The following is a 72089-nucleotide window of genomic DNA, read 5'->3' on the forward strand; positions in this document are numbered from 1 at the left end:
ATCCTACGAAACGAATTTAGGGAGCTAGGAACTAAATTAAAAAGTAGGACCTCAAAAGTAGTAATCTCGGGATTGCTACCAGTGCCATGTGCCAGTCAGAGTAGGAATCGCAGGATAGCGCAGATGAATACGTGGCTTGAGCAGTGGTGCAGCAGGGAGGGATTCAAATTCCTGGGGCATTGGAACCGGTTCTGGGGGAGGTGGGACCAGTACAAACCAGACGGTCTGCACCTGGGCAGGACCGGAACCATTGTCCTAGGGGGAGTGTTTGCTAGTACTGTTGGGGAGGAGTTAAACTAATATGGCAGGGGGATGGGAACCAATGCAGGGAGACAGAGGGAAACAAAAAGGAGGCAAAAGCAAAAGACAGAAAGGAGATGAGGAAAAGTGGAGGGCAGAGAAACCCAAGGCAAAGAACAAAAAGGGCCATTGTACAGCAAAATTCTAAAAGGACAAAGGGTGTTAAAAAAACAAGCCTGAAGGCTTTGTGTCTTAATGCAAGGAGTATCCGCAATAAGGTGGATGAATTAACTGTGCAAATAGATGTTAACAAATATGATGTGTTTGGGATTACGGAGACGTGGCTACAGGATGATCAGGGCTGGGAACTCAACATCCAGGGGTATTCAACATTCAGGAAGGATAGAATAAAAGGAAAAGGAGGTGGGGTAGCATTGCTGGTTAAGGAGGAGATTAAGGCAATAGTTAGGAAGGACATTAGCTTGGATGATGTGGAATCTATATGGGTAGAGCTGCAGAACACGAAAGGGCAAAACTCGTTAGTGGGAGTTGTGTACAGACCTCCAAACAGTAGTAGTGATGTTGGGGAGGGCATCAAACAGGAAATTAGGGGTGCATGCAATAAAGGTGCAGCAGTTATAATGGGTGACTTTAATATGCACATTGATTTGGCTAACCAAACTGGAAGCAATACGGTGGAGGAGGATTTCCTGGAGTGCAGAAGGGATGGTTTTCTAGACCAATATGTCGAGGAACCAACTAGGGGGGAGGCCATCTTAGACTGGGTGTTGTGTAATGAGAGAGGATTAATTAGCAATCTCGTTGTGCGAGGCCCCTTGGGGAAGAGTGACCATAATATGGTGGAATTCTGCATTAGGATGGAGAATGAAACAGTTAATTCAGAGACCATGGTCCAGAACTTAAAGAAGGGTAACTTTGAAGGTATGAGGCGTGAATTGGCTAGGATAGATTGGCGAATGATCCTTTAGGGGTTGACTGTGGATGGGCAATGGCAGACATTTAGAGACCGCATGGATGAACGACAACAATTGTACATTCCTGTCTGGCGTAAAAATAAAAAAGGGAAGGTGGCTCAACCGTGGCTATCAAAGGAAATCAGGGATAGTATTAAAGCCAAGGAAGTGGCATACAAATTGGCCAGAAATAGCAGAGAACCCGGGGACTGGGAGAAATTTAGAACTCAGCAGAGGAGGACAAAGGGTTTGATTAGGGCAGGGAAAATGGAGTACGAGAAGAAGCTTGCAGGGAACATTAAGACGGATTGCAAAAGTTTCTATAGATATGTAAAGAGAAAAAGGTTAGTAAAGACAAACGTAGGTCCCCTGCAGTCAGAATCAGGGGAAGTCAAAATGGGGAACAAAGAAATGGCGGACCAATTGAACAAGTACTTTGTTTCGGTATTCACTAAGGAGGACACAAACAACCTTCCGGATATAAAAGGGGTCGGAGGGTCTAGTAAGGAGGAGGAACTGAGGTAAATCCTTATTAGTTGGGAAATTGTGTTGGGGAAATTGATGGGATTGAAGGCCGATAAATCCCCAGGGCCTGATGGACTGCATCCCAGAGTACTTAAGGAGGTGGCCTTGGAAATAGTGTATGCATTGACAGTCATTTTCCAACATTCCATTGACTCTGGATCAGTTCCTATGGAGTGGAGGGTAGCCAATGTAACCCCACTTTTTAAAAAAGGAGGGAGAGAGATAACAGGGAATTATAGACCGGTCAGCCTGATATCGGTAGTGGGTAAAATGATGGAATCAATTATTAAGGATGTCATAGCAGTGCATTTGGAAAGAGGTGACATGATATGTCCAAGTCAGCATGGATTTGTGAAAGGGAAATCATGCTTGACAAATCTTCTGGAATTTTTTTGAAGATGTTTCCAGTAGAGTGGACAAGGGAGAACCAGTTGATGTGGTATATTTGGACTTTCAGAAGGCGTTCGACAAGGTCCCACACAAGAGATTAATGTGCAAAGTTAAAGCACATGGGATTGGGGGTAGTGTGCTGACATGGATTGAGAACTGGTTGTCAGACAGGAAGCAAAGAGTAGGAATAAATGGGGACTTTTCAGAATGGCAGGCAGTGATTAGTGGGGTACTGCAAAGTTCTGTGCTGGGGCCCCAGCTGTTTACACTGTATATTAATGATTTAGACGAGGGGATTAAATGTAGTATCTCCAAATTTGCGGATGACACTAAGTTGGGTGGCAGTGTGAGCTGCGAGGATGATGCTATGAGGCTGCAGAGCGACTTGGATAGGTTAGGTGAGTGGGCAAATGCATGGCAAATGAAGTATAATGTGGATAAATGTGAGGTTATCCACTTTGGTGGTAAAAACAGAGAGACAGACTATTATCTGAATGGTGACAGATTAGGAAAAGGGGAGGTGCAAAGAGACCTGGGTGTCATGGTACATCAGTCATTGAAGGTTGGCATGCAGGTGCAGCAGGCGGTTAAGAAAGCAAATGGCATGTTGGCCTTCATAGCGAGGGGATTTGAGTACAGGGGCAGGGAGGTGTTGCTACAGTTGTACAGGGCCTTGGTGAGGCCACACCTGGAGTATTGTGTACAGTTTTGGTCTCCTAACCTGAGGAAGGACATTCTTGCTATTGAGGGAGTGCAGCGAAGGTTCACCAGACTGATTACCGGGATGGCGGGACTGACCTATCAAGAAAGACTGGATCAACTGGGCTTGTATTCATTGGAGTTCAGAAGAATGAGAGGGGACCTCATAGCAACGTTTAAAATTCTGACGGGGTTAGACAGGTTAGATGCAGGAAGAATGTTCCCAATGTTGGGGAAGTCCAGTACCAGGGGACACAGTCTAAGGATAAGGGGTAACCCATTTAGGACCGAGATGAGGAGGAACTTCTTCACCCAGAGAGTGGTGAACCTGTGGAATTCTCTACCACAGAAAGTTGTTGAGGCCAATTCACTAAATATATTCAAAAAGGAGTTAGATGAAGTCCTTACTACTAGGGGGATCAAGGGGTATGGCAAGAAAGCAGGAATGGGGTACTGAAGTTGCATGTTCAGCCATGAACTCATTGAATGGCGGTGCAGTCTAGAAGGGCCGAATGGCCTACTCCTGCACCTATTTTCTATGTTTCTATGTTATACGTTTCATACTCTGCATGATGGTTTGGACAGCACGCTCTGCTTGACTATTAGATGCAGGTTTGAATGGTGCTGACCTCACACGTTTGATTCCATTGAGTTTCATGAACTCTTGAAACTCCAGACTAGTGAAGCAAGGTCCGTTGTTGCTTACAACGATGTCAGGCAGACCATGAGTGGCAAACATGACATGAAGGCTCTCAATGGTAGCTGTGGATGTACTGGATGACATGATTATCCACTCTATGCACTTGGAATATGCATCCACCACAACTAAAACCATCTTTCCCAAGAAGGGACCTGCAAAGTCGATGTGGATCCTGGACCATAGATTAGCTGGCCACGACCACAGACTCAGCGGCGATTCCGCTGGTGCTTTACTTAACTGAATGGAAGTGTTGCTCTGATGCACACATGATTCTAGATCAGAGTCAATTCCAGGCCACCATACATGAGACCTGGCAATGGCTTTCATCATGACAATACCGTGATGAGTGCTATGTAGATCATGTACAAATTTCTCTCTGCCTTTCTTAGGCAGAACAACACGATTATCCCACAGTAAACAATCTGACTGAGGTTTGGTCTCATCACCCATTTGCTTGGGTATGGCAGACCAATCACCACTAAAGACACAACGTTTCACCACTAAAGACACAACATTTCACAACTGATAATATCGTGTCCTGGCTGATCCAGGTCTTAACTTGTTGAGCCGTGACAGGGGTTTCTTCATTTTCAAAAGCATCCATAACTAACAGTAGGTCTGCAGGTTGTGGCGTCTCCACCTCCGGTATGGGCAACGGCAGATGGCTCAGTGCATCGGCACAATTCTCGGTGCCAGGTCTATGGCGAATGACATAATCATAGGCAGATAATGTCAGCGCCCACCTCTGGATGTGGGACGATGCATTGGTATTGATATCTTTGTTTTCCGAAAACAATGAAATGAGTGATTGCTGATCTGTTTCCAATTGAAACCGAAGACCAAATAGGTACTGACACATCTTTTTAACCCCATACACACACGCTAATGCTTCTTTTTCTACCATGCTGCAGGCTCTTTCCACCTTTGACAAACGTTTAGAAGCATACGCAACAGGTTGTAGTTTACCCGGCTCATTAGCTTGTTGGAGCACGCAACCAACTCCATTTAACGAAGCATCACAGGCCAATATTAGACGCTTACATGAATCATAATGTACCAGCAGCTTGTTAGAACAAAGCAGATTAGTAGCTTTCTCATAAACTCTGTCTTGAGACGCACCCCAAACCCAGTTGTCGCCTTTTCTTAGCAGCATGTGCAGTGGCTTTAATGAAGTGCTCAATCTAGGTAGGAAATTACCAAAGTAGTTGAGTAGACCAAGGAACGAACACAGCTCCGTCACATTCTGAGACTTGGCTGCATTTTTGACGGCCTTGGTTTTCGAGTCTGTAGGCCTGATACCGTCAGCAGCAATTTTTCTCCCCAGGTATTCGACTTCCGGTGCCATGAAGACGCACTTCGAACGTTTAAGTCTGAGTCCCACTTTGTCCAGACAATGTAGAACCTCTTCCAGGTTGTTCAGATGTTCAGCGGTGTCACGACCTGTGATCAGGATGTCATCTTGGAACACGACGGTTCTAGGGACGGACTTCAGTAGACTCTCCATGTTCCTCTGAAATATGGCTGCAGCCGAGCGAATTCCGAAAGGACAACTGTTGTAGATAATGAGTGTTGATGCACGTAAGTTTCTTCGACATCTCGACCAGCTCCTGTGTCAGGTAGGCCGACATCAGATCCAGTTTAGTGAACGACTTCCCCCTGGCTGGCATTGCAAACAGGTCATCAGCCTTCGGTAATGGGTATTGATCCTGTTTCAAAACTCGGTTGATCGTAACCTTGTAGTTTCCACAAATCCTGACAGTGCTATCACTCTTCAACACAGGAACAATGGGGCTGGCCCATTCGTTAAATTCGACCGGTGATATGACCCCTTCACGCTGGAGTCTGTCCAGTTCGACTTCGACCTTCTCCCTCATCATGTACGGAACTGCCCGAGCTTTATGGTGGACAGGTCTTGTATCCATGTCCACGTGTATCTTCACCTTGGCTCCCATGAATTTGCCGATGCCTGGTTGAAACAGCGAGGGGAACTTGCTCAGCATTTGAGCACATGGAGTATCATCCTCCGATGACAACGCTTTGATAGCGTTCCAATTCCATTTGATTTTTTCTAGCCAATTCCTGCCGAACAGCATTGGACCATTGCCTGGAACAATCCATAACAGTAAATCATGAACCGCACCATCATACGACACCTTGACTACTGCACTGCCAATCACCACTATGAGTTCTTTGGTGTATGCACGCAACTTGGCATTGCCTGGACTCAGCTTAGGCCTCACAGCCTTAGTGTACCACAGCTTGTCGAATGTCCTCTGGCTTATTATTGATTGACTCGCACCCGTGTCCAATTCAATCGGTACCAGCAGACAATTAAGTTTCACATTAATCATTATCGGTTGGCTCTTTGTTAGGAACGAATACAGTCCATACACTTCCTCCTCTGGTATCTCAGATTGTGTATCCAGAACTGCGCTATACTGGTCATCATACTCCATGTGGTATGTCGCAGCACGCTTGCTCAGTTGCGGACACATGCTCTGTAGATGCCCCAGTCTCGAACAGCCTTTACAAATGTACTGTTTAAACTGACACTGATGAGGCTGATGATTGCCCCCACAATGCCAACACGGCGAAATCAGATTCATTCCCGTTGGCGGACTTTGGGCAGCTACAGGTTTCGCATACGTAGTCGAGTAGGCCCTGCAACACAGCTCTACCAAATGACGATACAATCTTGTTTACAGTACTTGCCGAGTTCCGATTTTTTGATGATATCTGCTTTAAGTTTTTGTCTGTCATCATGCATGTCTGAGCAATCGTGATGGCCTTGCTCAAATCCAGCTTCTCCGCCACCAGTAGCCTACGCAGGATCACCTCGTGGTTGATGCCGATTACAAAGAAGTCCCGCAACATGTCTCCCAACACGTTTTCGAGCTAGATGTCTTAGGTCGGCAATGAATTCCGACATATCCTGGCCCTCAGAACGAACGAATTGTAGAATCGATATCGTGAGATGTTGATGCCGACTTCTCGTTTGAGATGGTCACGTACCAGAGCACATAATTCCTCATAGTCCTAGTCCGTTGGACTTACAGGTGAAGAAGATTCTTTATGAGTCCATAGATTTTCAGACCGCAAACTGTGAGGAAGACCGCACTGCGCCTAACTGCGGCAGTGGGTTCTTACATTTTGTTGGCCACGAAGCACTGGTCCAGGTGAGCTGCAAAATCTGTCCAATCCTCTCCCTCCACGAATCTCTCCAGAATTCCAATTGTGCTCATTTTTGCATGCGAAGGTTCTTAATTTACCTCATCGCCAAATGTTATGTTTGTAATAACTTGATAGACTGAATACTGTAAACTCACACAGGTATGAACCTGGCTCTGCTTTATTCAGGCCCAAAGTGATTACATTACGTGATGGCTTGCCTTTTATACCTGGGCCGCACACATGTGCACATGACCCAAAGACCTCTGACAGTCGCGCCACCTGATGGCTAGTAAACCCAAGCATACATACATGACAACGCCCTTGGCACAAGAGAGGATCAGCTCACGGGGAATGGCAAGGCATAGGAGGCTGTAAGGTTCCACCTCTTGCAGAGTCCACCTCCTTTTGTTTTCACCTTTCATCACAGCGACCCTCAGGCATGGATGCGAGGGGATATGTCTTTTTTTAATATTTGCTATTCTTGAAATTTTGCTGGTATTTATTGAAATTTAGATTTATAATTGATTCTATTTCTGTTGTACTTATAATCTGATGTCAGTTTAAACTGTTCACATTTTTTATTAACTGCAACCATTTTTAACTTACCACTGTTTACTTAGTAGCAAATAGCTAGTTAACTATATTTGTATATAAAGCCTTGCACTAAACACCTCATGTTTATACAATGTTTAGCAATAACTACCTCAACAGTCTTGCAATGAGTACTCTTGCTGCTCCAATAAAAGTTGACAGTTTGTCTTTTCAATCTTGTCTGTTCTTTTGTGTGCCTTCCTGAAAGGGGAGGGAACATCTTGCCATTCATCTCACTGTCTAAATGCATGAGCCACGACCTGCTCTCTAGTCGTCTTGCCCGCTGCAGCTATGGCTTCCTCGGGTGGCTCATGAAACAAGGCCCCACCCACATCCATGTTGGGATCCTCCATGTGATCCATTGTCATTGAAATTTCATCTGCCGGGTTAAGGGTCAGTCCTTCCAACAGACTACCACAATGCTCGCCACTTTCACAGGTGAGTATTGCAAAGTTTCCCCCCTACCCCCCACACCCTAACACCAAACCCGTGCAGGCACCAGAATGGTGATATCAGCACCCCGATTGTCCTGTCCTAGCACGCACACAGTTGTAACTTTTCTGTGCTTCACTGTTGGTCCTGGGGTATGGTGTTATCAGCCACGGTTTCAGCAGGTAGCCCTTGTCGCCTAAGATCCATCTAGATTATGGATGCAATTGACTGGAGGACGTCTTGTAAGCCTGAGTGCCGGAGAACGAAAGCTTCATGAGCACAGCCCCGGTGATCTGCATTGCCATTCAGGATCCGCAGTGGGGCATCACAAAGGTTAATTTAATGAATGAGAACTCTTCCTGTTTATGTATGTAACATATGTATCATTTGGTGCCTTCAACGCGCTATGGATTCGATCGACGGTCCCAAGCACTTTGGGGAAGCCACCGATCCTATGGAATGCCATGGGCCTCTCCCTTTGCTGCATTGGGGACATGTCAAAGTTGATGAACTCTGAAGTCCTGTGGAATATGGTATCAGTGACCTAGTGAATGTTGGCCCTCGCAGCGCTCTGGGTGATGTTGCATATGTCACCAGTGCCTGACTGAAATGACCTATATGCATCAAATTTAAGTGCTGTATTCGAGGCAGTGCAGGACTTAGAATGTGGCTGAAGGTCCTCCTTTAACATATCACAGAGGTGGCCGATTGCCTCTGTACTGAAGCGTAGTCTCCTCACACACAACTCCTCCAACATCATCTCGAAAGACACTCTATATACTCCCTATACACTCTCTGGGGTGGGTAAAAGTTCCTCCTAATCAGTCTACGGGCATGGTGCCTGACTCCTCTTCATTGTATTTTCATTGCGCACAAAGCATACAACATTGGGGCCACTAGAGGAAAAGGCATGTTTCTCCCTCACAGGCTTCCTGTTGAAGCAGTTGATGTAAATGTGGAAAAAATTTTTAAAAGGCAGATGTGTGTGAACAAAATTTGTAGAAGTTATATTAAAGTGAACAACATTTTTAAAAAGTCATATGGATGTGAACAACATTTTAAGCATGTAAATGTTATCAAAATTTGAAAGTCATATAAATGTGAACAAGATTTTTAAAAGTTATTTAAATGTGAGATCCCATGGCCATTTTGGGTAGGTTTATTCCATGTAAGAATCTCCTTCCAGTATAATCATGCCTTCATTAAGTATTTTCGAATGCCAATCAGGCTCCTGTGCTTACTCACATGGGCCCAAAATTTTATAGCGATATAAATTCATTAGAATTGGGCAATTAGCTCACATTCTCACCAGTACGTTGTTTTCTATGTAAATTTAAATGTCAGACTTCAACAGTAGACCCTATGGAGAAGCATAGAACGACTGACCGCAACTTCAGGAATTCTGCATTTATCTGTGCATGCGCTAAATCCTGAAGTTACAGTCAGTTTCAGAGGGGTAATGTCAGCCACGCGAGCAGTTTTTTAATATACATATATATATATAAAAACATATATATATATAAAGACTGTCAGCGTGACCATCATTACCCCTCTGAATATGGCATATAAGGGTAAAATTGAAACTAAAGCAAAAAGCTTACACTAAGTACATAGACAGCAAAGGAGAGCATGACAAAAGTCACCCGGTCCGTATGGGATCATCCTAGGTTACTGAGGGAAGTAACGGTTGAAATTGTGGAGACCCTGACCACCACCTTCCAAGCCTCCTTAGATGTGGGAATGGTGCTGGAGGATTGCAAATGTTACACCCCTCTTCACAAAAGGGGAGAGGGATAAGCTCGACCATTACAGGCTAATCAGTCTAACGTCAGTGGTAGGGAAGCTTAAGAGACAATAATCCGGGATAAAATTAATTGGCATTTAGAAAAGTATGGGCTACTAAATGAAGATCAGCATTGATTTCTTAAATACAAATCGTGTTTGACTAATTTGATTGTGTTCTTCTGAAGTAATAGCGAAGGTGGATGAGGGTAGTACATGTTGAAACGGACTTTCAAAAGGTATTTGACACAGTAGCACATAATAGACTTGTTATAAAAATTGAAGCTCATGGGATTAAAGGGGCAAAGGCTAAGTGAATCCAAAATGATTAAGGGGCAGAAAGCCGAGAGTGGTGGAGAGTATTTCAGACTGGAGGGAAGTGTGCAGTGGGTGTTCCCCAGGGGTCAGTGTTGGAACCACTGCTCTTTTGATGTATATTATTGACCTGAACTTGGGTGTACAGGTCATAATTTCAAAGGTTGCAGAGGACACGAGACTCAGACATGCAATAAACAGTGAGGGTAGTGCAGTAGGACACTTCTTACAGTACTTCATTGGGCTGTATAGCACTCCGGTTCATCTTGAGGTCGTGCTATATAAATGCAAGTCTTTCTTTTCTTTATGAAATCAACCAACTAGTTTTACATTGAATAGTTTCTAAAATCAATACATGGACTTTAATATGAATACAATTAACAATCTTAATGGGAAATGATCAGGATTAAACCAGAATATACTGAACACAATTGGCATGAATTTTATAATTTTCCCACATTTGTAGCTCCTTGTGAAAATGCAATGATGTTGGGCGTTTGGAAAATTCCAAGGAATTTTAGGAAAGTTTTCCTTCAGGCTTGCAATAAATCAGCACTAAAACTGGGATAGGTCCGGAATCTGCAGTTTTGATTGGGGAACGCAACTGATTTGAGGAATGTTCTCCATTGCAGTGGTCAGTACTTTTATAAGGCAATACTGGAATTCTAGCCACACACCCCCTTCTATATGAGGAAATGAGTATACCTATGTGCTGAAATAACGCACAATGTAGAGCAATTTACATGGCTTTCACCACCTTATGAGGAATGTATGTGCACCACACAATATTAATCAACCTGATATAACAGTAGTGGGTGGGGGCAAGAAAGAAGAAATAATAGAAAACAACATCTCAGTTCTATAGCGTTCACTGAAATACAAAATGTCTCCAATTTTAACCACATTGAATTTGGAGCGCACTTGTTTGGCCTGGGTTTTTATCTGGTTTTTGCCTCTCCCAGGAGATCACATGGCTCCGGTTGGGGTGGAGTGCAGAATGTTTCAGTATAAGGGGTGTCGCAGTTGTGTGAGGCAGACTGGTTGGGCTGGGTGCTCTTTGCCTTTCCGTCATTGTTCAGAGGTTTATATATAACCTTTAGGGCTGCTGACCAAGGGCCGTGTGGCTCTTTGTCGGCCGGCGTGGACATGATGGGCCGAAATGGCCTCCTTCTGCGCTGTAAATTTCTATGTTTCATTGGGCTCAAGTTTCGGATCGAATTGCTCCTATTTTCTTGGAGCAACTAATTTAGTATTGACTATCTTAGAAATTGCAATTCTCAGCATTTAGTTTGCTCCAATTCTAGTTAGTTAGAATAGTTTCGTTTTAGAACAGTTTTTTTTTCAAAAGGGGGCGCTACTTACGCCTGTTTTATAAGTTTAGGCAGCGAAAACTCACTCCAAACTAACTTAGAATGGAATAAGTGTAGATTTTTGTATGCTCAGAAAAACCTTGCCTACATTTTAGGAATTAGGCATAGGGAGCAAGAGATGGGGGGGGAGGGGAAAGGGAAGTTAGAGGATTTTACAAGCATTAAACACTTCATTTTTACCAATAAAGAGCCATCATCAATAATAAATGATAAATAAATCAATAAATCAATAAATCAACCAATAGATCAATCAAAAAAAAACAAATAAAAAAAATAATAAAAAATCAATCAATAAATAAAAAATTAAAAGTTTCTACTCACCTACTGCAGCACCGGGAGCCCTCCAACAGCCTGTTGAATAGCTGCTCGAGTGGGCCGCGCCCCCGAGGAGATGCCGGTTGGGCGGGCTGCCGTCGACAAGGACTTCGGGTGGGCCCACCCCCTCCCAGCGAGATGCCGGTCAGGTGGGCCCCGCCGCCGTGGACTTCGGGCGGGGCATGACCCCAGCGAGATGCCGGTCAGGTGGGTCCCGCTGCCGTGGACTTCGGGCGGGGCATGACCCCAGCGAGATGCCGGTCAGGTGGGCCCCGCCGCCGTGGACTTCGGGCGGGGCATGACCCCAGCGAGATGCCGGTCAGGTGGGTCCCGCTGCCGTGGACTTCGGGCGGGGCATGACCCCAGCGAGATGCCGGTCAGGTGGGTCCCGCTGCCGTGGACTTCGGGCGGGGCATGACCCCAGCGAGATGCCGGTCAGGTGGGCCCCGCCGCCGCGGACTTCGGGCGGGGCATGACCCCAGCGAGATGCCGGTCAGGTGGGTCCCGCTGCCGTGGACTTCGGGCGGGGCATGACCCCAGCGAGATGCCGGTCAGGTGGGTCCCGCTGCCGTGGACTTCGGGCGGGGCATGACCCCAGCGAGATGCCGGTCAGGTGGGTCCCGCTGCCGTGGACTTCGGGCGGGGCATGACCCCAGCGAGATGCCGGTCAGGTGGGCCCCGCCACCGACGAGGATTTCGGGTGGGGCCCGCCCCCAGGAGATGCCGGGCGGGCCCGCCGTGAAAGAGATAAGGGCAGTCAGCCCACTCAGACCGGGATAGGGGCAACGTCCCTTCGGCCAGGGATAGGGTTGTCGCCCAGAGACAGGATGTGCTGGGAGGGCCAGGAGCTACTGCGCCGTGCACAGCTGCCGGCGCTGTTTTTGGCGCAGGGCTGTAGTTCCGCCCCCAGCAGATGCTGTTGCGCCGCGCCGAGCTGGAAACGGCTCGACTTATATCCGAGAATCGCGAGGTAAGTATTCGGTGCAATTTTTGTTCCACAAATTAGGCGGGGCTCTCCGATGTGCGCCGTTCTAGCGGGGGTCCGAAACTTGAGCCCTATGTTTCTATGTTTACTGGTGTTCCACGAAAGTGGCCACTGACACTGGAAGTTGAAGAAATTGAATAAGCAATCCACTGCACCATCCAAACCAATGTGTGTTTGTCACACAAATCATATCATAATAGGACAGTACAGTAATCAGTTTAATTGTATTTACTGTCCTACAACATTTTGTGGATGCAGACATTTTGATAATTCCCATCTGTCAAATCAAATCAATCTTTCAAATCAAAATATATTTTTCTAGAATCTGTACATATTCAAGAGGTGTAGCACCGAATATAGAGTGTGAAATGGGATTTCTATTTAGTAAGACAACTTTATTTTCTTGTTGTCCTTCATTTTATCCAATTGTTAACAGCCATAAGAACAGCAATGTTCCCTTGGGGAGCAGATTCATTTCTGTCTTTTCAAGTACTGCAGCAAAATCCAAAAGAACTGTCTTGTTTTGTGGCGAATCCAGGAGCAAGTTCTGCTTTTGTGTCTTTGATTCCTCACCGTTGATCAATTGTATTCAGGGGTGCAGGCATCCACAGGCTGACTTTTAAATTGTATCCTGGCAGTATCTTCTTGTGTTTTTCTTGTGAAGTATCATAGTTTCTATAATTTTATCACAGGAAAGCAGGGTTATTGAGTGACATTGCAGGCCCCTGCTGAACACTTACACGTTGAATGTTTGACAGATCTGCAGACACCTACAGGAGCATTTGATAATCTCAGCATCTGAGTTCTGTAAGTAAATGGAGAAATGTGAAGCTGCCTGGCACTGTCCAATTAATGAGAACATTGTTGTTGTTCTCATTCAGTCTCTGGAGGCAGGGCAGAGAAAAGCTGAAAGTCTGATCCCGAGCATCAGAGGACTAAAGAAAGACTAGAAAAACAGACTTTTTAGCTTGGAATGAGAAGATTAAGAAGTGGCCTTATTAAGTTATACAAGATAGTAAACACTTTAGAAAGGTAGATATGGAACACTGCTTCAAATAAACTGACAATAGCACTGGGGAAACTGGTCCTAAATTTTTCTTTCTCTCATTTGAACCTAAGTCAGGAAGCTCTTATCGAAGTGTGTCATACATAAAATAAACTTCTGGCTAGGGCAGCAGAGGCAAAACCCCTTAAATCATTGAGGAAACTGTTGCTATGCTGTGAGCGTCTTACTAGGTGAATGTGCCCTCCTCATCTGCGTGTTCTTGTTCCTGGGTCACAAGCACTGAGTAGGTGAACCTGCTTGGAATGTATGCACCAATAGTACAACCTGGCTGACTTCAATCAGTACAGTAAAGAGGAATGCTGCACATTGTTAGCACATTTTTTAAAATAGTTTCATGGTTTGAAAAGAAAATTCCAATATCAATAAGTGTAAGTTTATCCATGCATAGAGTAATTGCTCAAAAGTCAACCGTAATTCCAGTGTCTTTAGTGAGATACATTTGTTGCTAATTACTTGTCCAATAACTGCCTGAATAGTACTCTGCTGTCAGCCATGTTCGAGAATTAATTGAGCTGAAATATAGTGGCTTCTTTGTCCCTTTTTGTAGAGCAGCTTTTGAATTATCACTACAGGTAATGTGATTATAGCCTTACAGCCACTAATTTGTAAAATATTTCCTGTGCTCAGTTATTTCCCTATATTTATAAACGTGACGCTGAGGATGTTGTGAATAGCATGTTTAGTGAGTTGGTCACACCGCAGGTAAAGGTTACAAAGGCAGATAGGGAATGGGCAGGAGTAGGAAGGTAGTGCAGGGGTCTCCCGTGGTCATCTCCCTCCAAAACAGATACACCACTTTGAATACTGTTGGGGGAGATGGCTCATCAGGAAAAGGCAGCAGCAGCCAAGTTCATGGCACCATGGGTGGCTCTGCTGCAAAGGAGGGAAGGAAAAAGAGTGAGAGAGCTATAGTGGTAGGGGATTCTATTGTAAGGGGAATAGATAGGTGTTTCTGCGGCTGCAATCGAGACTCCAGGATGGTATGTTGCCTCTCTGGTGCAAGGGTCAAGGGTGTCTCAGAGCAGCTGCAGGACATTCTGGAGGGGGAGGGTGAACAGCCAGTTGTCATGGTGCATATAGGTACCAACGATATAGGTAAAAAATGGGATGAGGTCCTACAAGCTGAATTTAGGGAGCTAGAAGTTAAATTAAAAAGTAGGACCTCAAAAGTAGTAATCTCAGGATTGCTACCAGTGCCACGTGCTAGTCAGAGTAGAAATAGCAGGATAATTAAGATGAAAATGCGCAACATTTGACTCTGTTCAATATGTGCAAATAGGCACAACTACATGAAGAGGAAAAGAAGAATCTCAGCCATGAGGAATGGTGCAAGATGGAGGGATTCAAATTTCTGGGACATTGGAACCAGTTCTGGGGGAGGTGGGACCAGTACAAACTGGACAGTCTGTACCTGGGCAGGACCGGAACCGATGACCTAGGGGGCGTGGTTGCGAGTGCTGTTGGGGAGGGTTTAAACTAATATGGCAGAGGGATGGGAATCTATGCAGGGAGACAGAGGGAAGTAAAATGGGGGCAGAAGCAAAAGGTAGAAAGGAGATAAGGAAAAGTGGTGGGCAGAGAAATCAAAAGCAAAAATCAAAAAGTGCCACATTACAACATAATTCTAAAAGGACAACGAGTCCCTGAAGGCTCTGAGTCTCAATGTGAAGAGCATTCATAATAAGGTGGATGACTTAACTACGCAGATAGCTGTTAATGGATATGATGTAATTGGGATTATGGAGACATGGCTCCAGGGTGACCAAGGCTGGGAACTCAACATCCAGGGGTATTCAATATTCAGGAAGGATAGACAGAAAGGAAAAGGAGGTGGGGTAGCATTACTGGTTAAAGAGGAGATTAACGCAATAGTAAGGAAGGACATTAGCTTGGATGATGTGGTATCTGTATGGGTAGAGTTGCGGAACACCAAAGGGCAGAAAACGTTCGTGGGAGTTGTGTACAGACCAACAAACAGTAGTCGTGGTGGTTGGGGATGGCATCAAACAGGACATTAGGGATGCGTGCAATAAAGTTACAGCAGTTATCATGGGTGACTTTAATCTACATATAGATTGGGCTAACCAAACTGGTAGCAATATGGCAGAGGAGGATTTCCTGGAGTGTATAAGGGATGGTTTTCGAGACCAATATGTTGAGGAACCAACTAGAGAGCTGGCCATCTTCGACTGGGTGTTGTGTAATGAGAGAGGATTAATTAGCAATCTTGTTGTGCGAGGCCCCTTGGGGAAGAGTGACCATAATATGGTAGAATTCTTCATTAAGATGGAGAGTGACACAGTTAATTCAGAGACTAGGGTCCTGAACTTAAAGAAAGGTAACTTCGATGGTATGAGATGTGAATTGGCTAGGATAGACTGGCGAATGATACTTAAAGGGTTGACAGTGGATAGGCAATGACAGACATTTAAAAATCACATAGATGAACTTCAACAATTGTACATTCCTGTCTGGCATAAAAATAAAATGGGGAAGGTGGCTCAACCGTGGCTAACAAGGGAAATTAGGGATAGTGTTAAATCCAAGGAAGAGGCATATAAATTGGCCAGAAAAAGCAGCAAACCCGAGGAATTGGGAGAAATTTAGAATTCAGCAGAGGAGGACAAAGGGTTTAAATAGGAGGGGGAAAATAGTGTGAGAGTATGCTTGCAGGGAACATAAAAACTGACTGCAAAAGCTTCTATAGATATGTGAAGAGAAAAAGATTAGTGACGACAAATGTAGGTCCCTTGCAGTCAGAATCAGGTGAATTTATAATGAGGAACAAAGAAATGGCAGCCCAACTGAACAAATACTTTGGTTCTGTCTTCACTAAGGAAGACACAAATAACCTTCCGGAAATACTAGGGGACCGAGAGTCTAGCGAGAAGGAGGAACTGAAGAAAATCCTTATTAGTCAGGAAATTGTGTTAGGGATATTGATGAGATTGAAGGCTGATAAATCCCCAGGGCCTGATAGTCTGCATCCCAGAGTACTTAAGGAACTGGCCCTAGAAATAGTGGATGCATTGGTGATCATTTTCCAACATTCTATAGACTCTGGATCAGTTCCTATGGATTGGAGGGTAACTAATGTAACCCCACTTTTTAAAAAAGGAGGAAGAAAGAAAATAGGGAATGATAGACCAGCTAGTCTGACATCGGTAGTGGGGAAAATGTTGGAATCAATAATCAAAGATGTAAGAGCATTGCATTTGGAAAGCAGTGACAGGATCGGTCCAAGTCAGCATGGATTTATGAAAGGGAAATCATGCTTGACAAATCTTCTAGAATTTTTTGAGGATGTAACTAGTAGAGTGGACAAGGGAGAACCAGTGGGTGTGGTGTATTTGGACTTTCAAAAGGCTTTTGACATGGTCCCACGCAAGAGATTAGTGTGCAAAATAAAGGCACATGGTATTGGGGGTAATGTACTGACGTGCATAGAGAACTGGTTGGCAGACAGGAAGCAAAGAGTAGGAATAAATGGGTCCTTTTCAGAATGACAGGCAGTGACAAGTGTGGTACCACAAGGTTCAGTGCTGGGATCCCAGCTATTTACAATATACATTAATGATTTAGACGAAGGAATTGAATGTAATATCTCCAAATTTGCAGATGACACTAAGCTGGGTGGCAGTGTGAGCTGTGAGGAGGATGCTCAGAGGCTGCAGGGTGACTTGGACAGGTTAGGCGAGTGGGCAAATGCATGGCAGATACAGTATAATGTAGATAAACGTGAGGAAGGCAGAATATCATCTGAATGGTGACAGATTAGGAAAAGGGGAGGTGCAATGAGACCTGGGTATCAAGGCAGATCAGTCATTGAAAGTTTGCATGCAGGTACAACAGGCGGTGAAGAAGGCAAATGGCATGTTGGCCTTCATAGCGAGAGGATTTGAGTATAGGAGCAGGGGGGTCTTACTGCAGTTGGTGAGGCCACACCTTGAATATTGTGTACAGTTTTGGTCTCCTAATTTGAGGAAGGACATTCTTGCTATTGAGGGAGTGCAGCGAAGGTTCACCAGACTGATTCCCGGGATGGCAGGACTGACATATGAAGAAAGACTGGATCGACTAGGCTTATATTCACTGAAATTTAGAAGAACGAGAGGGGATCTCATAGAAACATATAAAATTCTGACGGGATTGGACAGATTAGATGCAGGAAGAATGTACCCGATGTTGGGGAAGTACAGAACCAGGGGTCACAGTCTAAGGATAAGGGGTAAGCCATTTAGGACCGAGATGAGGAGAAACTTCTTCACTCAGAGAATTGTGAACCTGTGGAATTCCCTACCACAGAATGTTGTTGAGGCCAGTTCGTTAGATATATTCAAAAGGGAGTTAGATGTGTCCCTTATGGCTAATGGGATCAAAGGGTATGGAGAGAAAGCAGGAATGGGGTACTGAAGTTGCGTGATCAGCCATGATCATATTGAATGGTGGTGCAGGCTCAAAGGGCCGAATGGCCTACTTCTGCACCTATTTTCTATGTTTCTATGTCCTTTAACTCTTGAACATCCCTGATTATAATCACTCAACCATTGGTGGCTGTGCCTTCTGTTGCCTAGGCCCCAAGCTCTGGAACTCCCTGCCTAAACATCTCTGCCTCTCTACCTCTCTTTATTTCTTAAAACCTACCTCTTTGGTCACCTGCATTAATTTCTACTTATGGGCTCGGTGTCAAATTGTTTTATCTTATAATACACCAGTGAAGCGCCGTGGGACATTTCACTACATTAACGGCGCTATATAAATACAAGTTGTTGTTTAAAATCTATAAAATGAACACTTTGATGTCTGACTTGAGTGACCTATAGGGGCCAGGAAGATTCCAGCTTCATCGGTTGGCTGTTTTATTTTTTTCTTGCCTCGTGCATCAGATACTCTGTTCCTTTCCTTTCTCTGCTGTAATGTGTACGCAGTAGGTACCTTTTTAATAGTCAAAGACAGGTTTGGTGGAGAAATATCACCTTGTTAGCTAAAATCTTGGCTTCAATTAATTTCTGGCGGGAAACCGTGGGAGCCCGCTTGTTTCTGACCCGCCTGTGGCCAGCATGAGGCCACGGAGATTTCATTACCATGCCAACGATCTAATTTACCTCTTGGCCCCACAAAGGAAAGTTTTAAACTTGTCTTTCCGGGCCTCTTCACACCCAATCCTCTTCTGACTTGCTTCAGCACAGCAGGAAAGCCTCAGCGGCATCCCCACTCAAGAGTTAAAATCGCAGTTGGGGCCCGATGATGTCATTGGACTCCGATAAGGCATATTTTAGAGAAGGCCCCTGCCGGCTTCAGGTGGGTGCCTTGCGCAGTGTGCTCGGATTAAAATCTGGATTGTCGGGATCCAGCTGAGCTTTCGGTCGGTAAGTCACTCGGGCCATTTCTAAGTGCCCGTTGCCCGGTGGAAATTGGGTGGGGAAGGTTAAAAATCCCTTCTGAGTCTTTTGTGGGTCAAGGCATGCAATTTTTTTGGTCAAAACTTCTGTTGGGCTGTGTGTCTAATAATGATCAAAACACTCTAATGAACAATCCCTGCAATGGTTTTGGCAAAAATTGGACAGAGGTTTCTCTGATGTGAGGAGATGATGATGCATTGTATATGCTAAAAGATTTGCAGTTGATGATGTAGCCATGTATAACCATACCCATGAATAAAGAGAATGCATAATTACATGTAACGTATCAAAAGCAGAAAATATGGGAAATACACAGCAGGTCTGTTGGCATCTGTAAAGATTCCCCTTAATTTGCTGATGAACCTGTTGTGTACTTGCAGCAATTGCTGTTTTTATTTCAAATTGCAGGGTTTTTCCCCCTAATTGCTTACATATGTAACGTGTTCCAGCCTGGAATGGAAGTCCTTGCTTTTCTGCCATGCGTACTTGGACAAAGGGTTTTCCCCTTCTCCCTGCATTTTGGAGTAAGTAAATATAAAGTAAGCCACGTTTAGTTACAGCCAAACTGTATTGAAATAAAATTTTGTGTTTGTAGATAAAACGGCGCACCTCCGAGCTGGATGCCTGTTCTTTGCGCCTAAAAGTGCACTAGAAAAAAACTTCGATATTCTCCGGCTTCTCGGAGCTCGATTGCAGCTTGGCGCGGCGCGCTCTTCACAGCGGGGGGCGGAGCCAACACTCACGCCGATTCTGTAAGTAGTGGGGGGCGGGTCCAATTTAAATGAGCCAACATGGTGCCGGCAACCCTGCGCATGCGCATTGGAGCGTGCACGCACGCGCAGTGTCAAACAAACATTGGCACTTGGCCATTTTTAAAAGGACTCGGCTGCCGTCGAGCCACTGACGCCGCTCCTATCCCATGGCCGAATGGCCTCAGCCCCCTTGAAAAGCTGCGTGCCTCCGGTGTTGATCCTTCGGCTGCTGGCCAGCCACTGACGCCGCTCCTATCCCATGGCCGAATGGCCTCAACCCCCTTGAAAAGCTGCGTGCCTCCGGTGTTGATCCTTCGGCTGCCGGCCAGCCACTGAGTCCGCTCCTATCCCATGGCCGAATGGCCTCAGCCCCCTTGAAAAGCTGCGTGCCTCCGGTGTTGATCCTTCGGCTGCTGGCCAGCCACTAACAGAATGAAGGCCTGCCTGCAGCACAGCAGCTCAGCTCGAAGGCTGCTTGCTGCCGCTGTTGGGGCTGCCGTCGAGACATTGACGCCACACCCCTGCCTGTCTCCAACATGAAAGGCCTGCAAGCACAGCAGCTCGAAGGCTGCTGATGTTTCACACAGGTAGGAACATGGTTTATTTAATCTTTTCTTTACTTATAAATTTTTATTCAGGTTGGATTTATTTGTATAATATTTGTATAAGTATAACTAAGGATTGATTGTAGAATTTAATGACTTCCCTTCCCCCCCTCCCCCCCACCTCGTTCCCGACGCCTAATTTGTAATCTACGCCTGATTTTCTAAAGTGTGGACAAGGTTTTTTCGAGCGTACAAAAATCTTCACTTACACCATTCTAAGTTAGTTTGGAGTAAGTTTTCACTGCCGAAACTTTGAAAACAGGCGTAAGTGGCCGGACACGCTCACTTTTGAAAAAAAAATTCTGTTCCAAAGTGAAACTGTTCTAACTGACTAGAACTGGAGCAAACTAAATGCCGAGAATTTGAATTTCTAAGATACTCCGTTCTACACCAGTTGCTCCAAAAAATCAGGAGCAACTGAGGCCGAAACTTGGGCCCATTAGACTGGAGGGTGTGTGAATCTGAGTGGTCTACAGTGGTCTGGGCTGCAAAGTGCATGAAATACCTGATTTGTGTTTAATAAACTAATCATGCATGTGTCTTGACTGTACCCAGAACTTCATTCAAGCTTAATTATGATTGGAAGAAAAGGCTATGACCAGCAGTAAGGTGAGATGTGTGACTGATGCCTGCACTGGATTAGAGACTGCAATCGAGCCCCAGTGGTGCACAACAGGGGTTGTGGTCTCAGTTTGTTTTTTAGGGTGGGGGGACGGGGAGTGAGGGGGAGAGGGTGAGAAAGGTGAAATAATTATTTGATTTTTTTTTACGTGAGTGAATGTGGTGCGATATTTGCACGGGCGAGGTGTTAGTTAGATGGCTTGGTTGTCTTATACAGGAAAAACATTATTAATTTAATAATCAAGGGGGTTGGTGCCAATGATTTTTTGAATTCCATCTTCTATTTTGTTTCTGCTCAACTGCCAGCTTGTGCTATTAATAAAACAAATCCTGATGGTATAGGTGAGTGACCACCTGGGGACACTGCAACGTTTCTTTCAGACAGCACCAGTGCTTGCTGCCAGCAATGACTGCGTAGTTTTATTTTTGTCAGTATAATGAGCAGGAATTTGAAGTTTACCATTAACAACTAGCACCAATGCTTGATATTCTATTGCTACAATACATTGTACTTGAAATAATGTCATTTGGAGGGTTCCAGTGGAAAATTCCAGAAAGCCAGTGAAAGTGACTCAATGGATTCATTTGGACCTGTGAATGAAATCATGTTTTTGGCAGGAATCAACAGACATTCACAGATGGATGCTTCCATTTGCCTTTTCCAGGGCAGTTCTGACCTCACTTGTGCTTGACAGGCTGCCAGTGAGAACCAAAAGTAATTCTTAACCGGTCCTAAGAGAAAATAATAGCTGCTGTAGAAAGGTAAACTTCAGTCTTTGCAAACATCTTGTTTCAGAACCAGATTCTATGTGGCTTATTGGTACATAAAATGTAGTATATTATATTGTTTCTCCTGTCTGTATATCGTAAAGGTGACTTAATCCAGACATCTGCTTATGGAGGCAATAACTCCTCCTGCCTTATTAGTCTTCAGGATGTGTTTTATTACACCAGCTCTTTCAACCGACAGCTCTCCAGTCAAGAATGGTTGTTAATCATGTCATAACTAGCCAAAGGAAAATACAGCACTCTGCAATGACCTCTTATTTGGAATGAAATGAAAAGTGGCATATTAATGGATTGATTTATCCCTTGTTGACTTCCTCCAGCTGCAATCAAAGGTTTGATTTGTGACAATGACTAAGGTTCTGGCAAAGTTTTAAACCAAGAGGTCTATGCTGAAATGTTGGAAGTTTAGAAGTCCTCACCTTTTGCAGTATAGGAATATGTTTCTGTTTTTTTCAGCTTTACCTGACCTTGTGCAGAGCACCAAGATTTTGTGGCGAGATTCAAGTTTACTCTCGTGCTGTACTCACTTTATATTACACTTCTCCCTGAGGCAGCCCGAACTCTGACAGCAATGTAGTAATTTAAATGAGGTGGTGCTTGTGCCTTTGTTGGCATGGATACCCATTTCCAGAGTTGGCTTTCATCAACCCATTACAGATGGTGTGGCACCATCAGCAAAATACACAGATGTGTGCTACAGGCAGCACAGTTTTAAATAACATTAAAGCAATTCACTCAAAAGATGGTGTATAATTTCATTGCCACTTGCACTTATGGATTAACGGCTGTGAAGGTAGCAATTGACCATCACAGTAAGATCATGAATCATACAAAAAGAATGAAAGTCTTGCATTTATATAGCGCATTTCATGACCACCGGACATCTCAAAGCACTTTACAAGTGAATGAAATACTTTGGAGAGTATTTCATTGGCTTGTAAAGTGCTTTGAGATATCCGGTGGTCATGAAAGGCGCTATATAAATGCAAGACTTTCATTCTGGCGAACTACTCTGCAGCTCTTTGAAATGGTGCCATTGGATCTTTTACACCCACCTGAGAGGGCGATGGGCTCAGAAAGATTGTACCTCTGATAGTGCAGTACTCCCTCAGTACTGCACTGAAGTGGCAGCCTAAATATTTGCTCTGGTTTCTGGAGTGAGGCTTCAACCTTCTGAAAGGTGAACATGTTACCACTGAACCAAGACTGACACAATGGAAAAGATTTACCAACTTTTTTCATTACGGCACTGCCCCTTTAATTATCATCTTGTAAGGGTAGATTTTATTTTCAAATCCTCACTCAATACAAGTACTACGTTATAAAACAAACCTAACATCGTGCAAGGTGTAAAGTCCTTAATCAATGGTACAAAACCCACACGAGGCACATTCTATGGACAAGGTCACTCTATGACCTGAACCTTTATTCACGGGACCAAGAAGTGATGACCCTGCGTGGGACCTCCCTTTATATACCTGGATGACCAGGTAAGGAGTGTCTCACACAAATTCACCCTCTGTGGTCAAGTTGTGCATTGTTTAAGTATATACAGTATTGCAGTGGTGTTACATAGAGGCTACATACATGACATAACCTCCCCCCCCAAAGTCTTATTGGGATCATAGGTTAAGTCTTTCAGGTGGTCTACGCTCCCTCGTGGAGCGCCACAATTGGGGCTCTGGTTGTTGAGCCTTGGCGTGAGTGTCTGTCACCTGTGGTGATTCCGGCCTGTCCAGGCTGACAGCAGGGACTGTGCATGCTGCTGAATGTTCTTGTTGCTCGTTCACTGGCGGTGGTGTGAGCACCATCTCATGGTCTTCCTCGGGTTCCTCATGGTCCAGATGCTTACGTCATATCTGCCCATTGTTAAGTTTAACCACGATGACCCTGTTCCCCTCTTTGTCTATTACAGTACTCTCAAGCCATTTGGGCCCCACAGCTTGATTGAGGACAAATAAGGGGTTATTTATTTCTATACATCTCCCCCTTGAATTTCGGTCATGGTACTCGTTTTGGGACTGGCGCTTGCCCTCAACTATGTCGGTCAGGACTGGGTGAATGAGGGACAACTGAGTGTTCGTTTCATAAGTAGCTCAGCGGGCGGGACCCCCGTGAGCGAGTGCGGTCGGGACCTATAGGCCTGCATAGAAACGTAGAAACATAGAAAATAGGTGCAGGAGTAGGCCATTCGGCCCTTCGAGCCTGCAACACCATTCAATATGATCATGGCTGATCATTCACCTCAGTACCTCTTTCCCGCTTTCTCTCCATATCCCTTGATCCCTTTAGCCGTAAGGGCCATATCTAACTCCCTCTTGAATATATTCAATGAACTGGCATCAACGACTCTCTTCGTCAGGGAATTCCACAGGTTAACAACTCTCTGAGTGAAGAAGTTCCTCCTCATCTCAGTCCTAAATGGCCTACCCCTTATCCTAAGACTGTGTCCCCTGGTTCTGGACTTCCCCAACATCGGGAACATTCTTCCGGCATCTAACCTGTCCCGGCCCGTCAGAATCTTATATGTTTCTATGAGATCCCCTCTCATCTTTCTAAACTCCAGTGTATAAAGGCCCAGTTGATCCAGTCTATCCTCATATGTCAGTCCAGCCATTCCTGGAATCAGTCTAGTGAACCTTCGCTGCACTCCCTCAACAGCAAGAACGTTCTTCCTCAGATTAGGAGACCAAAACTGAACACAATATTCCAGGTGAGACCTGTACAATTGCAGTAAGACCTTCCTGCTCCTATACCCAAATCCCCTTGCTATGAAGGCCAACATGCCATTTGCCTTCTTCACCTCCTGCTGTACCTGCATGCCAACTTTCAATGACTGATGAACCATGACACACAGGTCTCGTTGCATCTCCCCTTTTCCTAATCTGCCACCATTCAGATAATATTCTGCCTTCGTGTTTTTATCACCAAAGTGGATAACCTCACATTTATCCACATTATACTGCATCTGCCATGCATTTGCCCACTCACCTAACCTGTCCAAATCACCCTGCAGCCTCTTAGCATCCTCCTCACAGCTCACACCACCACCCAGTTTTGTGTCATCTGCAAACTTGGAGATATTACACTCAATTCCTTCATCCAAATCATTAATGTATAATGTAAAGAGCTGGAGGCGCGATAGGCGGCATTGAATGGAGGGTCCTTTAATCCTGAGCAGGACTTGTTTAATGATTTGGACCACACGTTCCGCCTGGCCCTTGGAGGCCGGCTTGAACGGTGCTATCCTGACATGGTTGATGCCATTGCCCGACATGAACTCCCGGAATTCGGAGCGCGTGAAACATGGACCATTATCACTAACAAGGATGTCCGGCAAGCCGTGGGTTGCAAAAACCGCACGTAGAGTCTCCACAGTGGTGGATGTCGTGCACGAATTCAAAATGATGCACTCGATCCATTTCGAGTACGCATCTACCACAATGAGAAACATTTTTCCCATGAACGGACCCGCATAGTCTGCATGAATACATGACCAAGGCCTGGACTGAGCGGGGTCTCCCTGGGGGCATTACCCAGCTGGGCACATGTCGTGCACATGCGAACACAGTGTTCCAGGTCTGAATCACTTCCCGGCCACGAAACATGTGACTAGGCAATGGCCTTCATCAGAACGATGCCAGGATGCTCACTGTGGAGTTCCCTGATGAATGCCTCCCTGCCCCTCTGGGGCATGACTACCCGGCTGCCCCATAGTAGGCAGTCAGCTTGGATGGAGAGCTCATCCATCCGCCTGTGAAACGGTCTGACCTCCTCAGGGCATGCTCTGTGTGTGGGCGCCCAATCCCCTGTCAGGACACAGGACACATTTCTTAATCAGGGATAGGAGGGGATCTCTGTTTGTCCAGATTTTGATCTGGCGGGCTGTGATGGGGGAGCCTGCGCTGTCAAAGGCATCAACGGGCATGACCACCTCAGCGCTTTGCTCCGCTGCCCCCTTGGTGGTGGCCAGTGGAAGCCTGCTGAGCGCGTTAGCACAATTTTCGGTGCCAGGCCGGTGCCGGATGGAGTAGTCATTTGCAGCCAGCGTGAGAGCCCATCACTGTATGCGGGTTGACGCGTTGGCATTGACAGCCTTGCTGTCTGACAGCAGGGATGTCAACAGCTTGTGGTCCATTTCTAATTCGAACCTCTTGCCAAAAAGGCACTGATGCATTTTTTTTACACCATAGACACATGCGATTGTCTCCTTCTCAACCATCTCATATCCCCGTTCTACTTGAGAGAGCGACCTGGAAGCATAAGCCACAGGTTGTAGTTGGCCCTCAGCATTACTCTGCTGCAACACGCACCCAACCCCATAGGACGATGCATCACACGTCAGAACCAATTTCTTACAGGGGTCGTACAGGGTCAATAACTTATTTGAACAAAGTAGGTTCCGCGCCCGATTGAAAGCCCGTTCTTGACAGTCCCCGCAAAACCAATCACAAACCTTACGCAGGAGCATGTGAAGCGGCTCCAACAACGTGCTTAAGTTCGGCAGAAAGTTCCCGAAATAGTTCAAGAGTCCCAGAAATGAACGCAACGCCGATGTGTTGCCGGGCCTGGGCGCTTGTCGAATCGCCTGTTTTGGATTCGATGGGCCGAATCCCATCTGCAGCAACCCTCCTGCCCAGAAACTCAACCTCAGGAGCCAAAAACACACATTTAGACCTCCTGAGTCGCAGACCTACCCGGTCCAGTCGGCGTAGCACCTCCTCCAGGTTGTGGAGATGTTCCTCGGTGTCATGACCCGTGATGAGGGTGTCGTCCTGAAATACGATTGTTCCAGGAATGGATTTAAGCAGGCTTTCCATGTTTCTTTGAAAAATCGCGACCGCTGATTGAATGCCAAACGGGCACCTGTTGTAAACGAACAGTCCCTTGTGCGTAGTGATGGTGGTCAGTAGTTTAGATTCGTCGGCCAGTTCTTGGATCATGTAGGTTGAAGTGAGATCCAACTTGGTAAACAGCTTGCCGCCTGCCAGTGTGGCGAAAAGATCCTCTGCTCTCGGGAGCGGGTATTGGTCTTGTAGGGACACCCGATTGATAGTGGCCTTGTAGTCGCCACAGATCCTGACAGAACCATCCGCTTTTAAGATGGGAATGATGAGGCTCGCCCAGTCGCTGAATTCAACGGGTGAGATGATGCCCTCTCTCAGCAAACGGTCCAATTCGCTCTCAATTTTCTCCCGCATCACATACGGCACCACTCTGGCTTTATGGTGCAGTGGTCTGGCGTCCGGGGTGATGCGTATCACTACTTTGGTACCTTTGAACGTCCCGACGCCAGGTTGGAATAGTGACTTAAATTGTTGTAGGACTTGTGAGCACGAACTTCGCTCCACAGATGACATTGCGTGCACATCCCCCCATTTCCAGTTCATCTCAGCTAACCTGCTCCTTCCCAACAGTGCGAGACCATTGCCCGGGACAATCCAGAGCCGGTTCACTGATCCATTGTGTGTGACCGCCAACATTGCACTGCCTAGTACCGGAATGATTTCTTTGGTATACGTCCGTAGTTGTGTCTCAATGCGTTCTAGTTTGGGTCTACTGGCTTTGTGTGACCATAGCGTTTCAAATTGTTGAACGCTCATGAGTGACTGGCTGGCCCCCGTGTCCAGCTCCATGCATACAGGGATGTCGTTTAATAAAACCCTCATCATCATTGGTGGCGTTTTGGTATATGAGCTGTGAATGTTTGTACATGAACCTGCTGAACTTCAGCATTCATTGATTTGCCCCAAGAGTCATTCTGCATCACAGACCCCTCTTCTGGTCCATCTGCCTTGTAAATTAGCCTGGTTACAGGCTTCCTGCACATTCAAGCTAAATGGCCACGGAGGTTGCAATTTCTGCAGATGAATTGTTGAAGCCTGCAAGTCCTGGCAGAGTGTTTGCCCCCACACCTCCAGCATGAGCTGAGATTCCCACTGTTGTGAACAAAGGAGCTACGACCCGGCATTCCTCACTGATTGTCCCTTTGACTGCCCTTGAGTACCCTGTTAGTGGATGTCAATGGCCCCATCCCGGACCGCATTGTCCACTGTGATGGCGTAAATGTCCATTCAGCCTGCCATTGTCTCTGTTGAAAACCTGCTCTGGGGTCTATTGCTGCCTGGGGTGTGTCAAACTGCCCTTGCCTGCCTGCAGGGCTCTGAGTCGCGTTTATGATATTGACTCCCTGATCCCCCGCTGTGTTGGAGGCAGAATTGCGCACGTATATTATTTTGGTTTCCTCCTCCCCCGCCATGAAAGTCTGAGCCATCAACGCCGCCGCTTCCAAAGTCAAGTCCTTGGTCTCAATTAACTTTCGGAAAATCCCCGCATGACCAATGCCCTCAATAAAGAAATCCCTTAACATCTCCCCCCTGCAGGCGTCTGTGAACTTACAGAGGCTGGCCAAACGCCGGAGATCCGCAACGACGTTGGTGGGTATAGAATCTGTGTCGAGCCATGTGTATGCTGCTCGCCGGTTTGAGGTGCTCACCGATTAGTTTGCTGAGCTCTTCAAAGGTTTTGTCCACCGGCTTTTCGGGTGCCAATAGATCCTTCATGGGCGCGTAAGTCTTAGGTCCGCAGCTGGTCAGCAGATGTGCCCTTCACTTGTCGGCCACTGCATCTCCCAGCCATTCTTTTGTGATAAAGCTTTGCTGGAGCCTCTCAATGAAATTGTCCCAGTCCTCACCAACACAGTACCATTTCTCTGTGCTACCGTTGGCCATTCTCGTGGGTCGTTGATTCCCATTTCTCGTCGCCAATGTAAAGTCCTTACTCAATGGCACAGAACCCACACGAGGCACATTCTATGGACAAGGTCACTCTATGATCTGAACCTTTATTCACAGGACCAAGAAGTGATGATCCTGCGTGGGACCTCCCTTTATATACCTGGATGACCAGGTAAGGAGTGTCTCCCACAAGTTCACCCCCTGTGGTCAAGGTGTGCATTGCTTAAGTATATACAGTATTGCAGTGGTGTTACATGGAGGTTACATACATGACACAAGGTACCCAGTATTGTCTATGGACCTCTTTCTACAGTGTTTCAGTAGATCTTTCAAAACATTTAAAAATACAGCAGGGGAAAAAATAAACCTACCAGTTGTTTGGGTTTGGCTCGCTTCCCACTGGTAATTACAATGGTTCTGTACATTGGAGAGTGATCTCAACTAATCGCAAGTTTAAGGCATTTTCTGGTATAATGGTGCATTAGAAGCAATTGTGATGTTTTCTAAGATTATATTCATTAACTGGTTATGAATGCACTGGTAATTAAAATTATTTAGTTGGATTAAGCAATGTATAGAGATAACGGCTACTCCAAATTAATGCTTTTTCGAATCCTAATCAGCCACTGCTTGTTGCAACTGTTATAAGTTATGAATGATCTATGTCTTGATGGGAAACACAATTTGCAATGCACAACACAAAACAAAATTAACATATAAAATGTTGTTTAAGTGGGAAGGCTGTGTGAGAGTAGTGCTTTGTTACTATTTATCATGCAGGCAAACAGTTTTACACAGGATGGCATATTTAGTCACTGACTTGAATTTAATTTTACTAGTTTGGTAGTGATGAATATTAAAACTCCATTTAGCTAAAACACAACGCTGCATGAGCTTGTACAATCCCACTTTCTCCACGCTTGCTCGCTCTTGGCTGTTTGTTATTTCAAGATTATCAGATGTATGACCTGTATAGAAAAGCTGAAAAAGAGCACGGCATGCTTTGAGATTTACTTCTCTTTTATGAATATTAATATTAGTAAGTCATGAAGTTCGGAGAGGCTTGATATGCACCAAACTCCTCAATAATACAGTTAGTTTCTTCTCCGTCACCTCCAGCCTAACTTTGTGGGTAAAAGACACCCCTCAATACTGTTTATCATCTTTAGTTTGGCAGCGGCTTACCAGTTATGGTCTAACAATTTCTTAACTATTTTTATTGCCTTCCTACTTTGCACAAGCACTTCCTAGTATGTGTAATGATTCCTAAGTTCTTGTATTAGCAGTTGGTGCCTTCCAAATGCATTTGGACCATGGCCTAGATTTTAGCAGTGATCCAAAATTAATGTGTACTGGGGCCATATGGGCGGGAGGTGGGGGGGGGGGATAGTTTGGCAGCTTGCAAAGCCCACAGGTAACCAAGGTTATATCTTCATATTTAAATATTCAAGTGTTGCCAAGAGGAAAATGTAATGTTCAGGAAGAGAAGTTATTTGTACCAGCTTTGCTGGGGAGAGTTGGGGGCAATGGTTGTAAGCTCACTGCTGCAACTATTAAATATTGATCAATTCAATGTGTTGTATCTCGAGTTGATCTGTAATTCACATCGTGTGCAACTATCTACAACTCTTGCAGGTTAAAATTGTCCTTTTGCGTGTGATGATGGATTATTTTATGTCCATTGCTTGTCTCCCCAATCCTGTAGCAACAACACAGCCTTCAAAGATTTCTACTCCCCCCACTCTACAATTTGGGATGGCAAGAAAAGAGAAACAACCTTAAAATCTTCCTGCTTAATAGCACACCCAAACATTCTGATATTTTTGTTTTCAAAATTAGCTTTCTTTAAATAAAGTTGGGTATAGTGGGATTTACAAAGTTTTCAGAAGACTCTGAAGTGGAAAAAGAATCACTCCCCTCGTCACAGGAAACGTTGATATGAGGATGCCATTATACCAAGGTTTAATTAACATATTATCTGTGCATCATTTGATAAATACCAATGACCTTATTGTTTAAAGAAAATGATTTGTCCTCTAACTTGTGGTATGACAGGAGACTACAGGGATAAAATTCAATGTTGGTGGGGTGAAAAATGGGTGGTGGTAAATTGTCCACGAGTTATACACCTGCCTGGTTCAATGGAGGGAAGCCATACCGCCATTGCAGAGGGCCACAACCTCACTGGACCACCAGGAAAAAAACAGGTTTTGGCACCGCTGGGCAGACCGAAGATTTTCACGATGGAATTTCACCGTCGGGGAAGGGGGGGAGGGGTTGGTGGGGTAGATGTGTGGTGTGCACTGTGATGACGCACTTAACACAGATTGGCAGCAGCGGAGCAGTAAGGGGGAGAGCGGGTCACATGGGAGCAGAATTTTGATAATGGTGGTCATTACATGAAAAGTCGACGGCCATTGCAGTCCGCAGCGTGGCCGCCACTTTCCGGTGTTAAGAGGCCTTAAGGAAAGGGGCAATTTTGGCCCCCTAATGTTTTAAAAATTTGTTCTGGGATGTGGACATCGCTGGCAAGTACAGCATTTATTGCTCATCCCTCATTGTCCTTGAGAAGGTAGTGGTGAACTGCCTTCTTCAATTGCTGCAGTCCGCATGGTGAAGGTATTCTCACAGTACTGTTAGGGAGGGAGTTCCAGGATTTTGACCTAGTGACGAAGAACGGCGATATATTTCCAACTCAGGGTGGTGTTTAACTTGGATGGGAACTGGCAGGTAATGGTGTTCCCATGCATCTGCTGTCCTTGTCCTTCTAGGTGGTAAAGGTCGCGGGTTTGGGAGATGCTGCTGAAGAAGAAGCCTTGGTGAGTTGCTGCAGTGCATCTTGTTGATGGTACACACTGCAGCCATGGTGCGCCGGTGGTGGAGAGAGTGATTGTTTAAGGTAGTGGATGGGGTGCCAATCAAGCGGGCTGGTTTGTTCTGGATGGTGTTGAGCTTCTTGAGTTTTGTTGGAGCTGCACTCCAGGCAAGTGGAGAGTATTCCATCACACTCCTAACTTGTGCTTTGTAGACGGTGGAAAGGCTCTGGGGAGTCAGGAGATGAGAGATTCCCTGGCAGTTGTGTGGTGTGAATGTTACTTGCTACCTATCAGCCCAAGCCTGAATGTTGCGCAGGTCTTGCTGCATGCAGGGATGGACTGCTTCATTATCTGAGAATTTGGGAATGGAACTGTGCAATCATCAGTGAACATCCCCACTTCTCACCTTATGATGGAGGGAAGGTCATTGATGAAACAGCTGAAGATAGTTGGGCCTAGGACACTACCCTGAGGAACTCCTGCAGCGATGTCCTGGGGCTGAGATAATTGAGCTCCAACAGCCACAGTCATCTTCCTTTGTGCTAGATATGACTCCAGCCAGAGGAAAGTTTTCCTCCTGATTCCCATTGACTTAAATTTTACTTGGGCTCCTTGATGTTACACTCTGTCAAATGCTGTCACTGTCACCTCACCTCTGGAATTCAGTTCTTTTGTCCATGTTTTGACCAAGGCTGTAATGAGGTCTGGAGCCGAGTGATCCTGGCAGAACCTGAACTGAGCATCGATGAGCAGGTTATTGGTGAGTATGTGCTGCTTGATAGCATTGTCGACGACACCTTCCATCACTTTGCTGATGATTGAGAGTAGACTGATGGTAATTGGCGTGATAGGATATGTCCTGCTTTTTGTGGGCAGTTTTCCACATTATCAGGTAGATGCCAGTGTTGTAGCTGTACAGGAACAGTTTGGCTAGAGGCACGGCTATTTCTGGAGCACAAATCTTCTGCACGACAGCAGGGATGTTCTCGGGGCCAATAACCTTTGCTGTATCCAGTGTGCTCAGCCATTTCTTGATATCACGTGGAGTGAATCAAATTGGCTGAAGACTGGCTTCTGTGTTGGTGGGGACCTCAGGAGGAGGCCAATATGGATCATCACTCGGCACTTTTGGTTGAAGATGTTTGCAAACGCTTCTGCTGCTGCTGATGGCCCATAGTGCCTCATGGATGACCCAGTTTTGAGCTGCTAGATATGTTCTGAATCTATCCCATTTAGCATGGTGGTAGTGCCACACAGCACGATGGAAGGTGTCCTCAGTGTGAAGATGCGACAGATAGATTGGTGAGAATGAGCTAGGTTTTTCCCTAGTGTTGGTTCTCTCACCTCCTGTCGCAGGCCCAGTCTGGCAGCTATGTCCTTCAGGACTCGGCCAGTAGTGGTGCTACCGAGCCACGCTTGGTGATGGTCATTGAAGTCCCCCATCCAGAGTACATTCGGTGCCCTTGCTATCCTCAGTGCTTCTTCCAAGTGGAGTTCAACATAGATAAGTACTGATTCATCAGCTGCGGGAGGGCGGTAAGTGGTAATCAGCAGGTTTCCTTGCCCATGCTTGACCTGAAGCCTGAAAGGAACCTTGCTGGACCAGGATGAATTGGTCTGATTACTCGCATAGATCACCGTGCTCGAAGCCCCGGTGTCCACCAAGTACTTCTCCTCTACCTTCTCCACCCCCCATCTTCACGCATGGTCTACTCCATTCATCGTACGTGAGCGAACACAGGTACGTGGTTGGTCCCTTCGCCTCGACAGGTTTTGTCTTAGGCACTGGAGGATCCCCTTTGCCTTGCCCCTTCCTCGGGGCCGGGCCGTCTCTTCTCCAGTGTCCCTTCTTCCCACACCCGAAACACGTCATAGCCTTCCCTGCGCTAACCCCTTCCTGACGCCATTCCTTTTTACTAGCCTCACTGGCCTTTATTTCGTGTACCTTGTCCTTACTTGGTTTGACCTCCTCCTCTGAGCCGGTTTTAAAGGCCAGGCTCATGTGACGGAGCACTCCGGCCTCCGTATTCGCGAGGTTCTCGGAGTCAAACCAGGTTTTCGCTTTTACCCTTATTTGTGGCAAACTGTTTGCCACGAGGGTCCTGAACCAATGGTTTCTCAGCCCTCCCTGCAACTGTGCTCTGTTGAGCACCCCACCCATGGCCATTTCATAGATGGGCCAGAGCCTGTCCGCGAATGCCTGAGGTACTTCCCCTGCCAGTTGCAGTGTCCTCTCGACCCTAAAGAACGGACTACCCTGGGTGTGACCCATAGCTCTCAGAATTTCCTCCTATAAGCCGGCTGTGATCCCCTATCCCCATTTGGTCTCGGTGGACAGGGCCTGATACAGTTTCCCATCCAGGGAAAACAGCAACAGCTTGTGAGCCTCGGCCTCACTACACCCGTTAATTCCCCCAAACTGGCCCACCTCGATGAAGTGAACTGAGGGGTCCCCTTCTTTCTTTAACTTGGGCACCCCAGAGATCATATTTTGCAGCTGCGGGGTGGTGAACGGAGTAATAAAATGACTTTGCAGCGCGCCCTGACCCGCGCAGTCTATGGGCGGGCCAAACTTTTGCTGCCGTATGGGCCACATCGGTCCCTTTGGCGCTTCAAGTGGTGGTCGGACGTCCTGCCCCCAATCCTCGCTATCTTCTCCTTCCTCTACCCAGTCCACCGGAGCTTCCCCCGGGGCCATCAAGCAAACCATGCCTTTGGCTTTGGCAAGAGCTTGAGTCAAGCTTTGGATTTTTTCTTGGCAGGGCACGTGATTCCCACTCTCAAACCCCCTACTGCTAGCTATCCTGTAAGCTGTCTTAATATCGTTCAGTTGCCCCTTCAGCCCGACAACTTTACCCATTAAGCGGGCATTCTCCTCCCGTACAGCCTGCTTGTTGAGCTTGGCCTCGGTGACCTGGCATTTCAGGTACTCTCCGGTGTTATGGGAGGTTTCCTACTGAGTATGCCTTTCCTTCCTCTCCTTGCGTAACTCATCCACTCATCTGTTCCCCACTGTGACCCTTGCGGCTGGACTGCTGCTCTGACTCTTGGAGCTCTGCCTTAAGTTTACCGACCTGCTCCCTGAGCAGGTGGACTTGCTTCTGCAGACACAGGAGCCAAATTGATTTTTCGTTTGCCTTTTTTGCTCCTTACCCCCTGTCCACTCTGCAGCTTTGTCCTCTGGACTCTCAGCTCACAAGAGGTCTAACACCCACTGCTGTGTTACATTAACTTTACCGAATACGTACGAGGAAATCCTATCCCCCATTGCCGATCTCTTGACCTTGAGATCTTCCATAACTGTCTGTTCACTCATACCGGTGTCCTGCCGCCGGTCACCAGATTCTGTAAGTGCTTTTGCCCTTGGTGGTTTCGAATCACCCCTCTTAAAACAGTTCTAGACACCGGAATTATAGTCGTGAACAGTAATATACAGTCATAGACAGATCTTTCCAGTCTCAACCGTCACAATGCTTTTATTCAAGTTAAAACACACACTTGCACCCAGTAGAAACACACCCTAGTAATGTAATACAAACGAACACAGTACAACACACAGTCTGGCCCATCTAAACAGGCCCCAAACGCGAAGTACCCATGTCTAAAAAACCCTTGCTCGGATTCAAAGTTGCACCACTGACATCTGTCCAACAAAATGTGCGTACGCTTATGATCCTTGCAAAAAACCTCCCCCACTAAAATCCCTAAGGCTTGGTTGGGACACACGGCACCCTTTCACACTATGTGGTGGTCTTAAAGATATGTGGGCTGGGATAAATGCTCACCAATTACCCCTCTGGCTTACTCGCTGCTTCTCCCGATGAGGCGTATCTTCTGGGTCTTCAAGTCCAGTCTGAAGGTCAGCTTCCTAGTTGAAGTAGCGAGGCTCTCTGGTGTTTCTTCTCTCCATCCCAGATGGAGTGCTCAGTCCTTGTGCATTGAACGAAGCAAGCAGGCTAGAAGAGGGGAGAGAGAGAGAGATGGCAGCCAAAACTGCCTCTCTTGTACTTGCAACAATGCTTCTCGCACCAAATGTCCAACTGCCCTTCCTCTGAGGCTGTGCAACTGAAAAGCAAAATCAAGTCTCTCGCCTGTTCCTTTGTCAACTGGGCTGTACCTCGATGTGTGGCTCCGGTGAGTCTGTAGTCGAATAGCTTTCCTTTGTCTTTCGATGGCCTGAAAAACCGGCCACTTTACTTAATGTCTTACCGATTGCAAGACAAAAGGCCTGTCCATCAGCATTCCGGCCATTGATTCCTTGTCCACCTGATGTGTACTCCTGTAGGGCATGTTTGGACTTGCTCTCTGCAGTAACAGAAAATTTGTCCAAGCAATGTCCCAAAACTTTAAGTTTTTGCTGTTGACGTTTTCGACAAATCTTACAACTGGGAGCCAATGTAGGTCAGAAAGCTCAGGGGTGATGGGTGATCATGACTTGGTGCAAGTTAGGACATGGGCTGCTGAGTTTTGGATGACCTCAAGTTTACGTGGTGTGGAATGTGGGAGGCCAGCCAGCAGTGAGTTGGAGTAGCCAAGTCTAGAGGTAAAAAAGGCATGAATGAGGGTTTCAGCAGCAGAAGAGCTGAGGCAGGGGCAGAGGCGGGCAATGTTATGGAGGTGGAAAAAGGCAGTTTTAGTTATGCCGCGGATTTTTGGCTGGAAACTAATTTCAGGGTCAAGTATGACACCTAGGTTGCGAACAGTCTTGTTCACCCTCAGGTTGATGCTAGGGAGAGGGATGGAATCAGTGGTTAGGGAATGCAATATATGGTGAGGACCAAAGATAATGGCTTCGGTTTTCCCAATATTTAATTGGAGAAAATTTCTGCTCATCCAGTACTGGATGTCGGACAAGCAGTCTGACAATTTAGATACCCAAGCAGGAGTCAAGAGAAGTGGTGGAGAGTTACAGCTGGGTGTCATTAGCATACGTGTGGAAACTGCCTCTGTGTTTTCGGATTGTTGTGTCCTTACACACTACTGTAAATCAACACGAGGCACAGACTGGAGACAAGGTCACTCTGTGACCTGTACCTTTATTCACAGGACCAAGAAGTGATGACCCTGCGTGGGACCTCCCTTTATATACCTGGATGACCAGGTGAGGAGTGTCTCCCACAAGTTCACCCCCTGTGGTCAAGGCGTGCATTACTTAGGTGTGTACAGTGTACAGTGTTGTTACATGAAGGTTACAGTTACATGAAGGTTACATACATGACATCACCTCCCCACTAATGTCTTATGGGGTCAAAGATTAAGTCTTTCAGGCGGTCGATGCTCTCTTGTGGAGCGCCACAGTTGGGGCTCTGGTTGTTGAGCCTTGGCATGTGTCTTTGTCACCTGTGGTGATTCCGGCCTGTCCGGGCTGGCCGCAGGGACTGTGCATGCTGCTGAAGGTTCTTGTTGCTCGTTCACTGGCGGTGGTGTGGGCAGCATCTCATGATTTTCCTCAGTGTCCATGTTGAACCTTTTTTTTACTTGGTCCAGATGCTTGCGGCATATCTGTCCATTGTTAAGTCTGACCACTATGACCCTATTCCTCTCTTTGCCAATTACAGTACCCTCAAGCCACTTGGGCCCCAAAGCGTGATTAAGAACAAACACAGGGTCATCGATTTCTATACATCTCCCCTTTGAGTTACGGTCATGGCACTCATTTTGGGACTGGCGCTTGCCCTCAACAATGTCTGACAGGACTGGGTGAATGAGGGACAGCCGAGTTTTAAGTGTGCGGATATAAAAGGGGTCAGAGGGTCTAGTAACAAGGAGGAACTGAGGGAAATCCTTATTAGTCGGGAAATTGTGTTGGGGAAATTGATAGGATTGAAGGCCGATAAATCCCCAGGGCCTGATGGACTGCATCCCAGAGTACTTAAGGAGGTGGCCTTGGAAATAGCGATGCATTGACAGTCATTTTCCAACATTCCATGGACTCTGGATCAGTTCCTATGGAGTGGAGGGGAGCCAATGTAACCCCACTTTTTAAAAAAGGAGGGAGAGAGAAAACAGGGAATTATAGACCGGTCAGCCTGACATCGGTAGCGGGTAAAATGATGGAATCAGTTATTAAGGATGTCATAGCAGCGCATTTGGAAAGAGGTGACATGATATGTCCAAGTCAGCACGGATTTGTGAAAGGGAAATCATGCTTGACAAATCTTCTGGAATTTTTTGAGGATGTTTCCAGTAGAGTGGACAAGGGAGAAGCAGTTCATGTGGTGTATTTGGACTTTCAGAAGGCTTTCGACAAGGTCCCACACAAGAGATTAATGTGCAAAGTTAAAGCACATGGGATTGGGGGTAGTGTGCTGACGTGGATTGAGAACTGGTTGTCAGACAGGAAGCAAAGAGTAGGAGTAAATGGGTACTTTTCAGAATGGCAGGCAGTGACTAGTGGGGTACCGCAAGGTTCTGTGCTGGGGCCCCAGCTGTTTACATTGTACATTAATGATTTGGACGAGGGGATTAAATATGGTATCTCCAAATTTGCGGATGACACTAAGTTGGGTGGCAGTGTGAGCTGCGAGGAGGATGCTATGAGGCTGCAGAGTGACTTGGATAGGTTAGGTGAGTGGGCAAATGCATGGCAGATGAAGTATAATGTGGATCAATGTGAGGTTATCCACTTTGGTGGTAAAAACAGAGAGACAGACTATTATCTGGATGGTGACAGATTAGGAAAAGGGGAGGTGCAACGAGACCTGGGTGTCATGGTACATCAGTCATTGAAGGTTGGCATGCAGGTACAACAGGCGGTTAAGAAAGCAAATGGCATGTTGGCCTTCATATGGAGGGGATTTGAGTACAGGGGCAGGGAGGTATTACTACAGTTGTATCGGGTCTTGGTGGAGTACAGTTTTGGTCTCCTAACTTGAGGAAGGACATTCTTGCTATTGAGGGAGTGCAGTGAGTTCACCAGACTGATTCCCGGGATGGCGGGACTGACATATCAAGAAAGACTGGATCAACTGGGCTTGTATTCACTGGAGTTCAGAAGAATGAGAGGGGATCTCATAGAAACGTTTAAAATTCGGATGGGTTTAGACAGGTTAGATGCAGGAAAAATATTCCCAATGTTGGGGAAGTCCAGAACCAGGGGTCACAGTCTAAGGATAAGGGGTAAGCCATTTAGGACCGAGATGAGGAGAAACTTATTCACCCAGAGAGTGGTGAATCTGTGGAATTCTCTACCACAGGAAGTTGTTGAGGCCAATTCACTAAATATATTCAGAAAGGAGTTAGATGTAATCCTTACTACTAGGGGGATCAAGGGGTATGGCGAGAAAGCAGGAATGGGGTACTGAAGTTGCATGTTCAGCCATGAACTCATTGAATGGCGGTGCAGGCTCGAAGGGCTGAATGGCCTACTCCTGCACCTATTTTCTATGTTTCTATGTTTCTATGTTTCATGAGTAGTTCCGCTGGCGGAACTCCCGTGAGCGAGTGCGGTCGGGACCTATAGGCCAGCAGGAGGTGGAATAGGCGGCATTGAAGGATGATCCTTGAATCCAGAGCATGCCTTGTTTTATGATTTGGACCGCACGTTCCGCCTGGCCATTGGAAGCCGGCTTTAATGGTGCTGTCCTGACATGTTTGATGCCATTACCCGACATGAACTCCTGGTATTCATAGCTAGTGAAGTACGGGCCGTTGTCGCTAACCAGGATGTCCAGCAGAGAGTGGTGAACCTGTGGAATTCTCTACCACAGAAAGTTGTTGAGGCCAATTCACTAAATATATTCAAAAAGGAGTTAGATGAGGTCCTTACTACTAGGAGGATCAAGGGGTATGGCGAGAAAGCAGGAATGGGGTACTGAAGTTGAATGTTCAGCCATGAACTCATTGAATGGCGGTGCAGGCTAGAAGGGCCGAATGGCCTACTCCTGCACCTATTTTCTATGTTTCTATGTTTCTAAGCCGTGGGTCGCAAAGACCGCACGCAGACTCTCCACAGTGGTGGATGTCGTGCACGAATTCAATATGATGCACTCGATCCATTTCGAGTACGCATCAACAACAATGAGGAACATTTTCCCCATGATCAGGTCCGCGTAGTCTACGTCAATACGTGACAATGGCTTGGTGGGCCAGGGCCACGGTCTGAGTGGGGCCTCCCTGGGGGCATTGCCCAGCTGGGCACACGTCGTGCACCTGTGAACACAGTGTTCCAGGTCTGCATCAACTCCCGGTCACCATACCTGTGACCGGGCAATGGCCTTCATTAGCACAATGCCTGGGTGCTCGCTGTGGAGTTCCCTGATGAATGCTTCCCTTCCCTTCTGGGGCATGACTACCCGGCTGCCCCATAGTAGGCATTCGGCTTGGATGGAGAGTTCATCCATCCGTCTGTGAAGCGGTCTGACCTCTTCAGGGCATGCTCCGTGTGCGGGCGCCCAATCCCCATTCAGGACACATTTCTTAATCTGAGATAGGAGGGGATCTCTGTTTGTCCATATTTTGATCTGGTGGGCTGTGATGGGGGAAGCCTGCGCTGTCGAAAGCATCGACAGCCATGACCATCTCAGCGTTTTGCTCTGCTGCCCCCTCAGTGGTGGCCAGTGGAAGCCTGCTGAGCACGTCAGCGCAATTTTCGGTGCCGGGCCGGTGCCGTATGGTGTAGTCATACGCAGCCAGCGTGAGAGCCCATCGCTGTATGCAAGCTGACGCATTGGCATTGACAGCCTTGCTGTCGGACAGCAGGGATGTTAACGGCTTGTGGTCCGTTTCTAACTCGAACCTTCTGCCAAAAAGGTACTGGTGCATCTTTTTCACCCCGTAGACACATACGAGTGCTTCCTTTTCAACCATCCCATATCCCCGTTCTGCCTGGGAGAGCGACCTGGAAGCATAAGCCACAGTTTGGAGTTGGCCCTCATCATTACGCTGCTGCAACACGCACCCAACCCCATAGGATGATGCATCGGGGTCGTGGAGAGGCCTATAAAGGCCAGCGGGAGTCGGGCAGTTCGAGCAGTCGGTCGAGGACGCAGGAGCTCGGAGCAGCGCGAGTCGGGGGTCATCGAGAGGCGTACCAGTGCAACTGCAGCGGGGACCGAAGGCAACAAAGTAAAAAGAAATCGAAAGGTGACATCACAGCCAAGGGGGTAAGTGATTGGCTGGTGATTGGTAAGTAGTTTTTCTTTTTCTTTTTTATATCAGTAAGTAACATTTAGCATTGTTGTTGCCAAATTAAGTTAATCTAGGGGTTAAGTTATGGCAGGTGAGCTCGGACACGTGTTATGCTCCTCCTGTACCATGTGCAAACTCAGGGACACTTCCGGTGTCCTTGATGACTACGTGTGCAGGAAGTGTATCCGCTTCCAGCTCCTGACGGTCCGCATTGCGGAATTGGAGCTACGGGTGGATTCACTCTGGAGCATCCACGATGCTGAGAATGACGTGAATAGCACGTTTAGCGAGTTGGTCTTACCGCAGGTAAAGGGTACACAGCTAGATAGTGAATGGAAGACCAACAGGAAGAGCAGCGCGAGGAAGGTAGTGCAGGGGTCCCCTGCGGTCATCCCCCTGCAAAACAGATACACCGCTTTGGGTACAGTTGAAGGGGATGACACATCAGGGGAGAGCAGCAGCAGCCAGGTTCACGGCACCTTGGCTGGCTCTGCTGCACAGGAGGACAGGAAAAAAAATGGGAGAGCTATAGCGATAGGGGATTCAATTGTAAGGGGAATAGATAGACGTTTCTGTGGCCGCAACCGAGACTCCAGGATGGTATGTTGCCTCCCTGGTGCAAGGGTCAAGGATGTCTCGGAGCGGGTGCAGGACATTCTGAAAAGGGAGGGTGAACAGCCAGTTGTCGTGGTGCACATTGGTACCAACGATATAGGTAAAAAAAGGGATCAGGTCCTACGAGACGAATTTAAGGAGCGAGGAGCTAAATATGAAAAGTAGGACTACAAAAGTAGTAATCTCGGGATTGCTACCAGTGCCACGTGCTAGTCAGAGTAGGAATCGCAGGATAGCTTAGATTAATACATGGCTTGAGCAGTGGTGCAGCAGGGAGGGATTCAAATTCCTGGGGCATTGGAACCGGTTCTGGGGAAGGTGGGACGAGTACAAACCGGACGGTCTGCACCTGGGCAGGACCGGAACCAATGTCCGAGGGGGAGTGTTGCGAGTGCTGTTGGGGAGGAGTTAAACTAATATGGCAGGGGGATGGGAACCAATGCAGGGAGACAGAGGGAAACAAAAAGGAGACAGAAGCAAAAGACAGAAAGGAGATGAGTAAAAGTGGAGGGCAGAGAAACCCAATGCAAAAAACAAAAAGGGCCACTGTACAGCAAAATTCTAAAGGGTCAAAGTGTAATAAAAAGGCAAGCCTGAAAGCTCGGTGCCTCAATGCGAGGAGTATTCGAAACCCAGGAGAGAGGTCTGAGCTAGTTAGAGTGGGTGAGAGCTCAGATGAACAGGACCCCAAGAAAGAATGCAAAAGGCAGGAGGCAACAGAGCAGAGTAGCACTGGGGTAAGTGTAAACCACAAGGTGATAGGAAGGGACAATATGTATGAATATAAAGGGGCTGCAGGAGGGGTCAAAACTAAAAATCATGGTTTAAAAACTAGTATTAAAACACTCTACCTAAACGCACGCAGCATTCAAAATAAAGTAAATGAGTTGACGGCACAAATCATTACAAATGGGTATGATTTGGTGGCCATGACAGAAACGTGGTTGCAGGGTGGCCAAGACTGGGAATTAAACATACAGGGGTATCTGACAATTCGGAAGGATAGACAATAAGGAAAAGAAGGTGGGGTAGCTCTGTTAATAAAGGATGATATCAGGGCAGTTGTGAGAGATGATATTGGCTCGAATGAACAAAATGTTGAATCATTGCGGGTGGAGATTAGAGATAGTAAGGGGAAAAAGTCACTGGTGGGCGTAGTTTATAGGCCCCCAAATAATAACTTCATGGTGGGGCGGACAATAATCAAGGGAATAATGGAGGCATGTGAAAAAGGAACGGCAGTAATCATGGGGGATTTTAACCTATATATCGATTGGTCAAATCAAATCGCACGGGGTAACCTGGAGGAGGAATTCATAGAATGCATACGGGATTGTTTCTTAGAACAGTATGTTACAGAGCCTACAAGGGAGCAAGCTATCTTAGTTCTAGTCCTGTGTAATGAGACGGGAATAATAAACGATCTCCTAGTAAAAGATCTTCTCGGAATGAGTGATCACAGTATGGTTGAATTTGTAATACAGATTGAGGGTGAGGAAGTAGTGTCTCAAACGAGCGTACTATGCTTAAACAAAGGGGACTACAGTGGGATGAGGGCAGAGTTGGCTAAAGTAGACTGGGAACACAGACTAAACGGTGGCACAATTGAGGAACAGTGGAGGACTTTTAAGGAGCTCTTTCATGGTGCTCAACAAAAATATATTCCAGTGAAAAAGAAGAGTGGTAAGAGAAGGGATAACCAGCCGTGGATAACCAAGGAAATAAAGGAGAGTATCAAATTAAAAAGCAATGCGTATAAGGTGGCCAAGGTTAGTGGGAAACTGGAAGATTGGGAAAATTTTAAACGATAGCAAAGAATGACTAAGAAAGCAATAAAGAATGGAAAGATAGATTACGAAAGTAAACTTGTGCAAAACATAAAAACAGATAGTAAAAGCTTTTACCGATATATAAAACGGAAGAGAGTGACTAAAGTAAATGTTGGTCCCTTAGAAGATGAGAAGGGGGTTTAATAATGGGAAATGTGGAAATGGCTGAGACCTTAAACAATTATTTTGCTTCGGTCTTCACAGTGGAAGACACAAAAACCATGCCAAAAATTGCTGGTCACGGGAATGTGGGAAGGGAGGACCTTGAGACAATCACTATCACTCGGGGGGTATTGCTGGACAGGCTAATGGAACTCAAGGTAGACAAGTCCCCTGGTCCTGATGAAATGCATCCCAGGGTATTAAAAGAGATGGCGGAAATTATAGCAGATGCATTTGTTATAATCTACCAAAATTCTCTGGACTCTGGGGAGGTACCATCAGATTGGAAAGCAGCTAATGTAATGCCTCTGTTTAAAAAAGGGGGGCAGACAAAAGGCAGGTAACTATAGGCCGGTTAGTTTAACATCTGTAGTGGGGAAAATGCTTGAAGCTATCATTAAGGAAGAAATAACGGGACATCTGGATAGGAATAGTGCAATCAAGCAGATGTAACATGGATTCATGAAGGGGAAATCATGTTTAACTAATTTACTGAAATTCTTTGAGGATATAACAAGCATGGTGGATAGAGGTGTACCGATGGGTGTGGTGTATTTAGATTTCCAAAAGGCATTTGCTAAGGTGCCACACAAAAGGTTACTGCAGAAGATAAAGGTACGCGGAGTCAGAGGAAATGTATTAGCATGGATCGAGAATTGGCTGGCTAACAGAAAGCAGAGAGTCGGGATAAATGGGTCCTTTTCGTGTTGGAAATCGGTGGTTAGTGGTGTGCCACAGGGATCGGTGCTGGGACCACAACTGTTTACAATATACATAGATGACCTGGAAGAGGGGACAGAGTGTAGTGTAACAAAATTTGCAGATGAAGCAAAGATTAGTGGGAAAGCGCGTTGTGCAGAGGACACAGAGAGGCTGCAAAGAGATTTAGATAGGTTAAGCGAATGGGCTAAGGTTTGGCAGATGGAATACAATGTCGGAAAATGTGAGGTCATCCACCTTGGGAAAAAAACAGTAAAAGGGAATATTATTTGAATGGGGAGAAATTACAACATGCTGCGGTGCAGAGGGACCTGGGGTTCCTTGTGCATGAATCCCAAAAAGTTAGTTTGCAGGTGCAGCAGGTAATCAGGAAGGCGAATGGAATGTTGGCCTTCATTGCGAGAGGGATGGAGTACAAAAGCAGGGAGGTCCTGCTGCAACTGTACAGGGTATTGGCGAGGCCGCACCTGGAGTACTATGTGCAGTTTTGGTCACCTTACTTAAGGAAGGATTATACTAGCCTTGGAGGGGGTACAGAGACGATTCACTAGGCTGATTCCGGAGATGAGGGGGTTACCTTATGATGATAGATTGAGTAGACTGGGTCTTTACTCGTTGGAGTTCAGAAGGATGAGGGGTGATCTTATAGAAACATTTAAAATAATGAAGGGGATGGACAGGATAGAGGCAGAGAGATTGTTTCCACTGGTCGGGGAGACCAGAACTAGGGGGCACAGCCTCAAAATATGGAGGAGCCAATTTAAAACCGAGTTGAGAAGGAATTTCTTCTCCCAGAGGGTTGTGAATCTGTGGAATTCTCTGTCCAAGGAAGCAGTTGAGACTAGCTCATTGAATGTATTCAAGTCACAGATAGATAGATTTTTAACCAATAAGGGAATTAAGGGATACGGGGAGCGGGCGGTAAGTGGAGCTGATTCCACGGCCAGATCAGCCATGATCTTTTTGAATGGCGGAGCAGGCTCGAGGGGCTAGATGGCCTACTACTGTTCCTAATTCTTATGTTCTTATGTTCTTATGTATCGCATGTCAAAACCAATTTCTTACAGGGGTTGTACAGGGTCAACAGCTTATTAGAACAAAGCAGGTTCCGCGCCCGATTGAAAGCCCGTTCCTGACAGTGCCCCCAAAACCAATCGCAACCCTTACGCAGGAGCACGTGTAGCGGCTCCAACAATGTGCTTAAGTTCGGCAGAAAGTTCCCGAAATAGTTCAATAGTCCCAGAAATGAATGCAGCTCTGATGTGTTGCCGGACCTGGGCGCGCGACGGCTCGCCTCCGTTTTGGATTCGGTTGGCCGGATCCCGTCAGTGGCAACTCTCCTGCCCAACAACTCGACCTCTGGGGTCAAAAACACACACTTGGACTTCTTTAGTCGCAGGCCTACCCGGTCCAGTCAGCGTAGCACTTCCTCCAGGTTGTGGAGGTGTTCCTTGGTGTCTCGACCCGTGATAAGGATGTCGTCCTGGAATACGATTGTTCCAGGGATGGATTTGAGCAGACTTTCCATGTTCCTTTGAAAGATAGTGGCTGCTGAACGAATGCCAAACGGACACCTGTTGTAAACAAAAAGTCCCTTGTGCGTGGTGATGGTGGTCAGTAGCTTGGATTCTTCGGCCAGTTCTTGGATCATGTAGGCCGAAGTGAGGTCCAACTTGGTGAACAGCTTGCCACCTGCCAGCGTGGAAAAAAGATCCTCCGCTCTCGGAAGTGGGTATTGGTCTTGTAGTGACGCTCGGTTGATGGTGGCCTTGTAGTCACCACAAATCCTGACCAAGCCATCCGCTTTTAGGACAGGTATACGATGGGGCTTGCCCAGTCGCTGAATTCAACGGGCAAAATTATGCCCTCTCTTAGCAACCTGTCCAACTCACTCTCAATTTTCTCCTGCATCACATACGGCACAGCTCTGGCTTTATGGTGCACTGGTGTGGTGTCCGGGGTGATGCGTATCACTACTTTGGTATCTTTGAAAGTCCCGACACCATGTTGAAATAGTGACTCAAACTTTTGTAGGATCTGTGAGCATGAACTTCGTTCCACAGATGAAATGGCGTGCACATCTCCCCATTTCCAGTTCATCTCGGCTAGCTAGCTCCTCCCCAAAAGCCCCATTTCCTGGGACAATCCAGAGTGGCAGCCGGTTCTCTGATCCATTATGTGTGACCACCAATATTGCACTGCCTAGCACTGGGATGATCTCTTTGGTGTACGTCCGTAATTGCGTGTCAATGCATTCTAGTTTGGGTCTGCTAGCTCTGAGTGGCCATAGTTTCTCGAATTGTTGGACACTCATAAGTGACTGGCTGGCTCCTGTGTCCAGCTCCATGCGTACTGGGATGTCGTTTAACAGTACTCTCATCATCATAGGTGGCGTCTTTGTATATGAGCTGTGAATGTTTTCCACCTGAACCCGCTGAACTTCAGTGTCCATTGCTGTGTCCCAAGCATAACCTTGACTTGCAGACTCCTCTTGTGGTTCATCCGCTTCATAAACCAGCCTCGCTGCGGGCTTCCTGCACATCCTGGCTAAATGTCCACTGAAGTTACAATTTCTGCAGATAAATTGTTGAAACCTGCAGGTTTTCACAGCATGTCTGCTCCCTCACCTCCAGCAGGAGCTGAGATTGTTGTGAACAAAAGAGCTGTTACCAGGCATTCCTCTCTGATTGTCTCTTTGATTACTCTTGAGCACTCTGTTAGTGGGTGTCAATGGCCCCATCCCGGGACGTATTGTCCCTTGTGATGGTGTAAATGTCCATTCAACCTGCCATTGTCTGTGTTGAGGACACACCCTAGAGTCTGTTGCTGCCTGGTTAGTGTCGAATTGCCCTTGCCTGCCTGCGGGGTTCTGAGTCACGTTTACCATGTTAACTCCCTGCTCCATCGCCACATTGGGAGCAGAGTTGCGCGCGTATATGATCTTGGTTTCCTCCTCCCCCGCCATGAAGGTTTGAGCTATCAACGCTGCTGCTTCCAAGGTCAAGTCCTTGGTCTCAATTAGTTTCCTAAAAATCCCGGCATGACCAATGCCCTCAATGAAGAAATCCCGTAACATCTCCCCCCTGCAGGTGTCTGTGAACTTACAGAGGCTGGCCAAGCGCCGAAGGTCCACAACAAAGTCCGGTATGCTCTGCCCTTCCCGACATCGGTGCGAATAGAATCGGTGTCGGCCCATGTGTATACTGCTCGCCACTTTGAGGTGCTCACCGATCAGTTTGCTGAGCTCCTCAAAGGTCTTGTCCACCGGCTTCTCGGGTGCGAGCAGGTCTTTCATCAGCGCGTATGTCTTAGGCCCACAGCTGGTCAGTAGATGCGCCCTTCGCTGGTCAGCCGCTGCCGCTCCCAGCCAGTCCTTCATGACAAAGCTCTGCTGGAGCCTCTCAACAAAATTGGCCCAGTCCTCACCATCACAGTACTGTTCCTCTGTGCTACCGGTGGCCATTCTCGTGAGTCGTTGATTCCCGTTTCTCATTGCCAAATGTTGCGTCCATACACACTACTGTAAATCAACACGAGGCACATACTGGAGACAAGGTCACTCTGTGACCTGTACCTTTAATCACAGGACCAAGAAGTGATGACCCTGCATGGGACCTCCCTTTATATACCTGGATGACCAGGTGAGGAGTGTCTCCCACAAGTTCACCCCCTGTGCTCAAGGTGTGCATTACTTAGGTGTATACAGTGTACAATGTTGTTACATGAAGGTTACAGTTACATGAAGGTTACATACATGGCTTGGATGATATTGCCAAGGGGAAGCACATAGATGAGATATAGGAGGGGGCCATGGACAGATCCTTCGGGGACACCAGAGGTAACGATGTGGGAATGGGAAGAGAAGTCACTGCAGGAGATTTTCTGGCTATGATTAGATAGATAAGAATGACTAGGGCTGTAGAGAGGGCTTCAAACTAATAGTGGGGGGAGGACTCAGGTGAGTGAAAATTTAAAAAGTCAGAGAATAAGGAAAAGGCAATAGAGCAGGGTAGCACTGGGGGAAATGAAAACCAGAGCATGCCAGGAAGGGACAGAAGGTATAAACATAACATAGGCTGCAGGAGGATATCAATCTACTGGTCAGGTGGGCAGAACAGTGACAAATGGAATTTAATTCAGAGAAGTGTGAGGTGATGCAGTTTGGGAGGGCTAATAAGGAAAGGGTATACACATTAAGCGGTAGACCACTTAATAGTGTAGATGAACAAAGGGACCTTGGAGTGCTTGTCCACAGATCCCTGAAAGTAGCAGGCCAGGTGGATCAGGTGGTTAAGAAGGTATACGGAATGCTTGCCTTTATTGGCCGAGACATAGAACATAAGAGCAGGGAGGTTATACTTTGGTTAGGCCACAGCTGGAGTATTGCATGCAGTTCTGGTCGCCGTATTATAGGAAGGATGTGAAGAGAGGGTGCAGAGGACATTTACTAGGATGCTGCCTGGAATGGAGAATCTTAGTTATGAGGACAGATTGGATAGGCTGGGTTTTTTCTCATTGGAACAGAGGAGGTTGAGAGGAGACCTCATTGAGGTGTACAAAATATTGAGGGGCCTGGACATAGTGGATAGTAAGGGCCTATTTCCATTGATGGAGGGGTCTATTACGAGGGGGCATAGTTTTAAGGTGGTTGGTAGAAGGTTTAGAGGGGATTTGAGGGGGGGCTTCTTTACACAAAGGGTTGTGGGGATCTAGAACTCACTGCCTGGAAGAGTGGTGGATGCAGAAACCCTCACCACTTTTAAGAGATGGTTGGATGGGCACTTAAAGTGCCATAACCTGCAGGGTTACGGACCAAGAGCTGTTAATTGGGATTAGACTGGATGACCTTTTGTTGGACGGCGCAGATATAATGGTAGGTACTGCAGGGAATCAAATATGGCCAGGGTGATCTCCTGGACTAGTTTCAATCGCCTGGATGGGTCAGAGAGGAATGTTCCCAGATTTTTTCTCCCCAAATTGGCCTGGGTTTTTAACTGGTTTTTGCCTCTCCCAGGAGATCACATGGCTCCAGTTGGGGTGGAGTGTAGAATGTTTCAGTATAAGGGGTGTTGCAGTTGTGTGAGGCGGACTGGTTGGGCTGGGAACTCTTTGCCTTTCCGTCATTGTTCATAGGTTTACATGTAACCTTTAGGGCTGCTGACCAAGGGCCGTGCGGCTCTTTGTCGGCCGCCGCAGACACGATGGGCCGAAATGGCCTCCTTCTGCGCTGTAAATTTCTATGTGTCTATGTTTCTATAACAGTGAATCAGAATGTGGGGTCAAAGCAGGGAAAAATGGTAAGAAAACAAATTTAAAAGCTCTTTATCTGAATGCACGTAGCATTCGTAACAAAATAGATGAGTTGACGGCACAAATAGATACAAATGGGTATGATCTGATAGCCATTACAGAGACATGGTTGCAAGGTGACCTGGACTGGGAACTAAATATTCAGGGGTATTTGACAATTCGGAAGGACAGACAGAAAGGAAAAGAAAGAGGGGTAGCACTGTTAATAAAGGATGAGATCAGTGCATTCGTGAGAAACGATATTGGCTCAGATGATCAAGATGTTGAATCAATTTCGGTGGAGGTAAGGAATAATAAGGGGAAAAAGTTGCTGGTGGGTGTAGTCTATAAGCCCCCTAGTAGTAGCTACACTGTTGGATGGAGTATTAATCAAAAAATAATGGAGGCTTGTAATAAAGGAACGCTAATAATCATGGGCGATTTTAACTTTCATATTGATTGGACAAAGCAAATTGGCCAGGGTAGCCTTGAAGAAGAGTTCATAGAGTATATCCGGGATAGTTTCCTTGAACAGTACATTGCAGAACCAACCAGGGAGCAGGCTATCCTAGATCTGGTACTGTGTAATGAGACAGGATTAATAAATGATTTCATAGTAAATCATCCTCTCGGAATGAGTGACCATAACATGGTTGAATTTCAAATTCAGTTGGAGGATGAGAAAGTTGGATCTCAAACCAGTATCCTTAGCTTAAATAAACGAGACTACAAAGGTATGAAGACAGAGTTGGCTAAAGTGGACTGAGAAAGTAGATTAATGTATGAATTGGTTGATGAGCAGTGGCAGACATTAAAGAGATATTTCATAACTTGCAACTAAAATACATCACAATGAGAAAGAAAGACTGTAAGAGAAGGGATAACCATCCATAGCTAACTAAGGAAATAAGGGATGGTATCAAATTGAAAACAAGGGCATACAATGTGGCCAAGACGAGTGGGAGGCCAGAGGATTGGGAAACTTTTAAAAGCCAGCAAAGAATGACCAAAAAAAAAATGATGGAGAAGGAAGATAGATTATGAAATTAAACTAGCATTGTTGTAGAACAAATTAGTCAGGGGGGAAATTAATTTGGTAAAGTTAAAATCTTAGGCAAGTAAGGCTGAAAAAAGCATACATGTGTTTCTGGTGGAATAGCTGAGCTCTAACTGCCGTCCGTACTATTGAACTCATAATCTAGGAACAGAATGTGTTTTGCTGTTATCAGAGCGAGAACAAAGAAGAGGTTATAAAACCCAGCTGAATGCGTCATGAAGCTGAGGTCAAAATAAAGATCGATCATTTTAACACAGTATAAACAAGATAGTTGAAAAAAATACACTCCAAAGCCAGATCACATGGGATGGTAAGAGATTACGGGAAACAAAAGATGATTGAAAAACGTATCAACTGGTTGAAAACAGTTCGGCTAAGAGGACAAAAGTTCACGGAACTTCAGAATGATGTGGATGTAACTTATCAGAAAAACGGTGGAGAGGGGAGGTAATGAAGTTTGCTGTCAATATAATTGTATTAACTAATTAATTATAGTAGGTAGGTGAAAAGTTTGTGACGCGGCAGGGAAACAACAAATGGAAAGCCTCCACGCAGAACTTCATGATTTTGTATGTATTTTGACTGTATAAAAACAATAACCCAAGATTTTTCAGAGAGAACGGATGGTTTGGGTCAGCAAGTTACTGAACTCGTGTAGAAATTGTCTCTCCCTCGATCGAGTACTTTATAATAAACAATTATTTTCTCCAAAACAGACTTGTGTGGAGTATCTTTGTAATACTCCACGGCAATTGGCGCTGCGAGTAGGGTACAACGGGAAACTGACAGATGGGCGTTTACAGGGGCATCACGAGTGAGTATATTTAAACCACCACTCAAAATACGATGTGAGCTGTTACGAAACGTGCCTGTTGCCTGGAGCACCTGAATCTGTGAAAGGTCTGTTATGGTGTAAAAGACTTGGGGGAATTAGGAGGTCACAATAGAAACGATGGGATTGTAGACTCTAGGTTCAAATGGAACTGAGTAGAGTTGACAATCAGTATCTTAGAATACAGATAAATCGATAGGGTATTGATGGGATTGCCGGCTCTCGGGTTAAGTGAAACCGATTAGAAGGACAATCAGTATCTAAGAATACAGTTTAAATCGATAAAAAAAAATCGGTGAGACCGTAGATGCTGGGTTTAAGTGAAGCCATGTAGGGAGACGATTAGTATCTGAGACTACAGTGAAACCGATATAGGGGTAGACATACCAAAATTGAGTATGGTGTGTAAAGATATGCTGGACTGGGGCTGGACAGCTCCCTTAGAAGATATTTTTCAGACGACATAAGAAACTGATAGTGACTATGTTAAGTGACAGATGGGATCCTAAAATAGAGCCAGCCAAACTAAAAGAATTAATACGTTTGTTGAATGAAAAACTGGTGTGAATGTCTGTCTTTAAATAAAAGTTCTTGTGTGGTTCTTGACTGTGGAATATTTGAGAATTAATGAATTTTTCATTTATCTGAAAGGCTGTTTAAAAAAAATAGTGTAGCTGTCTGTTTTAGCTCCACCCACTTTTTCAGTCAGAGAGTTGAAAGTTTTTAACCCTTTGTAGTGTTGTCCTAGATGTGGGAAGTTTTAAGAAAGTGTGAACCTAGAATTGAATTACATTTTAAGTTAGAAACGCAGGTGTGGATTTATTTTGATTATGATTTACGGAGTGATGAAATTTGGACGTTCTAATTGGATTACAAAAAAAAAATGCATGGTCCCGTTTGTTTTTAAAAAAAATTCTGACACGCTCACTTATTTGTCAAAAGAAAACACGTAATCATTGATTACATTGGGTTGAAAGACAATAAATTTAGTCCAGGAATGAGATAAAGAAAGGAGAAGGGAAATTGTAATGCCTTTTAAAAAAGCTTGGGTCTCTCAAGTTACGCCCCCATTTTCCTTGGTGTAAAATTTTATGTTACATGACGTGAAAGCTTCTAGCTCAGTAAAAAGTGTTTTAAATAAAAGATTGGCAGTATATTTCAGGTGATTCTTCTTGATAAACATTATGGTTGTTTTGGAAAATCTCGGGTTTGGAAAACTTTTTAATAAAAGTACACATCTGTGTAATTTTACTTCAACTACTATGTCAGAAGCTGAAGATTAAAAAAATGTAATTTATGAGGTACTGTGTCACAAAATATATCTTGAAGTTACAGAGCAAAATATTTGCTACTTATGCTATTCCTATTTGGATTAGAGTTTTTATTGTTCAGCTTCTAAAACAGAAGTTAGGCACATAATTATAAAACAAGCACTTTGCATTCTGTGATCTGTGAATCACTTAGTTCCAATATTTGACATTTTTAGTCCAAAAATAAATACAAATACTACAATAGGGGAGCAGGAATTAGGAAGGGGACAGTGAAGAATTAATTTTGTTGTGAAGGTTTCAAGTACCACTGGTTAAGAAAAGGCACAACAAAATACTGAGATACATTTAAAATAAGGTGTTAAATCTGATCTCTTTTTTTTTAAAGAAATAAAACTAAAAGGTTTGGAACCAATCTAGAAATGCCATTTGGCGAAGACAAGGATTTGTCACCTCAGGAGGCGAGGCCATCAAACATGACAGCCGGATAAAACGACTATTGGATGCTGTTAGTAAACCCGCTAAAGCGTCCATAATCAAAGTAAAGGCCCACCAGCGAGTGGTAGCTGAGGTTCAGTGGGGAAATAAAGTTGCTGACAATGCTGCCCGAGAGGTGTCTACGTCTACCGAAGTAGAAGTAGAACCAGTTTTCAGCGTTACTATAGAAGGAAGACATAAACATAGTAAAATTACATACAGATGTAAGCGATAGAGAAAAGAAAGAATGGAAAAGAAAGGGAGGAATATTAGGTACGGATTCAGTATGGAGAAGGACAGAAAGGTGCTGGCCCCGTCCTGTATGAGGAAAATGCTCATGGAACTGCATCACGGCATCAGCCATGCCGGGTGCGGGGCCATGATAAATAGCACCTCCTGAGACTGGTGTGGCCAGGTATGGGGCGAGACATTGCAAAGTATTGTCAGCGATGTATCATACGTGCACAGCCGAACCCAGCAAGGGCCGTAACAATAAAGATGGCCCACCAACCATGCCCCCAGGGGCCATGGGAAAACATACAGATAGATTTCACGGGGCCACTGCCAAATTCTCAAAGACGAAAGTACTGTTTGGTAATTATAGATTTGTTTACTTGGTGGGTGGAAGCCTTTGCAATTTGGAATTGCACAGCCACCACCATAGCACGGATCCTAGCAGAGGAGGTCATTCCCCGCTGGGGGATACCCACCCAAATTGACTTGGATCAAGGAACTCATTTCACGGGTCAAGTAATGAAAGAAACTTGTAGAATATTCGGTATTAAGCAAAAGTTTCACATCTCATATCACCCCCAAAGTTCAAGGATGGTAGAAAGGATGAATCGGACCCTTAAAACTGCCTTGAGCAAGGTGATACAGGAAACAGGGCAGGCATGAACTGAATTCCTACCGACAATATTAATGAGGCTGCGTGCCACCCCAAACAGAACCACGGGATTAACCCTGTATGAATTAATGACCGGATGCGCAATGAGGTTACCAGAAGGAATTGTAACAGGAGAAGCCAAATTAGGCCCCCTAAGGGACAGAATCATAAGGTATTTGATGGAATTGATTGAACAGTTGAAAGGTATGCGACAGGAGGTCCGAGAAAGGCAGAAGGAGGAGGACGAAGGTGATGGTACAACTGCCGCAGTATAATCCCCGAGGTGGGGGCTAAGGTGATGGTTAAGGAAGTTGCAGATAGACCAGGATTCACACCTAGGTGGAGCGGACCATATGAGGTGGTAATCAATGTTGACCCATGTGCATAATAAAATGGATCTGGGAAAGGACACACGTCCGGAGAAACGGTGCAAACAATCCGGTAGAAGTAGAAATAATAAGAATCTAACGAAAAACCTGGAATATCCAGGATGTGTTTTAACAACAGAATGCATATAAACGTGATCACCACCGTCCTTTATGATTCTACAAGGACAAGCTACAAGGCTGCCCCTAGAGGGCTCAGAAGCATATACCCACACTGGAGGGTACAACAACTATGTAAAGCAGCCCCTAGGGGGTGGCATCCGAGTGTCAGAAGTGTTTATCTTGAAGCCACAAGATAAATGGGTAACAAAATGTTACCTGAATATTGTAAACCAGGGGAATTAACCTTGGGAAAGCGCGTGGCAGTTAAACCTGGAACAGAAGTAATAGTACATTGTCTGGACCCAGAGAGAAACACGGTCTTAGAGCCGTCCTCATTAAAAGCGATAGAATGGGTCATATGTCAGGAAGAGAAAAAGTGTTCAGGTCCAGCAGTGATGATTAATTGGCAAAAACCTATAGTCACGACCCCAGGACTAACAACACTACCATCAATTACTTGCCCCCTCCTTACTGAAGGCCCACCCGGCGGGTTAGTGACGAGATCGCAGGGAATGTTGTTATTTGACAATGTGCAGCATGAAATGTTATCTGTGAGCATAAATTTAACAGACCTATACCTGCCAGAAAAGTTTAGCCCCAAGACTAAAGCGTTGTACACACGGTTGCTAGACACAATCCTGAGAAAAGCTAGTGAAGCATCAGGAACAAGGGAGTATCACAAGCAGCTGAGACACAAGGGAGGAAGACAGAGGAAATCGATAAGGAATGACGTATTAACTGGAGTAAGTACAGGGACCTCTCTAGTAGATGCACTAGATATACAGGCGATCCAAGCAGGAGTAGATAGTTTGAGGGGAACGATGGAGGTACTAATGAGGAAACAGGCCGGGATTTGGATAGAATCTTCAGAGTTAGGATCTAAAACATCCAAAATACTGCTAGAGGGTATATCCATATTGGAAGGCCATGCAATTAACGAGCTAAATAAACAGGAACAAGAGGACAATGCTGAGGACAGGAAAAGAGATACATGTCATGCCTATGGGAGATGGATGATCGGTCAGGTGAGACAAAATATGGATCAGATACAAACCGGGCAAGTTCCAGATTGGATAAACAGTTGAAAGAAATGGCACAGCCCACTGGGCCATTAGACGCCTGCACAATGAAAGGAATGACTAGGGTGTATACGGTTACAGGAGGATGTAAGGGGAAACAAACCCCTATGGTAGGGATAATACTGGTGATCCCCGTAACATACCAAGGCTCATACCCATATCTTCAATATGAAGTTGAAAACATAGGGATAATGCGAGGGGAACAGTACATCTGCCATTACCCTATGGACCAGTATGCGATCAAAAAGAATGGAAAAATAAGTGGAATATCTTTATCCAGGTGCTGGAGAGAAGGAAGCCTATCTATATGGCCTCACCCAGTGGCAGATGGGAGCAAGGATAGCTGCGGGTTTGACAATACTACGGAAGGCTGTGCCATTGGAATAAGCCCTGCCAGCACCAAACCCACACATTACGCCTATCAAGGACAAGGAGAATATTGTGTGGTAACTAGCCTGGGAACTTACGATTATGGAGGCTTGACTTGTAACATTACAATGCCTAACTTTTGCTTTACTCCCAGAGTGTCGGTGGCAGTGAGAAGAAGCGATGAGATTAAGCAAAATATTGATGATTACATGGAAGAGCAAGCAGCACCAATTCCCCTGTTACTTGAAAATTTAACTGAGTTCAAAGGATCATTATGAAATAACATTAAAAGATATTATAACCTAAAAGTCAAAGGTAAAGAACTGGACAATGAAATAAAGGATAACCTGAAAAACCCGCCTTGGTACTTGAGATTATGAACATTGAAATACATCCGTGGATAAGGATCCTTTCACATACCCTAGCGGCAGTACAGATAGTAATAGCCTTGAGTTGGTTGGTGATGTTATGTAACAAGTACAAAAGACAGAAGAGGTATACCCGAGCAAAGCTACAAGCTAGGGATCAGGTCAAACTCCTGGCAGAATGTGCAGGCAGATACAAGAGACGCAGAATAAAAACCTTGGCTAGGGCCATTAACCAAGAACACAGAAAGTCTTTGCTAGGGCCACATAAGGGAAAGCAATCACAGCAATGGCATGAGTACCTGATATGAGTCGTGAGTCTCCCAATCCTATCACCTGATCAACGAAACCGGGGTGGGAGACACATGAATCAAGATAAGGGAAAGGAAAATTATTGTTCATGGTGGTTATTTGAGGTACCCACCTGATCAAATGGGGGATTGTAGTAGAACAAATGAGTCAGGGGGAAAATTAATTCAGTAAAGTTAAAATCTTAGGCAAGTAAGGCTGAAAAAAGCATACATGTGTTCCTAGTGGAATAGATGAGCTCTAACTGCTGTCCGTACTATTGAACTCATAATCTAGGAACAGAATGTGTTACGAGCTAGAACAAAGAAGAGGTTATAAAACCCAGCTAAATGTGTCATTAGAAGGGGTTGAGGCTGAGGTCAAAAAAAAGATAGATCATTTAATCACAGTATAAACCAGATAGTTGAAAAAAATATACTCCAAGCCTAGGTCAGATGGGGTGGTAAGAGATTATGGGAAACAAAAGACGATTAAAAAACATATCAACTGGTTGAAAGCAGTTAGGCTAAGAGTACAAGAGTTCAAGGAACTTCAGAATGATGTGGCACGTAACATATCAGAAAAACGGTGGAGAGGGGAGGTAATGAAGTTTGCTGTCAATATAATTGTATTAACTAATTAATTATAGTAGGTAGGTGAAAAGTTTGTGATGCGGCAGGGAAACAACAAATGGAAAGCCTCCGCATGGAACTTCATGATTTTGTATGTACTTTGACTGTATAAAAACAGTAACCCGACGATTGTTCGGAGAGAATAGCTGGTTTGGGTCACCGAGTTACTGAACTCGTGTAGAAGCTGTCTCTCACTCGATTGAGTAATTTATAATAAATGATTCTTTTATCCAAAACAGACTTGTGTTGAGTATCTTTGTAATACTTCAAGAAAAGCATGAAATATAAAAACAGATATAAGAGTTTCGACAAGTACATAAAAAGGAAAAGAGTGGCTAAAGTAAATGTTGGTCTCCTAGAGGATGAGATTGGGGAATTAATAATGGAGAACAAGGAAATGGTAGAGACGTTGAAAAAATATTTTTTATCGGTCTTCATGGTAGAAGACACTAAAAACCATCATCATCATCATAGGCAGTCCCTAGGAATCAAAGAAGACTTGCTTCCATTCAAAAATGAGTCCTTAGGTGGCTGAACAGTCCAATACGAGAACCACAGTCCCTGTCACAGGTGGGACAGATAGTCGTTGAGAGAAAGGGTGGGTGGGACTGATTTGTCGCACGCTCTTTCCGCTGCCTGCGCTTGATTTCTGCATGCTCTCGGCAATGAGACTCGAGGCGCTCAGCGCCCTCCCAGATGCACTTCCTCCACTTAGGGTGGTATTTTGCCAGGGCTTCCCAGGTGTCAGTGGGGATGTTGCACTTTATCAGGGAGGCTTTGAAGGTGTCCTTGTAACGTTTCCGCTGCCCACCTTTGGCTCGCTTGTCATGAAGGAATTCCAAGTAGAGCGATTGCTTTGGGAGCCTCGTGTCTGGCATGCGAACGATGTGGCCTGCCCAGTGGAGTTGATCAAGTGTGGTTAGTGTTTCAATGCTGGGGATGTTAGCCTGGTCGAGGACACTAACGTTGGTGCGTCTGTCCTCCCAGGGGATTTGTAGGATCTTGCAGAGACATCGTTGGTGTTATTTCTCCAGTGACTTGAGGTGTCTACTGTACATTGTCCATGTCTTTGAGCCATACAGGAGGGCGGGTATTACTACAGCCCTGTAGACCCCCCAGTAATCAAGATCGATGGTATGGCCCTGGACAACGTTGTCCATTTCCCATACCTCGGGAACCTCTTATCAACAAGAGCAGACATTGAAGACGAGATTCAACACCACCTCCAGTGCGCCAGTACAACCTTCGGCTGCCTGAGGAAAAGAGTGTTTGAAGACCAAGCTCATGGTCTGCACTAAAATCATCTCAATAGTGGATAATCAAGGGGCTAAAGGTAAGAAGGAAGTTAATATAATTACTATCACTAAAAAAATAGTACTCGGTAAAATAATGGGACTAAAATGGACAAGTTGCCTGGACCTGATGACTTATATCCTAGGGTCTTAAAAGAAGTGGCTACGGAGATGGTGGATGCATTGGTTGTGATCTCCCAAAATTCCCTGGATTCAGGGGCGGTCCCAGCTGTTTGGAAAATTGCAAATGTAACGCCCCTATTTAAAAAAGGAGGCAGACAGAAAGCAGGAAACTATAGACTAGTTAGCCTAACATCTGTTGGGAAAATAGAAACATAGAAACATAGAAAATAGGTGCAGGAGTAGGCCATTCGGCCCTTCTAGCCTGCACCGCCATTCAATGAGTTCATGGCTGAACATGCAACTTCAGTACCCCATTCCTGCTTTCTCACCATACACCTTGATCCCCCTAGTAGTAAGGACTTCATCTAACTCCTTTTTGAATATATTTAGTGAATTGGCCTTAACACCTTTCTGTGGTAGAGAATTCCACAGGTTCACCACTCTCTGGGTGAAGAAATTCCTCCTCATCTTGATCCTAAATGGCTTACCCCTTATCCTTAGACTGTGTCCCCTGGTTCTGGACTTCCCCAACATTGGGAACATTCTTCCTCCATCTAACCTGTCTAACCCCGTCAGAATTTTAAACGTTTCTATGAGGTCCCCTCTCATTTTTCTGAACTCCAGTGAATACAAGCCCAGTTGATCCAGTCTTTCTTGATAGGTCAGTCCCGCCATCCCGGGAATCAGTCTGGTGAACCTTCGCTGCACTCCCTCAATAGCAAGAATGTCCTTCCTTAGGTTAGGAGACCAAAACTGTACACAATACTCCAGGTGTGGCCTCACCAAGGCCCTGTACAACTGTAGCAATACCTCCCTGCCCCTGTACTCAAATCCCCTCGCTATGAAGGCCAACATGCCATTTGCTTTCTTAACCGCCTGCTGTACCTGCATGCCAACCTTCAATGACTGATGTACCATGACACCCAGGTCTCTTTGCACCTCCCATTTTCCTAATCTGTCACCATTCAGATAATAGTCTGTCTCTCTGTTTTTACCACCAAAGTGGATAACCTCACATTGATCCACATTATACTTCATCTGCCATGCATTTGCCCACTCACCTAACCTATCCAAGTCACTCTGCAGCCTCATAGCATCCTCCTCGCAGCTCACACTGCCACCCAACTTAATGTCATCCGCAAATTTGGAGATACTACATTTAATCCCCTCGTCTAAGTCATTAATGTACAGTGTAAACAGCTGGGGCCCCAGCACAGAACCTTGCGGTACCCCACTAGTCACTGCCTGCCATTCTGAAAAGTCCCCATTTACTCCTACTCTTTGCTTCCTGCCTGACAACCAGTTCTCAATCCATGTCAGCACACTACCCCCAATCCCATGTGCTTTAACCTTGCACATTAATCTCTTGTGTGGGACCTTGTCGAAAGCCTTCTGAAAGTCCAAATATACCACATCAACTGGTTCTCCCTTGTCCACTCTACTGGAAACATCCTCAAAAAATTCCAGAAGATTTGTCAAGCATGATTTCCCTTTCACAAATCCATGCTGACTTGGACATATCATGTCACCTCTTTCCAAATGCACTGCTATGACATCCTTAATAATTGATTCCATCATTTTACCCACTACCGATGTCAGGCTGACCGGTCTATAATTCCCTGTTATCTCTCTCCCTCCTTTTTTAAAAAGTGGGGTTACATTGGCTACCCTCCACTCAATAGGAACTGATCCAGAGTCAATGGAATGTTGGAAAATGACTGTCAATGCATCCACTATTTCCAAGGCCACCTCCTTAAGTACTCTGGGATGCAGTCCATCAGGTCCTGGGGATTTATCGGCCTTCAATCCCATCAATTTCCCCAACACAATTTCCCGACTAATAAGGATTTCCCTCAGTTCCTCCTCCTTACTAGACCCTCCGCATCCCTTTTATATCCGGAAGGTTGTTTGTGTCCTCCTCAGTGAATACCGAACCAAAGTACTTGTTCAATTGGTCCGCCATTTCTTTGTTCCCCGTTATGACTTCCCCTGATTCTGACTGCAGGGGACCTACGTTTGTCTTTACTAACCTTTTTCTCTTTACATATCTATAGAAACTTTTGCTATCCGTCTTAATGTTCCCTGCAAGCTTCTTCTCGTACTGCATTTTCCCTGCCCTAATCAAACCCTTTGTCCTCCTCTGCTGAGTTCTAAATTTCTCCCAGTCCTCAGGTTCACTGCTATTTCTGGCCAATTTGTATGCCACTTCCTTGGCTTTAATACTATCCCTGATTTCCCTTGATAGCCACGGTTGAGCCACCTTCCCTTTTTTATTTTTACGCCAGACAGGAATGTACAATTGTTGTAGTTCATCCATGCGGTCTCTAAATGTCTGCCATTGCCCATCCACAGTCAACCCCTTCAGTATCATTCGCCAATCTATCCTAGTCAATTCACACCTCATACCTTCAAAGTTACCCTTCTTTAAGTTCTGGACCATGGTCTCTGAATTAACTGTTTCATTCTCCATCCTAATGCAGAATTCCACCATATTATGGTCACTCTTCCCCAAGGGGCCTCGCACAAAGAGATTGCTAATTAATCCTCTCTCATTACACAACACCCAGTCTAAGATGGCCTCCCCCCTAGTTGGTTCCTCGACATATTGGTCTAAAAAACCATCCCTTATGCACTCCAGGAAATCCTCCTCTACTGTATTGCTTCCAGTTTGGTTAACCCAATCTATGTGCATATTAAAGTCACCCATTATAACTGCTGCACCTTTATTGCACGCACCCCTAATTTCATGTTTGATGCCCTCCACAACATCACTACTACTGTTTGGAGGTCTGTACACAACTCCCACTAACGTTTTTTGCCCTTTGGTGTTCTGCAGCTCTACCCATATAGATTCCACATCATCTAAGCTAATGTCCTTCTGAAATATTGCCTTAATTTCCTCCTTAACCAGCAATGCTATCCCACCTCCTTTTCCTTTTATTCTATCTTTCCTGAATGTTGAATACCCCTGGATGTTGAGTTCCCAGCCCTGATCATCCTGGAGCCACGTCTCCGTAATCCCAATCACATCATATTTATTAACATCTATTTGCACAGTTAATTCATCCACCTTATTGCGGATACTCCTTGCATTAAGACACAAAGCCTTCAAGCTTGTTTTTTTTAACACCCTTTGTCCTTTTAGAATTTTGCTGTACAATGGCCCTTTTTGTTCTTTGCCTTGGGTTTCTCTGCCCTCCACTTTTCCTCATCTCCTTTCTGTCTTTTGCTTTTGCCTCCTTTTTGTTTCCCTCTGTCTCCCTGCATTGGTTCCCATCCCCCTGCCATATTAGTTTAACTTCTCCCCAACAGCACTAGCAAACACTCCCCTGGGACATTGGTTCCGGTCCTGCCCAGGTGCAGACTGTCCGGTTTGTACTGGTCCCACCTCCCCCAGAACCGGTTCCAATGCCCCAGGAATTTGAATCCCTCCCTTCTGCACCACTCCTCAAGCCACGTATTCATCTGCGCTATCCTGCGATTCCTACTCTGACTATCACGTGGCACTGGTAGCAATCCCGAGATTACTACTTTTGAGGTCCTACTTTTTAATGCTGGAGTTTGAGGCCCCAACACCGATCCCTGCGGCACCCCATTAGTTACCGTTTGCCAACTCTCCTGACCATTTTCCTGACTCTCTGCTTTCTGTTAGTTAACCAATCCTCTATCCATGCTAATATATTACCCCCAACCTGTGAACTTTTATCTTGTGCAGTAAACTTTTATGTGGCACCTTATCAAATAGCTTCTGGAAATCTAAATACATCACATCCACTGATTCTCCCTTATCCACCCTGCTTGTTACATCCTCAAAGAACTCCAGCAAATTTGTCAAAAATTATTTATCTGTCATAAAACCATGCTGACTCTGCTTAACTGAATTATGCTTTTCCAAATGTCCCGCTACTGCTTCCTTACCAAAACTGTACTCAGTACTCCAGGTGTGGCCTCACCAATACCCTGTACAGTTGTAGCAGGACTTCTCTGCTTTTATACTCTATCCCCCTTGCAATAAAGGCCAACATTCCATTTGCTTTTCTGATTATTTACTGTACCTGCATACTCACTTTTTGTGTTTCATGCGCAAGGACCCCCAGGTCCCTCTGAACTGCAGTACTTTGCAATTTTTCTCCATTGAAATTATAATTTGCTTTTCTATTTTTTCGGCTTCAACTATTTACAATCTATATTAATGACATGAATGAAGGGACTGAGTGTAATGTTGCCAAGTTTTCTGATGACACAAAGATTGGTGGGAAAGCAAGTTGGGAGGATGACACAAAAAATCTGCAAAGGGATATAGACAGGCTAAGTTAGTGGGCAAAAATTTGGCAGATGGAGTATAATGTGGGAAAATGTGAGGTTATCCACTTTGGCAGAAAAAATAGAAAAGCAAATTATAATTTAAATGGAGAAAAATTGCAAAGTGCTGCAGTTCAGAGGGACCTGGGGGTCCTTATGCATGAAACACAAAAAGTTAGTATGCAGGTACAGCAAGTAATCAGGAAGGCAAATGGAATGTTGGCCTTTATTACAAGGGGGATAGAGTATAAAAGTAGAGAAGTCCTGCTACAACTGTACAGGGTATTGGTGAGGCCACACCTGGAGTACTGAGTACAGTTTTGGTCTCCATATTTAAGGAAGAACATACTTGCATTGGAGGCTTTTCAGAGAAGGTTCACTAGGTTGAATCTGGAGATGAGGGGTTTGACTTATGAAGAAAGGTTGAGTAGGTTGGGCCTATACTCATTGGAGTTTAAAAGAATGAGAAGTGATCTTATTGAAACATATAAGATAACGAGGGGGTTCGACAAGGTGGATGCAGAGAGGATATTTCCACATAGGGGAATCTAAAACCAGGGGACATAGTCTCAGAATAAGGGGGCGCCCATTTAAAACTGAGATGAGGAGGAATTTCTCTCTCAGAGGGTTGTAAATCTATGGACTTCTCTGCCCCAGAGAGCTGTGGAGGCTGGGTTATTGAATATATTTAAGGCGGAGAGAGACAGATTTTTAAGTGATAAGGGAATAAAGGGTTATGGGGAGCGGGCAGGGAAATGGAGCTGATTCCATGATCAGATCAGCCATGATCCTATTAAATGGCAGAGCAGGCTCGAGGGGCCAGGTGGCCTACTCCTGCTCCTATTTCTTATGTTCTTATGTTCTTAATGGAACCAGGCGAGTGCAGTCCCATCTAGCTGGACGATTGTGGAGAGGCATTGGAGGAGGATGGAGTGGTCAACTGTGTCACAGGCTGCAGATAGGTCCAGAAAGACAAGGAAGGATAGTTTACGTTTGTCATACTCACAATGGATGTCATTTGTGACTTTGATTAAAGCCATTTTGGTACTGTGGCAGGACGAAAACCTTATTGCAGGGATTCAAACATTGAATTCATGGAAAAGTGGTCACGGATTTGGGAGGCGACAACATGTTCAAGTACTTTAGACAGGAAAGGGAGGTTGGAGATGGGGCAATAGCTAGCAAGCAAAATGGGGTCATGTTTTCTTTTGAGGAGTGGGGTGATGACGGCAGATTTGAAGGAGAGGGGAACAGTACCTGAGGAGAGAGAACCGTTGACAATGTCGGCTAACATGGGAGTCAAAAAAGGAAGTTGGCTGGTCAGCAGTTTAGTGGGAATAGTATCAAGGGAGCAGGAAGTGAGTCTCATGGACAAGATGAGCTTGGAGAGATCAAGAGGGGCAATCAAAGAGAAACTAGTGAAAGATGTGCGTTTAGGGCTCGGGCAGGAGGGTGCCTCAGGTGAAGTTTGGCCCTGTGGGCTAGGTAAAGGAAGGGAACTCGCAAAGGCAGCTGATTGGATGGTCTCAATCTTTGTGACAAACAAGTCCATGAGCTCCTCACACTTGTTGTTGAAGGTGAGTGTGGTGGAGACGGAGGAGAGGGGTTTAAGGAGATGGTTAGTAGTAGAGAATAGTAACCAGGGGTTATTTTTGCATTCCAGAATGATCCTGGGATAGTGAGCAGTTTTTGCAGAGAAGAGTAGGAACCGATAATGCTTTTTGTGTTCCACTCATAGGGGAAACTAAAACTAGGGGACATAGTCTCAGAATAAGGGGGCGCCCATTTAAAACTGAGATAAGGAGGAATTTCTTCTCTCAGAGGGTTGTAAATCTATGGAATTTTCTGCTCTAGAGAGCTGTGGAGGCTGGGTCATTGAATATATTTAAGGTGGAGAGAGACAGATTTTTGAATGATAAGGGAATAAAGGGTTATGGGGAGCAGGCAGGGAAGTAGACCTGAGTCCATGATCAGTTCAGCCATTATCTTATTAAATGGTGGAGCAGGCTCGAGGGGCCAAATGGCCTACTCCTGCTCCTATTTCTTATGTTCTTATGAGACCGATCTGGCGATGAATGGCTAAATGTCTGCCACATCCTTTCAAGTCTACGCCCTTTTGACTTGAGGGAGCGAAGGGCTGTACCAGGGAGAACGGCCAGCATGGAAGAGAGTAATGGTTTTAATAGGTACTAGGGCATTAAAATTGGTGGTGAGGGCATGGTTGAGCAGATTGGTGGCTGCTGAAATGGATCAATACAACCATGTGCTAATTTTTGTCTGGAGTTGAAAATTCACCACTTGATTCCCATTACACACCCTGCTTCAGGAATAGTTTCAATTAGTAAGCACACTGATCTGATTGAAATGTCACAATATATTTCATATCAAAAACATTTTGTTTATTTTGAATGGGAATGTTTACTCGGCAGACATTAATATTCTGGCTGCATATTGTTCTCTCCTGTAATAAAATAGAAGTCTGTTATAGTTAGGCAACAGTTGGTTCATTCTACACTAGAACCTCCATCAGGTGGCATTCTGTATACAGCACAAACCAGTCCAATTACATTTCACATTTGGAATACATTGGCTGGTAGGTCTCTCGCCACAGCTGTTCCATTTGTATTTGTCAACACAATTTATGTGCAAACTCTGTTGGAAGCTTTGCATTTAAAGGAATTGATTTTCCACTTCCTCAAATGTCAGCATCATATTCCAGCATTTCTAGATTTTCTAACTTCAGCCTGGAATTATGGCATTTTTATCTCGCATTGTGCCCCTCAGACCATAAGATGTAGTTTGAAAAACTAGTAAATACTGCAGTGTTGTGCTATGCACTAGTTCCAAACTTTACAGGATTTTCTCTGATGTTTTCCTTTGCCAGGAGAACGATTTCAAATGGGCATGATGACTTGTTCATCTAAGTTATTCTTGAATTCTTCTTCAAGGTTATACTAAATCTAACAACACAATCATGTTTTAAATGTATTTGAGCTTTGTGAATTCACCTAAAGTGACTTGGACAAATTCAATTTGACATTAGCGGAAGAGAAGCATCTGCTCCTGCCTATTGTGTCACAATAGTTTTATAAACTGGCTTTTCGATTTATTCACCTGTTCACAGGGCCATATTTTCCTGCGAGGTGCATTTAACAAGTACATCAGCTTACTCCCTTTTTGTCTCCGTCTCAGTTAAGATATTTCCTTAGGTTGCTAAAATACTATTCAATGACACATTTCAAAATATTTTATCAACTGTTACTTGTTGCATCACTAATAAAGCAACTCCCAGAGTACTTGTCCTTCCAGAGTAGTTTGCTATTCTATTTCATTGCAGCTATAGTCAGGTTTGGTTTAAACAAAACTAGTGCTTGCCAAGTGTCAATTTCATTTTTCTCATTATGCACTATGAAGTCTCGCGTGTATTATGAGAATTGCTTTCCACTTTCATCGGAGCACCAAATGTCTTGCATTTTTTTCATAAGGTGGAGTAAAATATGTAGTTGCATTAACGTACAGTACTCACTCACTTGTTGAATCTGTAGAAAGGAAATGCGAAATGGTATAAATTAGTTTTGCTTTATGAGTACTGGTCTGATCTTCAATGGGAACATTTCTACAAAGCAACAATAGTAATTGAATCTTTTCCATTCCACTGCAGTGAAGTGTTAACAACGATGGGCATGTGACAAATGCACTGATTCCTTCTTTCAAGTAAATAATTTTCTGCTCCTTGACACTTCGCTCAGAGCATTAATGACAACACAGAAGGGAGAACATGATCTTACCGTGACATTATGCTTTCATCACATGCTGTACGTGGAATGATATGAACAAGTTTTAGCTCCATTATTCTTCTTTACTTTCATTTGACTGCAGATTGTGTCGGAGGAGATGTATTTAGAGATTATAGGAATGGGACTGATTAGTTTTGGGGAGTACGAGTCATAGTGATACTGATCAAATAGAGAAAGATATGTGTGTGTGTGAGAGAGAGATAGGCAGACACATGTGTGCCAGAGGTGAGTGAGGGATTGCCAATCAGACGGCGCGTTATGTATTTGGATCTGTCTAGGAGTGCGAGAATGGTTTTAGAAGAGCCACTCCAGTTATAGGAGCAATATTCAACTCTACTTGGTAGAAATAGGTGATGATCATCCACCTGTATTATTCCACAAGTAGCAACAACCATTAACAAATTAATATCTTACTTGGACGGTATTCTCTAAGTTTAAGAAATCATGTTCAATTGTACCGGATTTGAAAAATTAACGTCTTCAAAGATTTCTCCCTCAGATTGTGCATGGATGTAATTTCATTACGTCACTGAACAAAACATCAAAGTTGAAATGAAGGAACATTCTAATGGCCAAGCGTTCATAGCGACGTTGCTTTTTGATCCTTCGATGTGAGCTCTTCCTATCATTGTGAAGCAGAATTCACCAAGCGTTGGATTGTTCACCCACTAATAGGGAACGTGAGCTAGGTTTAGACCATTGTGAGACAGGTTGTTTGGTGGTCTGTACACAACTCCCACTATCGTTTTCTGCCCTTTGGTGTTCCGCAGTTCTACCCATACAGATTCCACATCATCCAAACTAATGTCCTTCCTTACTATTGCGTTAATCTCCTCTTTAACCAGCAATGCTACCCCACCTCCTTTTCTTTTCTGTCTATCCTTCCTGAATATTGAATACCCCTGGATGTTGAGTTCCCAGCCTTGGTCACCCTGGAGTCAAGTCTCTGTAATCCCAATTACACCATATCCGTTAACAGCTATCTGCACAGTTAATTCATCCACCTTGTTACGAATGCTTTTCGCATTGAGACACAGAGCCTTCAGGCTTGTTTTTTTTAACACTCTTTGTCCTTTTAGAATTATGTTGTAATGTGGCCCTTTTTGATTTTTGCCTTTGATTTCTCTGCCCTCCACCTTTCTTTATCTCCTTTCTACCTTTTGCTTCTGCCCCCATTTTACTTCAATCTGTCTCCCTGCATAGATTCCCATCTCCCTGCCATATTAGTTTAAACCTTTTCCAACGACACTAACAACCACTCCCCCTAGGACATTGGTTCCGGTCCTGCCCAATGCTTTCGGGACAACATTTTCTCTGTTATTTATAGTCAAATCGTAACTGATAAGGATGTGTTGATGATTTTGCTACAAATAGTGCACAGAGGAAATCTGTTACATTTCTACCAATTCACCCACAGAAAGTGACACAAAATAGGGTATTGGCTCCTACACGTAAAATGCATTGGAGCAGAGACAAATGTTGGCCTCAGCAAATTTAATACTGTATTGCCGAGATTCTGCCCAAGACTGAGCCAGGCAGAAATGATTTGTGGCCACCCACAGTTTCACAGTCAAATGATGACTGTGAGGGGACAATAACGGTCAGTTCTCTGTGAGACTTGCTGTCCAATAATTATATGTTAAAATATTTCAAGAGTCTAAGGGGTTGAAACTGTGTAGTATGACAAACACATTGAGGCTTTGTCTGAAATTCCAATGCCTGTTATTTTGGCAAATGTTTTTTAACCTGGCTGGGCCAAACTTCGTCCAAGGATCCCCTTGCCCTTGCCCTGAACTTGCATATTTCTCTAGTTTTATGAAAGGGAAATCATGTTTGACAAATTTTTTGGAGTTCTTTGAGGATATAATGAGCAGGGTGGATAAGGGGGAACCAGTGGATGTCGTGTATTTAGATTTCCAGAAGGCATTCGATAAGGTGCCAAATAAAAGGTTACTGCATAAAATAAAAGTTCTTAGGGTTGGGGGTAATATATTAGCATGGATAGAGGATTGGCTAACTAACAGAAAACAGAGTTGGGATAAATGGGTCTTTTTCTGGATGGCAAACAGTAACTAGTGGGGTGCTACAGGGATCAGTGCTGGGCCCTCAATTATTTACATTCTATATTAATGATTTGGATGAAGGGACTGAGTGTAATGTAGCCAAGTTTGCTGATGATACAAAGATGAGTGGGAAAGCAAGTTGGGAGGAGGACACAAAAAATCTGCAAAGGGATATAGACAGGCTAAGTGAGTGGGCAAAAATTTGGTGAAAAATTACAAAATGCTGCAGTACAGAGGGACCTGGGGGTCCTTGTCATGAAACACAAAAAGTTAGTATGCAGGTACAGCAATTATCAGGAAGGCAAATGGAATGTTGGCCGTTATTGCAAGAGGAATGTAAAAGCAGAGAAATCCTGCTACAATTGTACAGAGTATTGGTGAAGCCACACCTGGAGTAATGCATACAGTTTTGGTCTCCTTATTTAAAAAGAGATATACTTGCATTGGAGGCTCTTCAGAGAAGGTTTACTAGATTGATTCTCATTGGAATTCAGAAGAATGTGAGATGATCTATTGAAAAATATAAGATACTGAGGAGGCTCTTCTCTCAGAGGGCTGTAAATCTGTGGAATTCTCTGCCCCAGAAAGCAGTGGAGGCTGGGTCATTGAATATATTTAAGGCGGAGATAGACAGATTTTTGAGTGATAAAGGGTTATGGCGAGCGGGCAGGGAAGTGGAGCTGAGCCCATGATTAGGTCAGCCCCATGATCTTATTAAATGGTGGAGCAGGCTCGAGGGGCCAGGTGGCCTACTCCTGCTCCGATTTCTTATGTTCTTATGTTCTCTCTGATCTCCCCTCATGTCCTTGAAGAAGTCGTGGCTAGTTGTATTTTGTTTCTGTTCTGCAGTGCCTATTGCGATCACATGTAAATGCATTCATGTCTAAACACTAATGAGACTCCATGGATGAATAAAACCATAAGGGGCTCAAAGTTTGGCCCTCAAGGGGCCAAATGGCCTACTTCTCCTCCTATTTCTTATGTTCTTATGTTCTCTCTGAACTTCCCTCATGTCCTTTCGGAGCTCTTCTTGTCCATGAGACCCACCTCCTGTTCCCTTGAAACTATTCCCATTAAACTGATCACCCAACTTCGCTCCTTGGCTCCCATGTTAGCTGATATTGTCTCCTTCTCTTTCAAATCTGCCATCATCACCCTCTCCTCAAAATAACCCTTGATCACTCTGTCCTTGAGAACAATCACCTGCATCTCCAACCTCCCTTTCCTTTCAAGTCCTCGAACTTGCTGTCCCCTCTAAAATCCGTGGCCATCTTTCCCGAAATTCCATATTTGAATCCCTCCAATCAGGTTTACATCCATGCCACAGTACTGAAACAGCTCTTATCAAAGTCACAGATGACATCCTATCTAACTTTGACCTTGATAAACTATCCCTCCTTATCCTTCTTTGACATGGTTGACCACACCATCTTCCTCTAATACCTATACACCATCGTCCAGCTGGGTGGAACTACACTTGCCTGGTTCCATTTCTCTTGAAAAAAGAAGGCTGAGGAGTGACCTAATGGAATTCTTTAAAATTATGAAAGGTTTTGATAGTGTGGATATAGAGAGAATATTTCCACTTGTTGGGAAGAGCATAACTAGAAGCCATCAATATAAGATAGTCACCAAGAAATCCAATAAGGAATTCAGAAGAAACTTCTTTACCCAAAGAGTAATGAGAATGTGGAACTTACTACCATAGGGAGCGGTTGAAGTGAAAAGTATAGATGCATTTAAGGGGAGGCTAGACAAGCGTATGAGGGAGAAGGGAATAGAGGGTTATGGTGATAGATTTAAGTGAGGAAAGACGGGAGGAAGCTGGAGTGGAGCATAAATGCCAACATGGACTGGTTGGGCCGAATGGCCTCTTTCTGTGCTGTATAATCTATGTAGCCTTATGTAAATGAATGGGCTAAGGTGGGTATACACAATGAAATAATAAATGAATAAATCCGTAAGATTGATTATTTTATTTGATTTCCTTTGTTGCTTTTCTTCCTGCTTCCCGTACCATTATTTACTTTTAGTGCCATTCCCTAGTCTGCTATGTGCTTCATGTTACTATGGACTAACCCATCACATCACATTAAAGGTTAATAGATGCACGGAGTTCAAATGTTCTCAGCTGCAAAATAAAACACAACTGCAAGACCATAACAGATTTAATCCTTGTGAAATGAGTTGTCTGCTTACAGCACTGATTTTCACAAACACCGTTGTCAGGTGTTTCTGCATTTCTTCATTACATTATGGGCTAGAAATTTAGCAGGTTTGCGTCCATTTAGCTCCATGGCGAAGCTGAAAAAGTAATTTTTGGGGCGTTAAACGAGTCGCACAAAGTGTACTGCCCGATCGGAAAATTGGGCAGTGGTTTTGCACCGGCGCTAATTTTTAGTTTTTTTTGCTGTTTTTATAACATCAGTTGGCGTACAACACTAAGCTCTTGCCAGGGGCAGAAAATTCGCCGATATCACCATTTTTATCACCAACCTAAATTCGCGCCCGAAAAAATCAAGTTTTACCAGGTCGGTCTCACGATGCACTCAGTGCTAACGGTGCCATCTTGAAAAACGGTGCATAAGTTCCTGGCTGCTTTTTCTATACCGCATGAAGCTGGAAGAAGGCTTATTCAAGAGCATTTTGAGCATAATCGAAGAGCTCGCAGACATATAGGGATGAGGCCTTACCTCCCATGAGTTTACAGGGAACAGCGCTCATACCTGCAGCTGTCTGACGCATAGTGCGTTCAAAGGCTTCGCTTCTGAAAAGAGGTGGTCACAGAGATATACCAGCTCATAATGGCAGACCTATAGCCTACCAGCGGGAAGAGGATTGCGCTGCCCATCGAGGTGAAGGTGACTGCGGCTCTTGCCTTCTATGCCTCCGGCTCTTTTCAGGCATCAGCAGGGGACATATGCTCCATTTCGCAGCACGCTACACATTGCTGCATTTGCCAGGTGACTACTGCACTGTACGCACGCAGGAAGGACTTTATAAAGTTTCCAATGACCAAGGAGGCTCAGAATGAGAGGGCTGTAGGTTTTTCACGCATTGCTGGCTTCCCCAAGGTTCAGGCTGCCATTGATTGTATGCACATCGCCTTCCGAGCACCTTTGGAGGATCCAGAGGTTTACCGAAACTGAAAGTGATTCCACTCCCTGAACATACAGATCGTCTGTGACCATACTCAGCGCATCATGGCAGTAAATGCACAATTTCCAGGGAGCATCCATGATGCTTTCATCTTGCGTGAGAGCACTGCCTCATACCTGTTCCAGTGTCAGCCACAAGGCCAGAGCTGGATGCTGGAGGACAAAGGTTACGGTCTTGCCACCTGGCTCATAACCCCCCTCCGGAACCCTCAGACACAAGCCGAGCATTGCTATAATGACAGCCATATAGCCACATGCAACATCGTCGAAAAGACAATTGGAGTGCTCAAGCACTGCTTCCGATGCCTGGACCACTCTGGAGGCTCCCTGCAATACTCCCCTCAGCAGGTCGCTGAGTTCATTGTGGTGTGCTGCATGCTACACAACTTGGCCATCGTGAGGGGGCAGGATTTGCCACTGGGGACACGAGACTCCCCCAGGAGAGAAGGGAGGAGGGGGGAGGACCACGAGAAGGAGGAGGACCAAGAGGAGAAGGAGGACCACGAGGATGACGAGGAGGAGGACGAGGAGTCTGCCGATGAAGCCATCCCACAACCCCCACCATCACCACTGCAAAGCCTTACGCTCATAA

This window comes from Pristiophorus japonicus, chromosome 4 (assembly GCF_044704955.1).
Source record: "Pristiophorus japonicus isolate sPriJap1 chromosome 4, sPriJap1.hap1, whole genome shotgun sequence".
Lineage (NCBI taxonomy): Eukaryota > Metazoa > Chordata > Chondrichthyes > Pristiophoridae > Pristiophorus > Pristiophorus japonicus.